We start from the raw sequence: 72089 nt of genomic DNA on the forward strand, positions 1-72089 counted from the left end.
AGCCATTGATATAAATAGGTATTCTTATTACTCAAACTAATCAATGTAACTAAGTTGATTTTTAAATTTCTAAACAAGATGAATATTTCATTTAAGTTTTCACATCCTCTTGAATATTGGATAAAGAGGGTACAGAAGGAAATCTATGGAAATGACATTAAATTGATGATGGAAAGAAAAATTGTGAAAGGTTCCATAATAGAGAAACTGGGGCTGTATTCAGAGAACAATGTGATTATGTGCAGAGGTAGGTTACAAAATGCTGAATTGGATGATTATGCTAAACACCCTATCTAACTGCCCAAAACTCATCATCTAACAAATTTAATTGTTCTAAATGTCCATAAAAATGTAATGCATGGTGGGGTACAAGATACCTTAAATTGTATTAGGGAAACTTTCTAGATTCCATAAGGACGGCAAAGTGTAAAAAGAGTGATTAAATCTTGTGTAATTTGTCGCCGTGTGGATGCCAGATCCTATATGTACCCAGGTCCTCCACCATTGCCAAAGGAGCGTGTACAATTAGTGAAACCATTTGATGTAACAAGTGTAGACTATAGTGGTCCAATAATTTTAACAGGTACGTCAAAAGGTGTTCCACTGAAAGTGTATGTTTGTTTGTTCACCTGTACTGCTACTAGAGCAGTTCATTTAGAAGTGGCACAGGACTTGTCTGCAGAACAGTTTATACAGCTGCTTCGAAAATTTGCTGCTAGGAGATCCTGTCCGAGGTTGATGATTTCGGTTAATGCCACAAATTTTGTAGCAGGTGCTCAACACTTGATGGAATTAAATAATAGTAACGATGTTCAGTCTCTGTTAACCCAGCGAGGGTATACCTGGAAATTTATTACTCCTAGAGCCCCTTGGCAGGGGGGGCTGTACGAAAGACTGATAGGTACAGTGAAGAGGTGTCTCTGCAAAGTACTACACTGGAAAAGAAATAATTTGGAAGAATTCTATGCAGTGTTAATGGAGGCAGAAAATCGTATAAATAATAGGCCTCTCTCGTACATGAGTGATACACCTGATGCAGATGTATTAACACCTTCTCACCTAATATGTGGAAGGAAATTGGAAGCTGCCCCTGTCTATAGAGATAATCCAGAAGAAAGTGATGAAGATTACAATGATGCGGCAGTGTTTTGTGATAAATTTAAAATGTTAAATAAAGTAATTGTTCATTGGTCTAATGTGTGGCGTAAGGAATATCTTCTTACACTATGTGAACACTTTTATGGTGCAACAGAGGCAGTAAATCGACAGACCATTCTACCAAGTGACATTGTGTTAATTGACACTGAACAACATCGAACATTGTGGCCGCTGGGCAAAGTATTGACATTGTACCCAGATGCACAAGGTGTTGTCAGGAATGTCAAAGTGTTGTGTCGTGGCCAGGAAAGTTTACGCACAATTAATAAATTGATTCCCTTGGAATTAGGTGTTCAATCAAACGTAAATGAAAATCTGAGGGAAAGTGACACGAGTGATATGGAAGATAACACAGAGCAAGAACAGCCACTCAAGCCAGAACTGGCTGGAATCGTCTCCTAAAGGTAGGAGTAATTTCAATCGTTTAGCAACGAACTCCGGCCGGCCACAGTGTGGAAAATACTGTACATATTTTCCAGAAATTCAGTATTTATATGTAAGTAGATGGCCATACTGTATTTAATAATATTTATGTCATAGAAAACGGAAAGCCTGCGTCTGGGCAAGGGACTCGCCATCTTGGTTTTTGAATTTTGTACAAACGTTGGTGTAATTTGAAGAATTTTTCGTGCTCTAGAGGTTAAAATTGTGTTGACACCTCTCAAATAGGAGGCACAATTGATGGATGTGCATTCCTGCATAACTTGAGATATCAGACGACTGGACAAGACAGCTCCAGGAACCTCAGATAAGCTCTCTAGATTTGTGTGTAATTCTGGCCAGCATTATTTTCATAGATTTAGTTAGAGTGAGGTTTTCTGAGTATGATACACATTAATCTCCAGTCAAATTGGTGAGTGATATTAAGATATATTTTCCTTCTGTTATGTAATTGTGTATATATATAATCATTTATTATTTTTAATATACAGTCCACAAATTTATATATTTACCAGTATTCCTGGTGTATGTATATTTCATTTAATTAATAGTATGGAAAATTTTCTAGGGTGATTACTTGTACATACCTCAACATTACATGCATATGAGTAATCTCCTTGGGAGACAACAACTATATTGTTTACCGTAGTCACCCGTGTAGATATGTGAGAAAACTTAACCACCTCTGGTCACTGCAGGTGGCCCCTCGACCCTCACAATCTTATCCATATCTATCCGAGACCAGTATAAATTGGGTAGCACCCTCAAGTATGGCGCTACTAATTAATTGTGGACTGTATTGATTATATTAGTTTAACTGAATGAAGGGGGGGGGGGTAGGTTACACATGGATATATCCATCAAGGAAAACACTTGTACATAATCTCACCACTTACCAGATATTCTCTGGCGGTCACTTGATGTAGCTGGATCACTCATAACCTATCCAATTACAGCATACCTAACTGGCCAGTATCAGTCTGCTATAACTAGAAGGGTTACTTAACTGTGGGTGATTGATACTCCTTATTTCCTCCATTCACCATCTCATTTCGATGTCCTGCTACACCGACACGGTTCTTATTCCAGCAGGACGAGGTATCCGTTGGTTTGTCCCAGTTTAGAAGTCGTGACTCCATAAAGCCTTCACTATCCTCGGGACAGGAACAACGAGGTAAACATGTGCACACACTCTGGGAATGGCAGTTCATATCGCTTCACCGATTCCTTAACTTAGTGTTATTATCACTGATTACATTACGATTTACAAGACGGTTTAATGTCTCATAATTATTATACACATTGGAGGCCACTCAATTAAGATTTGAGACCGATGAGTGATGATTAAATCACGGGTAAATAACAAAAAGGCACAATACCGTGACTGGAACGATACACAAATAACCCGCACATAAAAGACAGAAGCTTACGACGACGTTTCGGTCCGACTTGGACCATTGACAAAGTCACACTAACAGAGGAGGAGCAGAACGGCTATATATAGGCAGGAAGAGGTGGAGGTAGTAGTAGTGGTAGTAGTAGTAGTAGTAGTACAAGAATTGTATATAATACCGACAGGATGAAATGACACATGCACAACACCCGGGCATCCCCACCGTAGACGTTTCGCGAAACGTCTACGGTGGGGATGCCCGGGTGTTGTGCATGTGTCATTTCATCCTGTCGGTATTATATACAATTCTTGTACTACTACTACTACTACTACCACTACTACTACCTCCACCTCTTCCTGCCTATATATAGCCGTTCTGCTCCTCCTCTGTTAGTGTGACTTTGTCAATGGTCCAAGTCGGACCGAAACGTCGTCGTAAGCTTCTGTCTTTTATGTGCGGGTTATTTGTGTAAATCATGGGTAATTTTCCCCGGGACACAGTCCATGGCGACGCGCCAATCACCCCCAGTCCTACCATTATTCACTCATTTTACCACCTTATTTACAGCGGTGCCGTCAATCACGTTCCCTCACTCTTCACCAGGGACAGTCACGACACTTCCTATTATGAAATGAGGCCTATATTAATCCTTAGGCCGCCGTGAATGCCAATTTCCTGGTTCCATGCTTTCCCAGCCTCCTCACTACATTCAAAAAACTCCCGCCTCCCCCAAGCCCCGAGTTGACCTCTACCCCCACACATCCGCGCATGCGCAAAGGGAACTCTTGGTTCTGTCCTATTGTCAAATACATTTTTGACTCATATCGACACATTAAACACCTATTAGGCGCTATAGCTTCGGAAAATTAAAATATTTTCCACAAATAGGTTCAAAGCAACTTGTGGTTATGACAGTGGTAGGTATCGAAGGGGGACATTTTTTTGCGACCTAGGTGTCCCAAATTCCTACTTGTCTATGTAACATTGATAAATAATAATTATCTTTGTTATCATTTACTGTTATGTACATAATTAGTTACATTCAGATAAATGCAATTTTCCAAAATAATAATAATATCTTTATTTATTACAAGTACATGGTATACAGACCGTAGCAGACATCAGTGACATACTACTATATAGAAAGCCCCCTGTTATGCTCAGCATGTCGGGCAAATTAGGTCAGTGTCCCAGGATGCGACCCACACCAGTCGACTAACACCCAGGTGCCCATTTTATTGATAGAGAACATAGACAACAGGTGGAAAGAAACACGCCCAATGTTTCTACTCTGGCTGGGAATCGAACCCAGGCCCTCGCCGTGTGAAGCGAGAGCGTTAGCCACCAGGCCACCAGAGTAAGTAAGTTTATTCAGGTATACACAAATACAGTTACATAGAATTATCATGCATAGCAGCATATGTGTAGAGAACCTGGGATAACCCAAAAAGTCAGACAGAGTGACTTATTTCCATTGGGGTCCTTTTACCTTATTATTATAATATAAAGGTTATAATAAACCATACCCCCAGCCAGGATTGAACCCGCGGTCATAGAGTCTCAAAACTCCAGCCCGTCGCGTTAGCCACTAGACCAGCAAACCAAAATAAGATTCATCCAACTAGGTATATTTCTACACCATAGGAAGGTTAGCACAGGCACCTCTGTGACCACAAATGGTCTAGTGGCTAACGCGACGGGCTGGAGTTTTGAGACTCTATGACCGCGGGTTTAATCCCGGCCGGGGGTATGGTTTATTTGCAATCGTGTCATTACGATTTCTTAAGTCATGTTGACGGCAGTGAAGGGACTTGAGCTAGAGTTCGTCACGGCCACGCTAGCTGGAGATTCGTCTGTAAAAACTTGCATTTGTGGTCACAGAGGTGCCTGTGCTAACCTTCCTATGGTGTAGAAATATACCTAGTTGGATGAATCTTATTGTGGCTAGCTGGTCTAGTGGCTAACGCGACAGGCTGGAGTTTTGAGACTCTATGACCGCGGGTTCAATCCCGGCCGGGGGTATGGTTTATTTGCAATTGTGTCATTACAATTTCTTAAGTCATGTTGACGGCAGTGAAGGGACTTGAGCTAGAGTTCGTCACGGCCACGCTAGCTGGAGATTCGTCTGTAAAAACTTGCATTTGTGGTCACAGAGGTGCCTGTGCTAACCTTCCTATGGTGTAGAAATATACCTAGTTGGATGAATCTTATTGTGGCTAGCTGGTCTAGTGGCTAACGTGACGGACTGGAGTTTTGAGACTCTATGACCGCGGGTTCAATCCCGGCCGGGGGTATGGTTTATTTGCAATCGTGTCATTACGATTTCTTAAGTCAAGTAAAGGTTATAATATTTTCTTATTATTCTATAATGAAGATAACATCTTATTATCATACTAAAAAGACTATCTACTACACGAGGGTCATTAAGACTATCTACTACACGAGGGTCATTAAGACTATCTACAATACGAGGGTCATTACTAGGAATAAGGTAAAATTTACACGTATGTTAGCTAAAAAATAGAAAATCATTCCCCTCCCTTTCTGTAGCTACATTCATCAGACACCAATTGGCACTCTTCTTGAACTGGTTCATGCTATGATTGGCTTTGACATGTGCGGGCAGTCTGTTATATTCCTTTATTGCTGTACAATAAAAGGTGTTTGAAGCCTGGCCAATGACTGTGGGTACTACAAAGTTGTGCTATCTCCCCCTAGTACTATGATTGCTTTGGTTTCCAACTTTGACAAAATTGACAGCAAGATATCTTGGCCTACATGTTCTCTTGGACCAAGGTCCAGAATGTATCTCACAATTTATGACACTGATAGGCATGTAAAGGACCCAGAAAACTACCTTGAGGAACCCCAAGTTATCGCCAGCGGTTCTGATTTTGTGTTGTTGATCTTGACAATTTGTTTCCTGTTGCTCAGGTAGGACTTAAACCAGTCTACAGAACCCATGTGAATAGCTTGTAGTTTCTTACATAATATATTGTTGTTGACCGTATCGAAGGCCTTTTGCAGGTTTAGGGTTACCACACCTATGAGATTCCCTAGTGACATTTGAGTTCTCGAGCTGTCCGTCAAATTAATGAGGGAGGTGTAGGTTGAATGGCATCTGAAACCTGACTGATAACTATGGAGAATGTTTTTGTCAATAAGATACTTAACTACTTGACAGTATACCGTCTTCTCTAGTCACACTGAGTATACTAACAGGCCTATAGTTACTGACATGAGACCTACTATTTTTTTTTTGAAGACAGGAGTAACTTTGGCCTCCTTGAATCCCTCCGGGACAGTATTTGTGGCTATGGACAAATTTATTATGTTAGTTACCATTTTGTCCTAGGCACATGTCGATTAGACACTAGGCCTGTTGTAGGTGTGTGTGTGTTAGTTACCATTTTGTCCTAGGCACATGTCGATTAGACACTAGGCCTGTTGTAGGTGTGTGTGTGTTAGTTAGTTAGTTACCATTTTGTCCTAGGCACATGTCGATTAGACACTAGGCCTGTTATATTTGTGAGTGTGTGTGTGTGTGTATGTGTCTGAGTGTGTGTGTGTGTATGAGTGGGTGTGTGTGTGTACTCACCTATTTGTACTCACCTATTTGTGGTTGCACGGGTCGAGTCTTAGCTCCTGGCCCCGCCTCTTCACTGGTTGCTCTTCACCGGTATGAGTGTGTGCGTGTGTGTGTATGAGTTTATGTGTGTGTGTGTGTGTGTGTGAGCAATGGGAACTGGTAATTCAGAGGTGCCATCTTTTAGGAACTTAGGCGGGATGTTATCGGGACCGGTACTAGTTGGGAACTGTTTGGGGTGGCTCCCAGGTATTTATGTGTACCTGTGCTTATTTAATAAGTCACGTTCAATTATTTACACTCTTAATTTATCAGTTGTAGCTTTTAAAAATACCGTGCTTTGTTATTTAACATTATAGAAAACGAAGCTGAGCTTTGGGGTGTCATTTATAAGTTAAGAATAAGTAAGTAAATTCAAATTCAAATTCAAATTCAAATTCAAAGTTTATTCTCTATAAGGATTACAATGCTGAGTTTACAGAATTTGGTTATTGTGTGGTTTACATGTAGTAAAATAATAATTACAGAGTGTACCACTACCACTAGTTGTGGTTGCAGATTTCGAGTCACATCATGCATACATGTATGCATTCATACATGTATGTATGTGTGAATGTATGTATGTATGTATGTATGTACTCACCTAGTTGTACTCACCTAGTTGAGGTTGCAGGGGTCGAATCCAAGCTACTGTCCCCGACTCTTCTCTGGTCGCTACTGGGTCGCTTTCCCTGAACCGTGAGCTTTATCATACCTCTGCTTAAAGCTATGTATGGATCCTGCCTCCACTACATCGCTTCCCAAACTATTCCACTTCCTGACTACTCTGTGGCTGAAGAAGTACTTCCTAACATCCCTGTGATTCATCTGTGTCTTCAACTTCCAACTGTGTCCCTTTGTTGCTGTGTCCCATCTCTGGAACATCCTGTCTCTGTCCACCTTGTCAATTCCACTCAGTATTTTGTATGTCGTTATCATGTCCCCTCTGTCTCTCCTGTCCTGTATGCATGCATGTATGTGTGTACGTTACTGAATTCACAAACACAATGAGTAACTGTATGTTACTGCCAACAGTAACAAAACCTACAAGAGTTACAGAGACTAGTGTTTCCCTACTTGACCACATCTGGACCAACACCATATCCCCTTTAAAATCAGGCATAATTACAGATAATACCACAGACCACTACCCTACTTTCCTTATAACAACTCTTGGTAAACTACCCCAAGACACTACTAAAGTCACCTTCAGACTTCACAATGAGGCAGCCATTAATAACTTCACAACAGCAGTAGTAAACATTGATTGGCACACTGCGCTAGAAATCTATACAGATATTGACGAATGTATTAATAATTTTCTAAAAAAGACCCAATACCTCTATAACAAGCACTGCCCTAAAAAAACTAAACAGATGACAGCTAAGAGACTGAACAGTCCCTGGCTAACACCCAGCATTCTCAAATCCATAAATACAAAACACCAATATGAAAAACAGTACAGAATGGGTCACATAACCAGAGACCAAACAAAACGTTACTCGTCAATCCTAACCAGCCTGATAAGAAGGGCAAAAAAATTGTATTATGAGAACAGATTATCCAACTTACGAGGTGATATAAAAAAGACCTGGAAAACCCTATCAGAAATTCTGGGAACAAAAAAGATATCACGAAATAGCGAAATAAAATTAGCAAAATCAGATGAACCCCAACTCCCACCAACAGAAACAGCAAACAGACTCAATGATTTCTTCTCCACTATAGGACAAAACCTTGCCAATAAAATCCCAAGCTCAGATACCCCACCAAATGACTACCTCACCGGCAACTACCCGAACACACTGTTCCTAGCTCCGACTAACCCTTACGAAGTCTCCCTTATTATCAACGCACTAAAAAACAAGGCAGGAGATTTAAATACCTTACCACCCTTTATATACAAAAAACTGTCACAAGTGCTATCACCAATCATCGCAACACTCTTTAACAAATCCATAGAATCCTCCACCTTCCCTACAGTACTCAAAATAGCAAGGGTCACCCCGATCCACAAAGGAGGAGACCAAACAGAGTTGAATAACTATAGGCCAATATCCAACTTACACCCTCTCTCAAAAATCTTCGAAAAATTAATTCATAAACGAATCTACTCCTACCTCATCTCCCAAAACATACTCAACCCCTGCCAATTTGGATTCAGGCCTAATAAAAATACTAATGATGCTATTATACACATGCTAGAACATATATACACTGCAATAGAGAAAAAAGAAGTCCCACTGGGGATCTTCATTGACTTACGTAAAGCTTTTGATACAGTTGACCATGACTAGCTCCACGTAAAATTGTCACACTATGGTATAAGAGGGCACTCCCTCAACTACCTCAAGTCATACCTCAGCAACAGAAGCCAATATGTGTACGCAAATGGGGCAAACTCTTCTGCGCAACCAATTACAGTTGGTGTCCCACAGGGAAGTGTCCTTGGCCCTCTTCTCTTTCTCCTATACATAAATGACCTTCCAAATGCTTCGCAATTACTCAAACCCACACTATTTGCAGATGACACTACATACGTCTTCTCTCACCCGAGCCCAGTCACGCTAGCCAATACTGTAAATACCGAATTACAGAAAATATCTACCTGGATGAGGACTAACAAACATACACTAAACATTGACAAAACCTACTTCATTCAGTTTGGTAACAGAGCTTCAGATGTCCCTCTTAACATAATGATAAACGGATCACCTATCACAAAGCTAACAGAGGGAAAATTCTTAGGAATCCACCTTGATAATAGACTCAAATTTCATACACATATACAACAAATTTCTAAGAAAATTTCCAAGACCGTAGGCATACTATCGAAGATACGGTACTATGTTCCACAGTCAGCCCTCCTGGCCCTATATCACTCTCTTATTTACCCCTATCTCACCTATGGAATTTGTGCATGGGGCTCAACAACAATTAACCATCTCAGACCACTAATTACCCAACAAAAGGCTGCAGTTAGAATGATAACAAATTCTCACTACAGGCAGCACACTCCACCAATATTCAATACACTAAACCTACTCACCATACAAAACATCCATACTTATTACTGCACCTATTACATACATAGAACACTTAACTCTGATATTAACCCTCCCCTCAAACATCTCCTTGCCAACCTCAACAGAACACATGACCATAACACAAGGCACAGATCACTCTTTGATGTTCCTCGTGTCCATCTCACACTATGCAAAAACTCAATGTACATAAAAGGCCCTAAAATCTGGAATTCATTACCTGTAAATATAAAAGAAACACTACCTGTTTATAAATTCAAGTCTCTTCTCAAAGAACACTTACTCACCCAAAACCAAATAAATACTGAATAACTGAACCTTATAAATTGTATATCTTAAATGTTTCTCACAATTATATCACATAAATGTTAAACCTAAAACCCAATCTAACTTTATTATTTTTTAAATACACTACCTAACAGAATACTCCATTCTACTGAATGTACAACAATGCATGCAACCATATGACCTGTCTTTGTAATACTCACTTGTGCTTTATAGTTATTTGTTTACAATAATGTATTATCACTGATTTCATCATTGCTTAGTTAATTTTAAGCCAGCCCGAAATGCTATGCATAGTATAAGTGGCTTTGGCATGCTGCTCTTATCTGTATTTTTTTTGTACCTCTGTATGTATGTATGTATGTATGAATGTATGTATGTATGTATGTATGTATGTAAGTACGTATGTATGTATGTATGTATGTATGTATGTATGTATGTATGTATGTATGTATGTATGTATGTATGTATGTATGTATGTATGTATATATGTATGTATGTATGTAATCACCTATATGTGATTACAGGGGTAGAGTTACAGTAAGCGAGGTAAGTGTACTTAGGCTCCTTACATAATTTCAGATTTTTTAAATTTTCTTTAGTAAGTTTATTCTTACTTACACAATATTTTAATGATTATGGTGATCTTACATAATAATATAAATGTAGATTACCTAGGATAACCCAATAAAACTCGAGAAAAGTTGCGCTTGAGGTTCCTAAACCTGTATTCCCTGGAACACAGGAGGGAAAGATACATGATTATATACACCTGGAAAATCCTAGAGGGACTAGTACCGAACTTGCACACGAAAATCACTCACTACGAAAGCAAAAGACTTGGCAGACGATGCAACATCCCCCCAATGAAAAGCAGGGGTGTCACTAGCACGTTAAGAGACCATACAATAAGTGTCAGGGGCCCGAGACTGTTCAACTGCCTCCCAGCATACATAAGGGGGATTACCAACAGACCCCTGGCAGTCTTCAAGCTGGCACTGGACAAGCACCTAAAGTCAGTTCCTGATCAGCCGGGCTGTGGCTCGTACGTTGGTTTGCGTGCAGCCAGCAGTAACAGCCTGGTTGATCAGGCTCTGATCCACCAGGAGGCCTGGTCACAGACCGGGCCGCGGGGGCGTTGACCCCCGGAACTCTCTCCAGGTACCCCTTAGCTCGGTTGACAACGCTCTCGCCTCCCTTAGTGTTAAGAAAAGAGAGATAAGATTTTCTTCGGATTTTTAGCCCCGGAGAGTTAGCCACCCAGGATAGCCCAAGAAAGTTAGTGCTCGTGGTTCAGTTCCTGGAATTAGTGAGTTTATTCAAGTATACACAGTTACATTGATTATCATACAAAGCAGATATGTGTAGATAACCTAGGAAAACCCAAAAAGTCAGACAGATTGACTTATTTCCATTGGGGTCCTTTTGATAACTATTATTTATATTTAAAAGTTAAAAAAAGGTAAGTATCTTAACTATGTAAAAACAGTTACAATAAAATAACATACACTAAGGGAGAGATGAAAATAGTTATTTTCATACAAGAACTCACTCTCCTCCCTTTCTGTAGCCTTATTCATGAGGTACATTCTAGCTCTCTTCTTGAAATGGCTCATGCCATGACAGGCTTTGACATGTGCAGGCAGCCAATTCCATTCTTTATTGCTGAATTGAAAAATATCTTTGAAGCCTGACCATTGGCTCTAGGCATTGCTAAGTTATTCTCCCTTCCCCTAGTTCTGTAATTGCATTGGTTCCCGGCCTTAACAAAATTAGCAGTGAGATGCTGGGGACACTGGTTGTGAATAATTTTACAAACGTAATTTAGCTTTAGTTGATTTACTCTGTCTTCAACATTCAGCATGTCCAGTTGTTGTAATTCATTCTGGCCTTCATGCTCTCTGGGAACCAGGTCCAGAATGAATCCCACAATGTTGTCCTGGGTGATCTGTAGCTGGGAAGATATACTAAGCAACACAGACCCCAACTTATGCCTAGAACAGATTAACTCGGTAGCACTCGATGTATGCACAAGGCTTATTCCTCTAAGAAAAAGGAGGAGTAGATGTAAAACAGAAAGAGACAGGCGCTCCCTTTACAGGCGACGGAAAAGAATAACAGAGCGGCTAAAAGAGGTCAATATATCTGAAATGCGTAGGGAGACACTGGTCAGAGAAATAGCAAGCATCGAACTTAAGCTAAAAGAATCCTTTAGGAGTCAGGAATCGCGGGAAGAACTAAAAGCCATAAATGAAATCGAAAGAAACCCAAAGTATTTCTTCTCCTATGCCAAATCAAAATCGAGAACAACGTCCAGTATTGGGCCCCTACTTAAACAAGATGGGTCCTACACAGATGACAACAAGGAAATGAGTGAGCTACTCAAGTCCCAATATGACTCAGTTTTTAGCAAGCCGCTAACCAGACTGAGAGTCGAAGATCAAAATGAATTTTTTATGAGAGAGCCACAAAATTTGATTAACACAAGCCTATCCGATGTTATCCTGACGCCAAATGACTTCGAACAGGCGATAAATGACATGCCCATGCACTCTGCCCCAGGGCCAGACTCATGGAACTCTGTGTTCATCAAGAACTGCAAGAAGCCCCTATCACGAGCCTTTTCCATCCTATGGAGAGGGAGCATGGACACGGGGGTCGTCCCACAGTTACTAAAAACAACAGACATAGCCCCACTCCACAAAGGGGGCAGTAAAGCAACAGCAAAGAACTACAGACCAATAGCACTAACATCCCATATCATAAAAATCTTTGAAAGGGTCCTAAGAAGCAAGATCACCACGCATCTAGAAACCCATCAGTTACACAACCCAGGGCAACATGGGTTTAGAACAGGTCGCTCCTGTCTGTCTCAACTATTGGACCACTACGACAAGGTCCTAAATGCACTAGAAGACAAAAAGAATGCAGATGTAATATATACAGACTTTGCAAAAGCCTTCGACAAGTGTGACCATGGCGTAATAGCGCACAAAATGCGTGCTAAAGGAATAACAGGAAAAGTCGGTCGATGGATCTATAATTTCCTCACTAACAGAACACAGAGAGTAGTCGTCAACAGAGTAAAGTCCGAGGCAGCTACGGTGAAAAGCTCTGTTCCACAAGGCACAGTACTCGCTCCCATCTTGTTCCTCATCCTTATATCCGACATAGACAAGGATGTCAGCCACAGCACCGTGTCTTCCTTTGCAGATGACACCCGAATCTGCATGACAGTGTCTTCCATTGCAGACACTGCAAAGCTCCAGGCAGACATCAACCAAATCTTTCAGTGGGCTGCAGAAAACAATATGAAGTTCAACGATGAAAAATTTCAATTACTCAGATATGGTAAACATGAGGAAATTAAATCTTCATCAGAGTACAAAACAAATTCTGGCCACAAAATAGAGCGAAACACCAACGTCAAAGACCTGGGAGTGATCATGTCGGAGGATCTCACCTTCAAGGACCATAACATTGTATCAATCGCATCTGCTAGAAAAATGACAGGATGGATAATGAGAACCTTCAAAACTAGGGAGGCCAAGCCCATGATGACACTCTTCAGGTCACTTGTTCTATCTAGGCTGGAATATTGCTGCACACTAACAGCACCTTTCAAGGCAGGTGAAATTGCCGACCTAGAAAATGTACAGAGAACTTTCACGGCGCGCATAACGGAGATAAAACACCTCAATTATTGGGAGCGCTTGAGGTTCCTAAACCTGTATTCCCTGGAACGCAGGAGGGAGAGATACATGATTATATACACCTGGAAAATCCTAGAGGGACTAGTACCGAACTTGCACACGAAAATCACCCACTACGAAAGCAAAAGACTTGGCAGACGATGCACCATCCCCCCAATGAAAAGCAGGGGTGTCACTAGCACGTTAAGAGACCATACAATAAGTGTCAGGGGCCCGAGACTGTTCAACTGCCTCCCAGCACACATAAGGGGGATTACCAACAGACCCCTGGCAGTCTTCAAGCTGGCACTGGACAAGCACCTAAAGTCAGTTCCGGATCAGCCGGGCTGTGGCTCGTATGTTGGTTTGCGTGCAGCCAGCAGCAACAGCCTGGTTGATCAGGCTCTGATCCACCAGGAGGCCTGGTCTCAGACCGGGCCGCGGGGGCGTTGACCCCCGGAACTCTCTCCAGGTAAACTCCAGGTATCTTTAATTTTTGTTTGTTTGTTAAGGCAGAGTACCAAGAAGAACAAAAGTAGTCTATAATACACTTTATGAGATCTGAACATAGAGTCCTACGAGCCTCAGCAGGTAGACACTTCATTAGTGTGGCATTCGGTTTCCTTACCACAGTGTTCCCTATTAGTTCTCCTGACATGCTTAGGTCAAATGGGATTCTCAGACATTTCATTGAATTTACTGTAGTAGTAGGTTCCCCATTACACTGGACATTAAAATTAATAACCTTCTTCAATTTTTATTTCGTGCCGTTTTCCCGAGGTGCAGTGATAGTTTGTTGTCTACCAACCATTTGTTACAGGATTCTAGTTCAAGTAATAGTAGATTAGCAATGTCTGGTGGGTCTTTACCTGATACTAACAGCACACTATCATCTGCATACAGTAGAAGCTTATATTTGACACTGATAGGCTGCAGGCATGTCATTCACATAGCACAAGAACAGCAAAAGCCCCAGGATACTACCTTGAGGAACCCCACGAGTGAAAACGTTGGGCATGTTTCCTTACACCTGCTTTCCTTGTTCACCTATCAGTAAGTAGGTACCTGGGTGTTATTTGACTGGTGTGGGTCGTATCCTGGGGGACAAGATAGAATGCTTCCAATGGAAATTAGACAAAGGACACCAATGGAAATAAGTCCCCCTGTCTGACTTGTCTGGGTTATCCTAGGTTCTTTGCACATATGCTGCTGTATATGATAATCTATGCAACTGTATTTGTGATACCATGAATAAACTTACTTACCGAACCCTTAATGGCGCACTGGGTTATCATGGGTGGCTAACCCTCCAGGTTAAAAATACCAATAAATCTTATCTTAAGTATCCCTGAAACGGTATCTTTAAGAGATATCCTGATATTTTTTTCTGTCCTCTTTATTTCCTTCTGTGTTTCGATATTATTTTCCTCGTAACTCGAGAACGTCTTGGGTAATCGGCTTCAGAATTTCATTTCTTGTATATGGCAACGAGAACCAACTTCTAGGAACAATTGGGATGTTCACGCCTCCCATGATTAAGTTGATTGAACTCATTCCCAGTGTCCTAAGATGATTCTCATAAAATTAAAAATCTTCAGTGGCGGAGCTTCAAACGTTCGTAAAAGTTGCCAAAAATTACGTTGAGAACACAGAGTGAAATTCAGATGTACTCACCTATTTGTTGTTGCAGGAGTCGATACATAGCTCCTGGCCCCGCCTCTTCACTGATCGCTACTAGGTCCTCTCTCTCCCTGCTCCATGAGCTTGATCATACCTCGTCTTAAAACTATGTATGGTTTCTGCCTCCACTACGTCACTTGCCAGACTATTCCACTTTCTGACAACTCTATGACTAAAGAAATACTTCCTATCATCTCTATGATTCATCTGAGTCTTTAACAACAAAACGTGACCCCTTGTCTCTGTGTCTCATCTCTGGAACATCCTGTCTCTGTAGGAGCAAAATTGACCATTTTATGTGTAAAATAGTAATAAACTTTTATTCCCTTTAAATCACGTTAAATAAACTTCAGTTTACGGCTTCAGTATTTAATGGGAGATGTATCATAGGGTCAGGATAGTGCCTATTAAGACAAATATAAAAAGAAATTGGAGTCGTGTGAATCCGTGGCGTAACTGGAGAATGACTCTTCTGATCGGCTTAATATTTTCACCACTGTTGTGGTTTCCTGAACACAAGACTTACCTGCCACTGGACGGTATTAGTCCCAAACTGACAATTATATTGAGTAAACAAGGATATTAATTTTTTATTAAATAACTAATGAAAGTTTCTTCTGATTTCCTTCAAAAATATTATTAACGATTCATTCTATAATAAGGTTGATAATTTATAAGTTTAGTCGTAATAAGTGTAAATTAGAAACTTTACTGAAATGGAAAAAACTTTGAATCGCTGGAATCAGATAAGTACTCGAGAATACCTTTTCTGATCGGCTTCAAACTTTTACATACTTTGAGCTCTGTATGGTTTAGTTTGTCAGTTTTCAAACTGCTTCCTATGTAGTAACTAGTGAATGTCTCGTCTGATCAGCTTCAAACCCTAATTGGTAGTGTATCTTAATAAATATTTTTTGATATTAATTTTAAGCTGTCTGGGTAACAGTTTGCTATTTTTTGCCAGTTCAATCAAAAAAATTTTACAATAAAATATTTTTTTCTTTCAGGATTGTTGAGAATTTTAAATAGAATGTAAATGTAAAAAAACAATTAAAAAAATCAGCGAATTTATGGTAATTTTTAAGTTGAACGAGACTTCACAATTTTTCATAAGATTCTCACCAACATTTTCGTCATCTTTATCAGATTTTTTTATTACTCGTGATCGCCTTATTCCATGGGCTTCAAAATATCAACACTTGTGTAAGGTATATTAACAAGATTCATGGGATTGTGTGCGTGGGTGAGCACACAATCCCATGTTGTTGTTACAGTGTCATTACCGGAGAAAAATTCCTGGAATCTGTCATTCTACAACTTTTAACCTCGAAACAGTATTGTATTATTTAACCTTATTGCAATATTTTGACCTTGATGCTTCTGAGAGGCTCGTGATTCAAGGAACTGGAGTTGCATTCCCCCGTTACTAGAGTCACATTTGAATACCTCACGTTTCACAGGTACTATATGATCCCGACGCGTTTAGCGCTTCTTCTGATTAAAATATAAGTTAGTTAATATTTTGTGAGATCAACCTACCTAATAACACAGGAATCACGTGACCTCATTGTCTGGCTGAGCTTCACTTGCATTTTTCAGGTCAATAATGTCACTCATACCCCATTCTCTGCCTATATATACTGTTATTTTCAACATCTGTTTGTTAGAAGTTATCAAGGTTGCGCGAACAAAACATTGTCTAATAAATATTACAGAATGGATATAAATGCACTTGAAAACGTACAGAGGAGGATGACAAAGTTGATCCCGTGTATCAGAAATCTTCCCTTTGAGGATAGACTGAGGACCCTGAATCTGCACTCTCTAGAAAGACGAAGGATTAAGAGGGATATGATTGAAGTGTATTAATGGAAAACCAATAAATAAATAGAGCTTTCTGGGGTTATTCTTCTATTCCTCGATTTTTGAGAGATAGTGCCATTGCCTTTGCTCCTTTTATAAGTTAGTTAGTTTAATATGTTTATTATGCACCCCATACCCATCCTGTGGGCGGTAGTCAAAAGATTAGAGAGGTACATAATTGGTCCAGGGACTGGACTCCAAAGTTTTGATAGCTGAGCAAGTTACAGAGGTAATGAACTCACAATTTACAAAGGTAATGAACTCACAATTTACAAAGGTAATGAACCCCAGGTAGGTCTAGATATAAGCCTATGCACTCTGTTTCTTATCCTTTGGTATTCACGGAGCTCTGCGATATCCTGTCTCTCTGCTTTGAATCTTTTCAGTAACTGATCCCTGAATTTGTAGAAGAAATCTTTATCTGCAGCAGTAACACCAGATGGTTAAACATCCAGGATAACCCAAAAAAGACACGTGATATGGCTTATTTCCAATAGGGTCCAAGTAGGTCTCCCATAGAATGGGAGACTAAGAGTTGTTATCCTACCTCAGCTCATTTCAAAATCCATCTCTATCTGAGGTATACTACCGCCCCTCCGGAATGCGACCCATAACAGCCTACACGCAGGTACCTACTTACTACTAGGTGAACAGGGACAGCAGGTGTAAAGTGACTAACACCCAGGTTCCTACTTACTGCTAGGTGAACAGGGACAGCAGGTGTAAAGTGACTAACACCCAGGTTCCTACTTACTGCTAGGTGAACAGGGACAGCAGGTGTAAAGTGACTAACACCCAGGTTCCTACTTACTACTAGGTGAACAGGGACAGCAGGTGTAAAGTGACTAACACCCAGGTTCCTACTTACTGCTAGGTGAACAGGGACAGCAGGTGTAAAGTGACTAACACCCAGGTTCCTACTTACTGCTAGGTGAACAGGGACAGTACGTGTAAGGAAACATGCCCAGCATTTCCACTCATGCCGGGGATCGAATCTCGGACCCTCAGTATGTGAGCTGTGTGCGCTACCAACAATGTATCTAAAATTCCTTGATCCCTGAAACAGACATTCGAGGAAACTCTCATCTTATATACAATGAGAGATATACACATCTTTCTGTGTATATTCACTGAGGGATACGTATCTCTTAGTGCATATATGCTGATAGATGCAGCTCTTGGTGGCCCGGTGGCCCGGTGGCCTGGTGGCTAAAGCTCCCGCTTCACACACGGAGGGCCCGGGTTCGATTCCCGGCGGGTGGAAACATTTCGACACGTTTCCTTACACCTGTTGTCCTGTTCACCTAGCAGCAAATAGGTACCTGGGTGTTAGTCGACTGGTGTGGGTCGCATCCTGGGGGACAAGATTAAGGACCCCAATGGAAATAAGTTAGACAGTCCTCGATGACGCACTGACTTTCTTGGGTTATCCTGGGTGGCTAACCCCCCGGGGTTAAAAATCCGAACGAAATCTTATCTTATCTTATCTTATACTGTACATACCTCACGGAGTATGTACAGAGAGAGATACACATCATGAACGTAAATAACCTTGGCTTATATCTGGGAGGCAGGAAAGTATCTCTCTCTCCTGTTCAGCTGCCAGTGTGTAAATATTTACTTATTTGGTTGCAAGATAATAATTCACAATTCACAAAAAAAAAAAATGCACTTAAAATATTTGTCGATGTCACACTAATTAAAGTATTTGAGACAAAAAGATGGCACAGGTATCAGATCTGTTCAAAAATAATAAAATGCTGGACTGATTAGTAAGCACTGAGACTGTTGGAGGAGGAGCTGCCTGCTTTTGTGTTGCCAGAGTTGTGAGTCCTCACCTATATGTGGCAGCAGGAGTCGTGTTAGTCTCCTACTAGAAGAGTTACACAATTTCAGCATAAAACGCGTTGGCAATACCACAGATGATGTAAGAGGACAACTTCTCACCATGACAAAGATAAGGTTTGTGAAGTTTGTCACTCTGCCCCTGTGGATGGCAGGTCGTGTGATGATGAACTGCGTCTTCACGCTCTCTACTCTCTCCCATCAAATTAGGGATTTGCTGTATGAGTTCTTCCTAAATGTTGTGGAACTGAGGAGAGGCAGCTCGTATCTCAACATCCTCCAGGATGGTATCTGGGACTACCACTATTTCTGGCAAAGGATGGGATGCTTACTCAGATGGTAAGATATTTATTATGTGAACTTAAATCTCAGTACTCATGCACCTATTTACATCCAGTCAGTCTCTTATACTCTTATATACATGTATAACACACCTAAACACATAAATACAGACTCTTAAACACATAAATACAGACTCTTAAACACATAAATACAGACTCTTAAACACATAAATACAGACTCTTAAACACATAAATACAGACTCTTATTCACCTATAAATCTGCAAATAGACCGGCGAATAATGAAAAAAAAATAGATATTTATGCATGTAGACAAATGTACAAAAATTCACTTACCTTAAAGGCACACTCCTTTACACATGTATACGTACATGTACATGTGTCATGTATGCGTACCTATGCATTAAAAACACCCAGACATAAACATATACAAGAACACAGAAGTATTTAAACACCTACAGTAAACACAAACACACAGACTTACATAAAAGTTCGTGTTTCTCATGGCACTTAAATTCTCGTCAGCCTGATGCGCCCTTTTAATAATTATAATATTAGTAATAATAATCTTTATTTCTACAAGGACATGTATAAGGTCTACAAGCCTAGCTGACATCAGTGACATACTATATAGAAAGCCCTTTGTTATGCAGAGCATTTCGACAAAAATTAAGTCAATTTTCTCCCCAGGATGCGACCTACACCAGCCGACTGACACCCAGGTACCTATGTTACTGCTAGATGAACAGGGACAGCAGGTGTCTTAAAGAAACACATCCTAATGTTTCCACCCTTACCTGTGATCGAACCACGGACTTCAGTGAGTGAGATGAGTGCGCTAGTAATCGACACTTTCTACATATACCTGCGCATACAAACACCTGTACACCAGTGTAGAAGCCTTCACCCCTTTACAAATCAATACACGCTGTAAGGCTCTACTTCCAAGATTCCAGTATATCATCTTACAGATGTTAGTGGGAACAAAGTCAGAACTTACTGTAAATCATAGCCAGAACTTCTAAAACCTTTAGTTACTTATTGTATAATCAGGTCAACATAACATTAAAGAAGCTTGTAATATTTTAAGTGCATATAGTATTTTAAGGGCATCTTACAAGATAATAAAGTGTAGGATAATTAGGCATCCACGATAGGGGGATCTTTAATGGGCGACCTATTTTTCTCGTCCTCTAAGTTTTCGATTTTTTATGCTCTTAACTCAAGAAAACCTCATCCGATCGGCTTCAAATCTTCAACGCTTGTGTACAGTAACTAGTTCCAGATTCCCAGAACAGCTGATATGTACAGATGCCCTATGACTAAAATTATTGAACCCTTTCTGAGCATCCTTGAATGGCTCCAGTAACTTACAAACCTTCAGTGGCGTACCTTCGAACGTTCAAAAAAGTTGCCTCGTAATTCAGCGTCAGTAGAAAGTTCAAGAAAGTAAGTGCAGTTTTCTCCATTTTAAACATAAATTTGTGTGAAATTTCTATTCCTTTTAAATCACTTTAAATAAATTTTATTCTGCCTCTTTTAGACTGACTGCCACTTCAGCAATTTTATCAAATTACGTTTATTAATTATGAATAATTACTATTACTACTACAATCAACACTAAGCGCTAAACCCATACGGGTCATGCATTTTTTTTTTCAAGGAAAAAATTCTTATAGGACTGTGGAGAATTTTAAATATAATATTAATAAGAAAAGATAATAAAAAATTAAACATTTGCGTTTTATGGCCATTTTTGGACACGGAGGACGGGACGAGTCTGTTTGGAAGACGAGTCTTGGGTACATGAAGGTGCAGGTGGGAGATAAAAACTTAAATGAGTCAGAGGGATGTCCTGGAGGTTACTTGGTTATTCCAGGGATCAACGCCCCCGCGGCCCGGTCCATGACCAGGCCTCCCGATGGATCAGGGCCTGATCAGCTAGGCTGTTACTGCTGGCCGCACGCAGTCCAACGTACGAGCCACAGCCCGGCTGATCCGGCACTGACTTTAGGTATCTGTCCAGCTCTCTCTTGAAGGCAGCCAGGGGTTTATTGGTAATTCCCCTAATGCTTGATGGGAGGCTGTTGAACAGTCTTGGGCCCTGGACACTTATGGTGTTTTCCCTTAGTGTACCAATGGCGCCCCTACTTTTTATTGGCGGCATTTTGCATCGCCTGCCAAGTCTTTTACTTTCGTAGGGAGTGATTTCTGTGTGCAGATTTGGGACCATTCCTTCCAAGATTTTCCAAGTGTAGATTATGATATATCTCTCCCTCCTGCGTTCCAACGAGTACAAGTCAAGTGCTTCCAAGCGTTCCCAGTAGTTAATGTGCTTGACAGAACTTATACGTGCAGTAAAGGATCTCTGTACACTCTCTAGATCTGCGATTTCACCTGCTTTGAATGGAGATGTTAATGTACAGCAGTATTCCAGCCTAGAGAGAACAAGTGATTTGAAAAGGATCATCATTGGCTTGTCATCTCTCGTTTTGAACGTTCTCATTATCCATCCTATCATTTTCTTTACACGTGCGATCGTGGCACTGTTGTGATCCTTGAAAGTGAGATCCTCAGACATTACTACTCCCAGGTCTCTTACATTATTTTTCCGCTGTATTGTATGACCAGAGTCTGTAGTATACTCTGTTCTAGTTATTATCTCCTCCAGTTTTCCATAACGGAGTAGTTGGAATTTGTCCTCATTGAACATCATATTGTTTACCGTTGCCCACTGGAAAACTTCGTTTATATCTTCTTGAAGGTTAACTGCGTCATCAGCAGATGACAGCCTCATGCAGATCCTAGTATCATCCGCAAAAGATGATACGGTGCTGTGGTGTATATCTCTGTCTATGTCTGATATGAGGATGAGGAATAAGATGGGGGCGAGTACTGTGCCTTGTGGAACAGAGCTCTTCACTATGGCAGCCTCCGATTTAAATCTGCCAGGAAATACTTCTTTAGTCTTCGAGTAGTCGGGAAGTGGACCAGCATAGAGAACAAAGAGACTGAAGCAGAATTCGTACGTAGCCTTAAGACTGGGTATGATAGAGTTCAAGTAACTAGGAGAGGAAGAACCCAGGAGCGGGCAGTGGATAGGTGGGACCAGGAAATGAAAATCGACCCTTTCACCACAAATAGGTGAGAGTAGAAATTAATATATACACATATACACACACACACATACATATACACATATGCATCCATATAAAGAGCATAAATTCATACATGAAAACAAATACATATATACATATGCACATCCATATATACATAAAAACATATATATGTGAACGCATACATACATGTGCTCATGCATACATATACACCTTTACGAATACATATTTTAGATTCTGGTGCATTAAAATTTTACACTATTCTGCAGTGTTACGTTTGTGTGCATTGCCGTAGAGGAGGCAGAGCTGACAGAATACAGAGATATCTTTTCTCAGTCACGCAGGGACCGCAGAACACACAATTCTTGTTGTTACAGGGCGTGGACGGAGGCAGTCATGGAGGCGGAGGAAGGTGGGAAGGCACCCGACCCTCTGATGATACGGCTGAGTGACAACTCTAAGTGCCACCTGCTGGACCTGCTCAAGCCTGGCCGACCTCTCGTACTTAATTTCGGCTCCTGCACCTGACCTCCGTTTATGGCCAATCTCAGGAGGTTCCGTAAGGTGAGGTGCTCACAGGTCATGTGGAACATAATTAACCCGCAATGTGGACAGTATTCTAAGCGACGTTTCGGCCATTCCTGATCATTTAATAATTCGGATTAAATAAACATAATCAAACACGTGACCACAATTATCAAAAAAATTGCCATAATGGAAAAAATAAAAATAAAGGAGTGCTTCCGCAGGGCAATTTCCTGTGCAAATCGCCTTTTTTTTTCCTCTGCATGTTAAAGTGGAAACCTCAGGGGCACCCATTGCACTGGCTATAGTATAGGATTCAAACCTGACTACAAGAGGTGCAAGTTTAATCACAGCTTCTCTATATGTCTTCAGATTAGGACATCATTTTTCATTTATATAAATAGTTTAATGCAGGATAAAACGCAGGTTTTTCTTAAAGAAGGTAAAAGACGCGTAAAAGAGAGATACATTGGAAATAAATGGTATACAATACCGACACTATGGAAAAATAAACACAGAAGCAGTATAATGTGATCCTTTATTGGCAACGTTTCGCCCACACTGTGGGCTTTATCAAGTTACAAACAGAACAGTTCTGTTTGTGACTTCATAAAGTCTACTGTGTGGGCGAAACGTTGTCAATAAAGGATCACATTATACAGCTTCAGTGTTTATTTTTCCAGTGAGACACATTCATTATACGGTGTGGCGTTTAACCACTGCTGAAACTCACTGGTCAGTAATTCGTGTAATCCGTTTTATTATCTTCCTATGAGAGAAGTCGACGTTGTCAGGTTTATTCTCTAGCAATATTATTTTCCTATTTAGTGGATCAATAAAAACAAATCGACAATTTAATACCAGCTTATTTGTTTACATATCTTAATATTCTTTTTACAATGGACAATTACACTGTTTTTGTTTATTTATTGAGGAAAGTAAAAAATAGGCAGTGAATTACTTATAAAATAAATTAAGTTTCTCCCATTGACAAATAATAATCTTGGTACAGGAAAATTATTAAAATTTTCTACTGTCTACAGAGATGCTAAAACTGAATTATAGTTTTTCATTACAAACTGATTTGAAAAGTATTAGGCAAAAATCAATGGTCAGTGAATGTTATATATATCTTCCAATAGTACATGTATTGTATGTTAGTCTTCGTTTAAGTTTCTTTCTGCAGAGTGTTTTACTTAAAATATTGTGTGTGTGTGTGTGTGTGTGTGTGTGTGTGTGTGTGTGTGTGTGTGTGTGTGTGTGTGTGTGTGTGTGTGTGTGTGTGTGTGTGTGTGTGTGTTTGTGTGTGTGTGTGTGTGTGTTTGTGTGTGTGTGTGTGTGTGTGTGTGTGTGTGTGCGTATGTGTGTGTGTGTGTGTGTGTATACTCACCTATTTGTACTCACCTATTTGTGGTTGCAGGGGTCGATTCATAGCTCCTGGCCCCGCCTCTTCACTGATTGCTACTTGGTCCTCTCTCTCCCTGCTCCATGAGCTTTATCATACCTCGCCTTAAAAACTATGTATGGTTCCCGCCTCCACTACTTCACTTTCTAGGCTATTCCACGGCTTGACTACTCTATGACTGAAGAAATACTTCCTAACATCCCTTTGATTCATCTGAGTCTTCAACTTCCAATTGTGACCTCTTGCGTCTGTGTCCCATCTCTGGAACATCCCGTCTTTGTCCACCTCGTCTATTCCGCGAAGTATTTTATATGTCGTTATCATGTCTCCCATGACCCTCCTGGCCTCCAGTGTCATCAGGCCGATTTCCCTCAACCTTTCTTCTTAGGACAATCCCCGTAGCTCTGGGACTAGTCTTGTTGCAAACCTTTGCACTTTCTCTAATTTCTTGACGTGCTTGACTAGGTGTGGATTCCAAACTGGTGCTGCATACTCCAGTATGGGCCTGACGTAAATGGTATAGAGAGTCTTGAACGACTCCTTACTGAGGTATCGGAACGCTATCCGTAGGTTTGCCAGGCGCCCGTATGCTGCAGCAGTTATCTGATTGATGTGCGCCTCAGGAGATATGCTCGGTGTTATACTCACCCCCAGATCTTTTTCCTTGAGTGAGGTTTGCAGACTTTGGCCATCTAAACTATATTGTGTCTGCGGTCTTCTTTGCCCTTCCCCAATCTTCATGACTTTGCATTTGGCGGGGTTAAATTCAAGGAGCCAGTTGCTGGACCAGGCTTGTAGCCTGTCCAGGTCTCTTTGTAGTCCTGCCTGATCCTCATCCGATTTGATTCTTCTCATTAACTTCACATCGTCCGCAAACAAGGACACTTCTGAGTCTATCCCTTCCGTTATGTTATTCACATATGCCAAGAACAGCACAGGTCCTAGGACTGGCCCCTGTGGAACCCCGCTTGTCACAGGCGCCCACTTTGACACCTCATCACGTACCATGACTCGTTGTTGCCTCCCTGTAAGGTATTCTCTTATCCATTGCAGTGCCTTTCCTGTTATGTGTGCCTGATCCTCTAGCTTTTGCAGTAACCTCTTGTGAGGAACTGTGTCGAAGGCCTTCTTGCAGTCCAAAAAAATGCAGTCGATCCACCCCTCTCTCTCTCTCTTGTCTTACTTCTGTCACCTTGTCATAAAACTCTAATAGGTTTGTGACACAGGATTTTCCCTCCCTGAAACCATGCTGGTTGTCAATTATACACTTGTTTCTTTCCAGGTGCTCCACCACTCTCCTCCTGATGATCTTCTCCATGACTTTGCATACTATACACGCTAGTGATACAGGTCTGTAGTGTAGTGCCTCATGTCTGTCTCCCTTTTTAAAAATTGGGACTACATTTGCCATCTTCCATACCTCAGGGAGTTGCCCAGTTTCGAATGATGTGTTGAAGATCTTCGTTAATGGTACACACAATGTCTCTGCTCCCTCTTTAAGGACCCACGGAGAGATGTTGTCTGGTCCCACCGCCTTTGAGGTGTCAAGTTCGCATAGCAGCTTCTTCACCTCCTCCTTGGTTATATGTACCTCATCCAGCACTTGCTGGTGCACCCCCCTGCTCTGATTTCCTGGAGTCCTACTGGTTTCCACTGTAAATACTTCTTTAAATCTTGTGTTGAGCTCCTGACATACCTCCCGATCGTTTGTTGTGAATTTCCCATCACCCTTCCTCAGTCTCATTACCTGGTCCTTGACTGTTGTTTTCCTCCTGATGTGGCTGTACAACAGCTTCGGGTCAGTCTTGACTTTCGATGCTATGTCATTTTCGTATTGCCGCTGAGCCTCCCTTCTTATCTGTGCATATTCGTTTCTGGCTCTTCGGCTAATCTCTTTATTTTCCTGAGTTCTCTGTCTTCTGTACCTTTTCCATTCTCTAGTACACCTAGTTTTTGCCTCCCTACACCTTTGGGTGAACCAAGGACTCATTCTGTTCTTCCCATTATTTCTGTTTCCCTTGGGAACAAACCTCTCCTCTGCCTCCTTGCATTTTGTTGCCACATAGTCCATCATTTCTTGTACTGGTTTTCCTGTCAGTTCTCTCTCCCACTGAATGTCTTGAAAGAAGTTCCCCAACCGTGAGTAGTTCCCCCTTTTGTAGTTTGGTTTTTCCCACCCTATTCCTGCTGCTCTCTCCGCTTGGAGCTCAACTATGTAGTCGAAGCACAGAACCTTTCCCTCTTTCATACATTTATTAAACAAAAATACCAACCACTCCAACACTATATTCCCCCCTGCTTTTAACATTTCTGTCAAGATCCCGTCAGTTCCAGCTGCTTTACCCCCTTTAATTCTACATAATACCTCATGCACCTCCCCCACACTCACATCCTGTTCTTCTTCCCTCCTAAAAGATGGTATACCTCCCTGGCCAGTGCATGAAATTACCGCCTCCCTTTCTTCGTCGACATTTAAAAGATCCTCAAAATATTCTCGCCATCTACCCAAAAATTTCTTGACAGTGCCTCTCCCACTCAATCATCTGCTCTCCTTTTGCACTCTCTCACCACTCTCTTCACCTTTCTTTTACTCTCCATATACTCTACTCTTCTTGTAACACTTCTGATTTGTAAAAACCTCTCATAAGCTAACTTTTTCTCTTTTATCACACCCTTTACTTCATCATTCCACCAATCACTCCTCTTTCCTCCTGCACCCACCTTCCTATAACCACAAACTTCTGCCCCCACATTCAAATACTGCATTTTTAAAACTATTCCAACCCTCTTCAACCCCCCCCCCCCCCACTGCTCACACTTGCACCAGCCCACCTTTCTGCCAATAGTCGCTTATATTTCACCCGAACTTCCTCCTCCCTTAGTTTATACACTTTCACCTCCCTCTTACTTGTTGTTGCCATTTTCCTCTAGTCCCATCTACCTCTTACTCTAACTGTAGCTACAACTAAATAATATGTATATGTATGTATATAAATACATGCACATATATATATATATATATATATATATATATATATATATATATATATATATATATATATATATATATATATATATATATAATACCGCCCCACAGGTGCTGTATAATACTACGGGTTTAGCGCCATCCCATGATTATAATAATAATAATAATAACAATATTAATCTGCATGCCAGAAGTGACAGTTAGCAACTCAGACATAGTAAACAGAGTAATAAAGATTATTTTCATGTATGAATTAACGCAGTTTGTAACAAGGTTGGTGATTGGTTGACAAAACTAGTTGCCGGTACTTTCTGTGTATCTATATTAAAGAAGATTTATGAATACAGAAAGTGAAGTGTTATGATACGTCAGTCACATCTACTAAGGTGAAGTATAAGATTAATGGACGAGTTAGGTGAATATGTGAGGCTTGGTGCCCATAATGTGTGAGGCTTGGTGCCCATAATGTGTGAGGCTTGGTGCCCATAATGTGTTAGGCTTGGTGCCCATAATGTGTGAGGCTTGGTGCCCATAATGTGTTAGGCTTGGTGCCCATAATGTGTGAGGCTTGGTGCCCATAATGTGTGAGGCTTGGTGCCCATAATGTGTTAGGCTTGGTGCCCATAATGTGTGAGGCTTGGTGCCCATAATGTGTTAGGCTTGGTGCCCATAATGTGTGAGGCTTGGTGCCCATAATGTGTGAGGCTTGGTGCCCATAATGTGTGAGGCTTGGTGCCCATAATGTGTGAGGCTTGGTGCCCATAATGTGTTAGGCTTGGTGCCCATAATATGTGAGGCTTGGTGCCCATAATGTGTGAGGTTGGTGCTCATAATGTGTGAGGCTTGGTGCCCATAATGTGTGAGGCTTGGTGCCCATAATGTGTGAAGTTTGGTGCCCATAATGTGTGAGGCTTAGTGCCCATAATGTGTGAAGCTTGGTGCTCATAATGTGAGAGGCTTGGTGCCCATGATGAGTGAGTCTTGGTGCCTATAATGTGTGAGGCTTGGTGCCCATAATGTGTGAAGCTTGGTGCTCATAATGTGAGAGGCTTGGTGCCCATAATGTGTGAAGCTTGGTGCTCATAATGTGTGAAGCTTGGTGCCCATGATGAGTGAGTCTTGGTGCCTATAATGTGTGAGGCTTGGTGCCCATAATGTGTGAGGTTTGGTGCCCATAATATGTGAGGCTTGGTTCCCATAATGTGTGAAGCTTGGTGCCCATAATGTGTGAGGCTTGGTGCCCATAATGTGTGAAGCTTGGTGCTCATAATGTGTGAAGCTTGGTGCCCATAATGTGTGAAGCTTGGTATCCATAATGTATGAAGCTTGGTGCCCATAATGTGTGAAGCTTGGTGCCCATAATGTGTGAAGCTTGATGCCCGTAACGTGTGAGGCTTGGTGCCCATAATGTGTGAAGCTTGATGCCCATAATGTGTGAAGCTTGGTGCCCGTAACGTGTGAGGCTTGGTGCCCATAATGTGTGAAGCTTGGTGCCCATAATGTGTGATGCTTGATGCCCATAATGTGTGAAGCTTGGTGCCCATAATGTGTGAAGCTTGGTTCCCATAATGTGTGAAGCTTGGTGCCCATAATGTGTGAATCTTGGTGCCCATAATGTGTGAGGCTTGGTGCCCATAATGTGTGAAGCTTGATGCCCATAATGTGTGAAGCTTGGTGCCCGTAACGTGTGAGGCTTGGTGCCCTTAATGTGTGAAGCTTGGTGCCCATAATGTGTGAAGCTTGGTGCCCATAATGTGTGAAGCTTGGTGCCCATAATGTGTGAAACTTGGTGTCCATAATGTGTGATGCTTGGTGCCCATAATATGTGAAGCTTGGTGCCCATAATGTGTGAAGCTTAGCACCTATAATGTGTGAGCTTGGTGACCAAAATGTGTGAGGCTTGGTGCCCATAATGTGTGAGGCTTGGTGCCCATAATGTATGAGGCTTGGTGCCCAAAATGTGTGAGGCTTGGTGCCCATAATGTGTGAGGCTTCGTGCCCATAATGTGTGAGGCTTGGTGCCCATAATGTATGAGGCTTGGTGTCCATAATGTGTGAGGCTTGTTGCCCATAATGTGTGAGGCTTCGTGCCCATAATGTGTGAGGCTTGGTGCCCATAATGTGTGAGGCTTGGTGCCCATAATGTGTGAGGCTTGGTGCCCATAATGTGTGACGCTTGTTGCCCATAATGTGTGAGGCTTGGTGCCCATAATGTGTGACGCTTGTTGCCCATAATGTGTGAGGCTTGGTGCCCATAATGTGTGAGGCTTGGTGCCCATAATGTGTGAGGCTTGGTGCCCATAATGTGTTAGGCTTGGTGCCCATAATATGTGAGGCTTGGTGCCCATAATGTGTGAGGCTTGGTGTCCATAATGTGTGAGGCTTAGTGCCCATAATGTGTGAAGCTTGGTGCCCATAATGTGTGAAGCTTGGTGCCCATAATGTGTGAGGCTTGGTGCCCATAATGTGTGAGGCTTGGTGCTCATAATGTGTGAAGCTTGGTGCCCATAATGTGTGAAGCTTGGTGCCCATAATGTGTGAGGCTTGGTGTCCATAATGTGTGAGGCTTGGTGCCCATAATGTGTGAGGCTTGGTGCCCATAATGTGTGAGGCTTGGTGCCCATAATGTGTGAGGCTTGGTGCCCATAATGTGTTAGGCTTGGTGCCCATAATATGTGAGGCTTGGTGCCCATAATGTGTGAGGCTTGGTGCCCATAATGTGTGAGGCTTGGTGCTCATAATGTTTGAAGCTTGGTGCCCATAATGTGTGAAGCTTGGTGCCCATAATGTGTGAGGCTTGGTGCCCATAATGTGTGAAGTTTGGTGCCCATAATGTGTGAGGCTTGGTGCCCATAATGTGTGAAGCTTGGTGCTCATAATGTGAGAGGCTTGGTGCCCATAATGTGTGAAGCTTGGTGTCCATAATGTGTGAAGCTTGGTGCCCATAATGTGTGAGGCTTGGTGCCCACAATGTGTGAAGCTTGGTGCCGATAATGTGTGAGGCTTGGTGCCCATAATGTGTGAGGCTTGATGCCCATAATGTGTGAGGCTTGGTACCCACAATGTGTGAAGCTTGGTGCCCAAAATGTGTGAAACTTGGTACCCATAATGTGTGAAGCTTAGTGCCCATAATGTGTGAAGCTTGGTGCTCGTATTGTGTGAAGCTTGGTTCCCATAATGTGTGAAGCTTGGTGCCCATAATGTGTGAAACTTGGTGCCCATAATGTGTGAAGCTTGGTGCTCATAATGTGTGAAGCTTGGTGCTCATAATGTGTGAAACTTGGTGCCCATAATGTGTGAAGCTTGGTGCCCATAATGTGTGAAACTTGGTGCCCATAATGTGTGAAGCTTGGTGCCCATAATGTGTGAAGCTTGGTGCTCATAATGTGTGAAGCTTGGTGCCCATAATGTGTGAAGCTTGGTGCCCATAATGTGTGAAACTTGGTGCCCATAATGTGTGAAGCTTGGTGCCCATAATGTGTGAAGCTTGGTGCCCATAATGTGTGAAACTTGGTGCCCATAATGTGTGAAGCTTGGTGCTCATAATGTGTGAAGCTTGGTGCTCATAATGTGTGAAGCTTGGTGCCCATAATGTGTGAAGCTTGTATAGTCCCTTTATATAAAGGGAAAGGGGACAAAAGAGATTTTAAAAATTATAGAGGAATAAGTTTACTGAGTATAACAGGAAAAGTGAACGGTAGGGTTATAATTGAAAGAATTAGAGATAAGACAGAATGTAGGATTGCGGACGAGCAAGGAGGCTTCAGAGTGGGTAGGGGATGTGTAGATCAAGTGTTTACATTGAAGCATATATGTGAACAGTATTTTGATAAAGGTAGGGAACTTTTTATTGCATTTATGGATTTAGAAAAGGCATATGATAGAGTGGATAGAGGAGCAATGTGGCAGATGTTGCAAGTAAATGGAATAGGTGGTAAATTATTAAATGCATTAAAGAGTTTTTATGAGGATAGTGAGGCTCAGGTTAGGGTGTGCAGAAGCTTTACTTCTCGGTAAAAGTAGGTCTTAGACAAGGATGTGTAATGTCACCATAGTTGTTTAATATATTTATAGATGGGGTTGTAAAAGAAGTAAATGCTAGGGTGTTCGGGAGAGGGGTGGGATTAAATTATGGGGAATCAAATACAAAATTGGAATTGACACTTTTGCTTTTTGCTGATGATACTGTGCTTATGGGAGGTTCTAAAGAAAAATTGCTAAGGTTAGTGGACGAGTTTGGGAGTATGTGCAAAGGTAGAAAGTTGAAAGTGAACATAGAAAAGAGTAAGGTGACGAGGGTATCAAATGATTTAGATAAAGTAGAATTGGATATCAAATTGGGGAGGAGGAATATGGAAGAAGTGAATGTTTTCAGATCCTTGGGAGTTGACATGTCGGCGGATGGATTTATGAAGGATGAAGTTAATCATAGAATTGATGAGGGAAAAAAGGTGAGTGGTGCGTTGAGGTATATGTGGAGACAAAAAACGTTATGTATGGATGCAAAGAAGGGAATGTATGAAAGTATAGTAGTACCAACACTCTTATATGGATGTGAAGCTTGGGTTGTGAATGCAGCAGCGAGGAGACGGTTGGAGGCAGTGGAGATGTCCTGTCTAAGGGCAATGTGTGGTGTAAATATTATGCAGAAAATTAGGAGTGTGGAAATTAGGAGATGTGGAGTTAATAAAAGTATTAGTCAGAGGGCTGAAGAGGGGTTGTTGAGGTGGTTTGGTCATTTAGAGAGAATGGATCAAAGTAGAATGACATGGAGAGCATTTAAATCTGTAGGGGAAGGAAGGCGGGATAGGGGTCGTCCTCGAGAAGGTTGGAAGGAAGGGTAAGGGAGGTTTTGTGGGCGAGGGGCTTGGACTTCCAGCAGGCGTGCATGAGCGTGTTTGATAGGAGTGAATGGTATTTGGGACCTGACGATTCGTTGGAGTGTGAGCAGGGTAATATTTAGTGAAGGGATTCTGGGAAACCGGTTATTTTTATATAAACGGACTTGAGTCCTGGAAATGGGAAGTACAATGCCTGCACTCTAAAGGAGGGGTTCGGGATATTGGTAGTTTGGAGGGATATGTTGTGTATCTTTATACGTATATGCTTCTAAACTGTTGTATTCTGAGCTCCTCTGCAAAAACAGTGATTATGTGTGAGTGAGGTGAAAGTGTTGAATGATGATGAAAGTATTTGCTTTCTGGGGATTTTCTTTCTTTTTGGGTCACCCTGCCTCGGTGGGAGACGGCCGACTTGCTAAATACACACACACACACACACACACACACACACACACACACACACACACACACACACACACACACACACACACACACACACACACATACACACATATATATATATATACATATATATATTATATATATATATATATATATATATATATATATATATATATATATATATATATATATATATATATATATATATATATATATATATATATATATATATATATATATATATATATATATATATATATATATATATATTATTATATATTATTATTATTAACATATCGGCCGTTTTCCTTCAAGGTAGGATGGCCGAGAAAGAAAAATTTTCACCATAATTCACTCCCTCACTGTCTTGCCAGAGGTGCACATACACTACAGTTATACAACTGCAACATTAACACCCATTAACATTAACAGTGCAGACACTGTACTTCCCATCTTCAAGACTCAAGTCCGTCCTGCCAGTTTCCCTAAATCCCTTCATAAATATTACCCTGCTCACACTCCAACTGCTCATCATATCCTAAAAACCATTTGTCTCCATTCGTTCATAACTAACACACTCACACATGCTTGTTGAAAGTCCAAGCCCCTCACACAAAAAACTACTTTTATCCCCTCCCTCCATCCATTCCTAGGCCGACCTCTACCCCACCTTCTGGATAATAGATTTGGTAATCCCACACCTCCTAAATTTCAAACTAGGAATTCTCTGCATTATATTCGCACCACACATTGTCCTCAGACATGACATCTCTGCCTCCAGCCTTCTCATTGTTGCAACATTCAACACCCATGCTTCACACCCATATAATAGCGTTGGTATAACAATACTCTCATACATTCCCCTTTTCGTTTCCATGGAGAAAGTTCTTAGTCTCCACTGACTCCTCAGTACACCACTCACCTGCTTCCACTTGTCAGTTCTATGATTCACTTCATCTTTCATAGAAACATTTGCTGACACGTCCACTCCTAAATATCTGAATGCATTCACCTCCTACATACTCTCCCCCTCCAATTTGAAATTCAATCTTTCGTACCTATTTTTTTATTATCATCAAAAGCTTTCGACAAGTGTGACCATGGTGTAATAGCGCACAAAGTGAGTGATGAAGAAATAACAGGAAAAGTTGGTAGAGAGATCTATCACTTCCTAACAAAGAGAATACTAAGAGTAATAGTAAACAGAATTAAAGTTTGAGGCAGCTATGGTGAAAAGCTCTGTTCCACAAGGTACTGTACTCGCTCCCATTCTATTCCTCATCTTTATGTCTGACATGGGCAGAGATGTAAGCCATAGCTCCGTGTCTTCCTTTGCGGATGACACCCGGATTCCCATGACAGTGACCTCCATCGAAGACACCACAATTCTCCAAGCGGACATAAACCAAATCTTCAAATGGGCCACTCAAGACAATATGAAGTTCAGTGAAGAGAAATTTCAACTACTCAGGTATGGAAAACTTGAGGAAATTAAAATTGTATGAGAGTATACAACAAATCCTAGCCATACAATAGAGCGAAAAAGTAATGTGAAGGACCTGGGAGTGATAATGTCAGAGGATCTCGCCTTCAAAGACCACAACAATGTATGTACCGCATCTGCTAGGAAAATGATGGGATGAATAATGAGAACCTTCAAAACTAGGGATGCCAAGGCCATGATGATTCTCTTCAAATCGCTTGTTCTCTCTACGCTGGAATACTGCTGTACACTTACTGCCCCCTACAATGCAGGAGAAATTGCTGACCTGGAGAGTGTACAAAGAAGTTTCACGGCACACATAATTATGATAAGGCACCTAAATTACTGGGAACGGTTGAAGGCTCTTGATCCATATTCCCCTGAGTGCAGGAGAGAGAGATACATGATAATGTACACTTGGAAAATCCTAGAGGGATTAGTACCAAACTTACACACGAAAATCACTCCCTAATAAAATAAAAGACTAGGCAGGAGATGCAACATTCCCCCTGTGAAAAGCAGGGGCACCACGAGTACACTGAGAGACAACGCAATAAGTGTCCGGGGCCCAAGACTGTTCAACTGCCTCCCAGCATACATACGGGGGATTACCAATAGACCCCTGGTTGTCTTCAAGAAGGCACTGGAGAGGCACCTAAAGTCAGTACCTGACCAACCAGGCTGTGGTTCGTACGTCAGTTTGCGTGCGGCCAGCAGTAACAGCCTGGTTGATCAGACCCTGATCCACCACGAGGCCTGGTCTCAGACCGAGCTGCGGGGGCATTAACCCCCGAAACCCTCTCCAGGTAAACTCCAGATAAACCTTACTCTTTCCTATATACACTTTTAATTTTCTTCTTTTACATAGCCTACCAAACTCATCCACCAACCTCTGCAACTTCTCTTCAGAATCTCCCAAAAGCACAGTGTTATCAGCAAAGAGCAACTGTGACACTCGCACTTTGTGTTAGATTCTTTATCTTTTAACCCCAAACCTCTTGCCAACACCCGAGCATTCACTTCTCTTACAACCCCATCTATAAATATATTGAAGAACCATTGTGACATCGCACATCCTTGTCTAAGGCCTACTTTTACTGGGAAATAATCTCGCTCTCTCTTAAACACTCTAACCCTTAAAAACTCTTCACTGCTTTCAGTAACTTACCTCCTCATCCATACATTTGCAAAATCTACTATATTGCCCCCCACTATCCACCCTTTCATACGCCTTTTCCAAATCCATAAATGCCATAAAAACCTCCTTATCATTTCTAAATACTGTTCACCTATATGTTTCACTGTAAATACTTGATCTGCACACCCCCTACCGTTCCTAAAGCCTCCTTGTTCATCTGCTATCCTACTCTCCGTCTTAATATATATATATATATATATATATATATATATATATATATATATATATATATATATATATATATATATATATATATATTGATTGATTGTTCACTTCTTACTTCGTCGTCTTATTTTGTGTACAGATTATGGAGAACTTCTCTGAGGTGGCAGACTTCGTGACAGTGTATATTACCGAGGCTCATCCCACTGACGGCTGGGCCTTAAAGGGCAACGTAGAGATCGCCAACCATAAGTTAGTTGGTTTGTCTTGTTAAGAAGTCTAGCTGGTCCATATTTCTACGTGATAGAAAATGATTTATCCTTAATGACTTTTTTTTTTTTTTTAGAAATGAGATATTTGTTAAACAAAAGTTTTTTTTATCTGGAAAAACAGGCTAAGGCACAGTGATATATATATATTTTTTTACTATTTAAAGCAGTAGTTCACAACGTTTTAGAATAAATTGTCAAGTTTGATAAGCCACATTTAACAGACGGCCGCATTTAGTACTTTTTACAATTTTTACGAATAATAACAATGATGTTTTGTAATTGTCGACACTATGCAGAACCTACATAAAAGTGAATTCATAATTTCACGTAAGGGCCGCATCGAGTTCCTAGAAGGACCACACATGTGGCCCTCGGGCCGCCGGTTGGGGACCCCTGATTTAAAGTCTTATATTATGATCGCTACTTCTTATGTGTGATCACGTGTGTTTATTTATATTTCACAAAAGATCATAAAAAAAGAACACCGGAACAGCTTGGCAGGAGTTACCATTACATCAGTTTATTTGTTTTATTGTATTGTTTGAGCATTTGTCTAATAAATTAAATTTCGCTAACAAAGTGAACTTCATGGATTTATGATAACCTTCACTAACCAGTAAGTAATTAACAAGTGCTTTAATGTACGTCAGTGATCTATCTGCCTTCAGTAACTAACAAGTGTTCCCTGGTATACAACTATGACCAGTCTTCCCTAACTACCAAATGAGGTATAAAATGTCTTATAACAAACGAGTCTTTGTCAAACGAGTTAGTTGTTTACTGTTATACTTCACTCATTCCTCGCTGCACTTGTCTTGATAGCAAGTTTGCTTGGATCATTCTTCATTCTACTTAGACTCCTAATGTGTTCTGCTCGTCATGGCTCGTATGCTTCTGTCCATAGGCGCATGGCACTAAATCTTTTCTTATGGAAGGAAAGGGAGGGAAAGGCAGTCACGAATTTTGCATTATATAGAACAACGCCCGAAAGTAGAAAGTAAAACTAGTCGCATATATAAGGAATAAAAAATACAAAATGTTAACACACAAAGGAAATATTAAACTAGATGTATTTCAGTCGCTGATCTATCAGAGAAAGGTATCCCCGTATTGTATAACTCCAGGTTAATGTGCTTCAGTGCACGCAAAAAGATCAATGCAGAGGGTGACACAAGTTCATAATACAGTTAAATATATAGATATTAAAGATATGAAACAAATTTGATCTGGAATTCAAGAGTTATCGAATAAAAATGACGAATTAAGATGTGTAAATCCCTTAACTAATTCAAACTTTCCACTAAGAAACACCAACTTTGAAGCATGTTAATTTTCTTCCCCGAGGTTAATGGTCCCTGGTGAAACCTTCTTCAAAGATAATTTAATCAAATTCTATATGAACGTTTTCACGAATCAAGAACTGTCTTTGCGAACCTGAAAGTGGAATTTTATATAAACACACAACTAATTTTTTTATGGGCAAGGTATAGGTATAATAAGCGGCCCATAAAAACATCCCCAGATAATCATTACAATACAACTAGTGTCAAGGAGATATTTTTCACGCATATTTCTGTAAAAAAAATATATATAACTCCATCACGTTTCCACCAACATGCACAAAATGGCTATAGTATTCATAAAATATCAACTCCAGTCATTCTTCCTGACACTGATGGAAGAAGGAAGCGACTATACTGCTATGTATCTTAATTTTTACAGAACTCTAGAGGAGAGGGTAGCAGCAGCTCAGATGATGTTAACAATGGAGCCGCTAGATTGTCCAGTGCTGGTGGACATGCTCACAGACGAAGCTAACACGGCATATGCTGCTCTACCTGAGAGGCTCTACATCATCCAGGATAGTGTTATTGTTTACAAAGGCAAAGAAGGACCATTGGGATACAAGGTATAGAATCAGTGGACTCTATGTTTCATTAGTACATGCAGCGATTTATATTGCTTAAAATGGATATTAATGAAGAAAATGTATTTAATAAGGTAAAATCAGTAGATAAGTACATCACAAAGGTACATAATGTACACCATATTTACGTACTGTCATTAAGAATGCTCCATGATCACACGATCTAGTTTAAGGTGTCTCTTACTTAAAAGTACTTTTATTTGAAATGACAGTTATTCGCTTAAATAACACCAGTTCTGTGAGCAAATTATTATATTATAATCAGAATTAAGTGCTAAACCCATAGCACTGTTCTGTGAACATAATGATAATGCTTTTCTATTTTTTTTTTGGCAGCTGCGTGCAGTAGAAGAGTGGCTTAAGAAACACAAGGGAAACTAGATAACGATGAGTTCCTGGCTGCCCTTAAATCTTTACCGTGGAAACTTTTCGCCAGCCAGTGGCTGGCGAAGGGGCTTAAATACGGCAGACAGGTGAGGAGAAGTTGTCGGAGGCGGTGTCACCTTGTAAAAAATCCACAAGTGGAAGTAGGAAGAATAGAAGAATTCACAGCATCAGGATCCCAAGATGTTGCTGTGTCTGACAGGAATTGTTATATAAATGGTTCAGAAAACCGATAACTTGATGAATAAGGCACTTGTACAACACTTAGGTAACTTGATTGTGGAAACGTGTCCACAGTAACGATACCCAAGTGTTTCACAAGTGTCTCATTCATCAACTTACGTTCAGCAAATAGATAATGCCAGGGGAGTGAATGTAACATTCATAAAGAAGGCAGAAGTCAGTTATTTTTAAGAATCATGTAGCATTAAGACAGTTTACAAATAAGTTTAATTTCTTATGGAGAATGTAACACTTGATGGATATAAACAGAGGAGACAGCAATTTTAATTTTTCCTACCATTAACAGTACTCTTTCCCCTAATACTTTACTAATTTTAATATCTGATTACTCTAACATTACCACAAAGCCAACCTAATATTCACATCTAATCGATCTAACACTAACGACTAAACTAAAATTAACTAATTAAACTACCTTTATATTTTAGTTATCTGACCTTAACATCTAACCAGTTTAATTATAATGCTTAACAAGCATAACTTTCAAACCTAACTTATCTTCGATATCTAACTAAACAAACCTTAAAGCATAACTTAATATACCGAATATTGTTGTAATGCCGACAAGTGGTAAATAGACACTTAAATCTGTGAAGTGTTTGTATCAGGTACAAACATTTTCGTACACTTTATATATACATATATATATATATATATATATATATATATATATATATATATATATATATATATATATATATATATATATATATATATATATGTCGTGCCGAATAGGCAGAACTTGCGATCTTGGCTTAAATAGCAACGTTCATCTTGCCATATAGGACAAGTGAAAATTTGTGTATGCAATAATTTCGCCAAAATCATTCTGAACCTAACGAAAAAAATATATTTCACTGTGTTTGCTTAGTATTAAATTACTGTAAACAAATCTAAAATATATTTAGTTGGGTTAGGCTAAAATAAATTGTTCTTGTTATAATAAGGTTAGGTAAGTTTTCTAAGTTCCTTTTGGTGCAAAATTATAAATTTTTACATCAACATTAATGAAAAAAATATATCTTTAAACGCATAAGAGAAAATTTTAGAAAGGACTTAATTTTAAATGAGTTCTTGCTAATTGACCAGTTTTACATATTCGGCACGACATATATATATATATATATATATATATATATATATATATATATATTTATATATATATATATATATATATATATATATATATATATACATATATATATATATATATATATATATATATATATATATACATATATATATATATATATATATATATATATATATATATATATCATCCTATTTATTGTCAAAGCCTAATTAACCTAATCTTAACATCTTACTAAGATAAGTTTTAAACTTATCCAGCCTAACATTAGCACCTAACTAGTTTAACCACTGACGTTATTCCTCAGTATTTTGTTCACTAAAAGTTAAAATAAGAAAATAAGATTAGTTCAGAAATATTGCTTCAAATCTTGAACAAAAAAAAATATTTTTTTCTCTATTTCATCATTGTAGAGGTTAAAATTAAATGACGCTTGAGTTGAAAGATTTAAATATCAGTCTGTAAGCTGAAGAATATCTTGGTCTCTTTAGTGATGATGGAGAAGAAAGTATAACGAATGACGGATAATATTTTATTTGTGTTAATGAGAGGACACCATGAATTATTTAAGATATTACGTATGTAATGTTGGGTGGTGGAAGTTGTAGTTAATCCCGTATTGTACTTGTTTATCGTCACATGTTATAATTAACATTATAATCAATATTAAGCGGCAAAACAGCGCTGCCCAGCACAAGTTATAAACTTCTTCAAATTGTTCATCCTCCACACTGTCCTGAACACGTTGTTCACCTTCCCTCTCATCCTGAGTAACACATTGTTCACCTTCCCTCTCATTACCCTGTACAATACATTACTCACTTTCCATTACATTATCATGTACCTTACATGATTCACCACTCCTTACCTTGCACTGTAACTCACCTTCATCTCCCTCCCCTGTATTACACTGTACCTGGTCTTGTTCACCACACCATAATCCACATCCATCTCTTGTTCATCCTTTGTCATCCAACATAATTTACTTTGTCCACTTTCCCCACATTATATTATTATTATTATTATTATTATTATTATTATTATTATTATTATTATTATTATTATTATCAAGGGGGAGCGCTAAACTCTTAGGATTATGCAGCGCCTGTGGGGTGGATGTGGAAGGTATTCAGGCTTAATTCAGGGAACTGGAGCGCAGCTCCAATTCCCTAAATCAAGAGCCCCTCACCAGTATCAAGGAACCTTCCTTGAGGGGCACTTTCCCCACACAATATACGTTCACCTGTCCTCACAATCAATCTCATCCTTTCCTAATCTCTCCATCTATCGTGGGATATTTACTGTAAGATCATATTTTGATGTATATTTCATTACCTTTAAAAAATAAATTTTTGTCATTAATGGGTGTTTCAATTTACAATAAATGCTCAGTGCTTACGAAACAATAACCAGCTGGTACAAAGCATTGTTTCTCATCTGCCGGAGCACCAAGACTGTGTCCAGGTGGTTTTCATCTCGTCCTCCCACATGCACCAGCCAGCGAGCGATTTTTTTGGTTAGCTTAGTTATGAAATATATATGTATGTATACACGTATGTATGTATATTTATATGTATATATATATATATATATATATATATATATATATATATATATATATATATATATATATATATATATATATATATATATATATATATATATATATATATATATATATATATACATCATAAGTAAGCGCTAGACCCATAAGGGTCATATAGCACTGGGAAGATATACAATACTTCAACATACGTGGATAAGCGGAAATAAGTAACGGAATTACAAAACAGCTGTCCTGTTACTGTTGAGTCTTGTGCACAACTGAGTAAATTCTTCGTATCTGATCGACTGATCAGTTGTTAATGTTGATCCTTCACTTTGTACCAGCGGGAAATTAATCCTGATCCTTTTCCAAGAGTCGTTGCATTGCTGCGTAACTCAGATGTCAGAAGACTTCGGACACATACAGCCTAAAGCTGGTTGATTAAGTGTAATCTGGAATCCCTTAAAATTCGATGATTACAGCTATGGTATCGGTACATACCCCCATTGAAAGGCAGGGGCGCCACGAATACGCTAAGGGACACAAATGTGCGTCAGGGGCACAAGATTGTTCAACTGCCTCCTAACATATATAAGGGGGATTACTCATAGACCCCTGGCTGTCTTCAAGAAGGTGCTGGACAGGTACCTAAAATAACAAACAAAAAGTACAATACCGTGACTGGAACAATACACAAATAACTCGCACATAAAAGAGAGGAGCTTACGACGACGTTTAGGTCAGACTTGGACCATCTACAGAGTCGTCGTAAACTTACCTTCCCACAGACGGAAAACAAAAGAGCATCACATTCTTTAAATAAATCATTTATTACCCTCTTGCTTTCTTTTTTAAATATTTATTATTTATTATACAAAATATATACACTATAACGTTTTATTTCAAGCACTTAAACTCTAATATCAACCTTGACCTAAAACGCTTTCTTGATAGTTGTGACAGAACCCACAGGCATAACACCAGACACAAACATCTCTACGACATTCCCCGTGTCCGACTAAACATTTACAAAAATTCAATGTATGTCAAAGGCCCTAAAATCTGGAATACCCTACCTGAGAACTCTAGAACTGCAGACACATTCATCACCTTCAAAACTACCATTAGAAAACATCTTATCTCCCTGATACACCCTGTCAACTAACTACACGAATACCACCTGGTGGTTCACACTTACACTCACTCACTCATTTGACCATAAACAGAAATATTAATCTCAGTCTTAAAATAATGAATCCTGTGATACTCCAATACTGAAACTATGTACTGTGCCAAAACAAAAGCATTCACATTGCTAAACTCACAAACTAGTATTTAGTCACTTAGCCATAATACCAACTTACCTCATAATTTGTAATATTTTACAATTAAGAATAAAACTAAGTCTGCCCGAAAGGCCTAGCCACGCTAAGCGTTCTAGTGGTACACTCTGTAATCACAATTTTACTACATGTAAACCACACAATAACCAAATTTCTGTAAACTCAGCATTGTAATCCTTATAGAGAATAAACTTTGAATGAGTATGCATCCAACTTAAAATTATTTATAAATCATATAAACATAATTGTTACTGTTGATTGTCTGTGAGTGGTATCTAAGCTCTTTAACATGAGACTGATTAAGTTCCATTAAAGTAAAAAGCTAAACATACCTTGATAATAAATAGTATTTCAAATTATTATAAAATACTTAAATGTTACAAAATAAATAGTCATTTCAAGTATTAAAATACTAATCAATGTACATTAGCCAGAACTTTGGTGGTATCCACATGCCACATACCTGCTCAAAACGCATGTTGCCCTGGGTCGTGTAATTCATGGGTATCTAGGTGGTTGGCGATCTTGCTTCTTATAACCCTTTCAAAGACTTTTATGATGTGGGATGTTAGTGCTATAGGTGTGTAGTTCTTTGCAATTGCTTTACTGCCACCTTTGTAGAGTGGTGCAATGTCTGTTGTTTTTAGTGACTGTGGAATGACCCCTGTGTCCATGCTTCCACTCCATAGAATGCTGAAGGCACTTGACAGGGGGCTTCTTGCAGTTCTTGATGAACACGGAGTTCCATGAGTCTGGGCTTGGGGCAGAGTGCATGGGCACGTAATTTATTGCCTTTTTCAAAGTCTTGTGGTGTAAGGATAATATCAGAGATTTTTGAGATGACCAAATGTTGGGTCACGTTTATAAAGAATTCATCTGGATTGTCGACCATTAGTCTGGACACTGAGTCATATTGGGACTTTAGTATCTCACTCATTTCTTGGTAGTCATCGGTGTATGTCCCATCCCACCTAAGCAGGGGCCCGGTACTGGATGTTGTTTTTCCCTTAGATTTGGCATATATATATATATATATATATATATATATATATATATATATATATACATATATATATATATATATATATATATATATATATATATATCGGCAATGGGAACGCGACTCGACCCTAAGACCCTCAGTATTGCAGTGGCTCTGCGCCTTGCTGCCCCAATTCACACAGAATATATGTGTATTTGCGGCGAAGTCCAAGCAGACCAATACGGTCTACATGGTCTTAACTGTTCCAAAACCAAGGGCTGGCATGCAAGACACAATGAGGTCAACGACATCATTAAGAGAACCCTTGCTACAGCTGGATGCCCTGCCGAGAGGGAGCCACGATCACTTGCAGCAAACAATACCCACAACCCAGCAAACCACCCCGATGGGATCACCATCTATCCTTGGAAGAATGGCAAGCTCTTAGCATGGGACTATACCTGTGTGTCCACACTGGCTGACACCTATATCCATCACAGTGTGGGGCGACAGGGAGGAGCTGCTGACCACAGGGAGGAGTACAAGATCAGCAAGTACAGGGACATTAGCCAACAGTATCAATTTGTCCCAGTGGGATCAGAGACCTTGGGATCATGGGGAAAAAATGCCACACGTTTCCTTAAAGAATTGGGTTCCAGACTCATCGACACCACCACGGACCCAAGGGCAGCCACTTTCATGTTCCAGCGCCTCAGCATCGCCATCCAGAGGGGAAATGCTTGCTGCATACTTGGCTCACGTCCAGCCTCGGAGGAGCTGGAGGAAATTCATCATCTTTGATACATTGTTCCATTGTATTCGTGTTTATGTTTTTTTCTGTAAATGTATTTTGTTTATTAATAAATGTTCACATAGAATAAAAAATATATAGGGGGTGGTAGGAGAAGAAAATATTCAAACAGCTCCGGGGAGAACCTTGAGTTTTCTCTGAGGTACGTTTATTGTCTTTTCTGAGGATGAGGGTCCCCATTCCAGCTATAGAGGTGGTACTTCCCTATATTTTTTTTCTAATATATATATATATATATATACTTTTTCTCTTATGCCAAATCTAAGGGAAAACAACATCCAGTACCGGGCCCCTGCTTAGGTGGGATGGGACATATATATATATATATATATATATATATATATATATATATATATATATATATATATATATATATATATATATATATATATATATATATATATATATATATATACTTCAATTTCCTTTATGGCTTTATATATATATATATATATATATATATATATATATATATATATATATATATATATATATATATATATATATATATATATATATATATATATATGTATATATATATATGCAATAAGATCACAGTGAACAGGTGATTTCAAAATATGCATAACAACCACTCTGAAAGAATAGAGAAATTCCAAGCGCTTTCGTGACTACTCACATTATCAAGGAACTATGAAAGTGAAGCATCCAAGAAAGCTATATAATGGGTCCGGCCAGCACCTCACTATCAGATCCCACAACGGTTAAACACGTGACGCGCGGCGAGCCAACTTGGATAGGTCCTTTGCACAACTCACCCCCAAGCTATTCTACCCAAGAAAATTTAAAAATTATTTGTCCAGTGTATTATTAAATTCTTCCCAAATTCTATTAATTATAAATGGATCTAATTTATATAAACCAAAGGAAATATTCATATTATTGTCAAAACTGCTTTTTATGAAACAAGATTCAATTATATTCCTGTCGACCATGGACTTGCTTGATACTACTTTCTCAACTTTTTGAAAATCAATTGGATGGTTAAAATCTCTTACATGAATAAATAGAGCATTGGAATCTTGTCCAGTTCTAATGCTAAATTTATGTTGTTTTAATCTTAGTTCGAGATTTTTACCAGTTTGACCGTAATAAACTTTATCGCAAATTTTACAAGGAATCTTATAGACACATCCATCAGCATTTTGGGGGGAATTCTTTATCAAAAGTTTTTTTACTGTATCAAGATTTTTGAATACAACTTTAATATTAAAAGTCTTAAGAAGAGAAGGCATATCAACCAAGTTTTCATGGTAAGGGAGAACCAACATATTTTTAGTTGAATAAGGCTGGTTGCCCCTTTTTGGATTATAAAAAGTGTTTCTAGCAACTTTAAAAGATTTATCAATTACATTTCTTGGGTATTTTAAATCATTACCTATTTCATAAATTTTGGATATTTCCTCATCTATGAACTCAGGACTACAAATTCGTAAAGCTCTCAAAAACATTACCTGGAGTTTACCTGGAGAGAGTTTCGGGGGTCAACGCCCCCGCGGCCCGGTCTGTGACCAGGCCTCCTGGTGGATCAGCGCCTGATCAACCAGGCTGTTGCTGCTGGCAGACAGTTTGACTCTATCTTGATGCGAGGAATAATAGTGGACATAGGAACAGTTATTTGTAGGTTTTCTGTAAATTTTAAATTTGAATTTATTATTACCTTTAATAATTAAAACATCTAGAAAAGGCAATGAGTTATTTTCTTCAAACTCAACAGTAAAGTTTATAGAATGGGCTAAGCTATTTAATTTTCCAAGAAAATGGTGTATATCTACATTTTTGGGCATAAGACATAAAATATCATCAGCATATCTGAACCATTTAGCTCTATTAGGGAGGATTGTGTTAAGCAATCTTGTTTCAAAAAATTCCATGTATAGGTTACTAAGAACAGGTGAAAGAGGATTTCCCATTGCCATACCAAACTTCTGAGTGTAAAACTTATCATTAAATACAAATTTTGCATCAACAATACAAAGTTTAATAAGTTTAATGATAGTAGGAACTGGCAATGGTAAATCATAGTTAACGAGTTCTTCAGATAAGAAACTTAATAAATCATCAACAGGAACTTTCGTAAACAAGGAAGTAACATCAAAACTAACCATGTTAAAATCATTTAAGTCAGTCAAGGAGCTTAATTAATCAACCAAGTCTATGTTGTTTTTAACATTAAAGTTAGAAATTTTGCCAACAATAGGGCTCAAAATATCAACAAGCCATTTGGATAATTTATATGAAACTGATCCTATGGAGCTAATAATTTGTCTGACTGGATTCCCTGGTTTGTGTGTTTTTATTAGTCCATACATGTAAGGTAAAGATGGATTAGTGGAAGTAAATTGTTTGACTAATTCATCTTTGCCTTTCAGTAGAAGTTTTATTGTTTTATTGAAATTGCTGTTAACGGTTTCTAGGGGATTTTTTCTAAGTTTAGAATAGGTTTCAGTATCATCTAAGAGATTATTCATTTTTTCTTGGTAATCATTTTCTTTCATAATTACTATTGCATTTATTTTGTCTGCTTTAGTAAGGCGCAAATTTTTATTGTTATTAAGTGTATCATAAGACTTAAAGAATCTTTGAGGGCAATTGGGAATGTTTGGTTTTAACATAGAGCTATATACCATTCCTTTACTAATATTAATTTCATCAGAGGATAAATCAGAAAATTTTTCAAAGTTACAAAAGGCTTTTGCAATTTCAACATTATTAAGTTTTTTTGAAGTTGCAAAACTTAGGCCAAAACCTAGAGCGGCAGTTGTATGTTTGTCTAAAATTTCATCTGATAAGTTAATTACAAAATTGTTATTAGCATGCTTTGTCCAATCACTATTTTCAATTAAAATGTCTAATTTTCTTTGTAGTTTGTTCTTGAGTTCATTACAAATTCTTCTGAGTTTATTATAGCAATGATCCAACATACTGTGTTTCCATTCTGATGGAATGGCCTGATTAAAAGAGTATTTTTTGTTTCTCAATATTTTGAATGCTTCCTTCTCCTGTATTTTAGTTATTTCAATATGTTTCTGAAGAATAATTCTCATAAAATCATCAAAAGGACGATCTCTCATGTCAAGGAGTCTATTGGGTAAAAGAGACTCGGGCAGAACTTGTTCATTTAAAGAATTTTTTAAAAAATTAAGTCTAATTTTTAACTTGTGGGACTTGATCAGTGCAGAAGAAAACTGTGAAACAAAAGATATATGATTAGGAAAGCTTATCGAGAACATTCTGAAGAGTCGTGTGGTATCCATTAATGCAATAAGATCACAGTGAACAGGTGATTTCAAAATATGCAAAACAACCACTCTGAAAGAATAGAGAAATTCCAAGCGCTTTCGTGACTACTCACATTATCAAGGAACTATGAAAGTGAAGCATCCAAGGAAGCTATATAAGGGGTCCGGCCAGCACCTCACTATCAGATCCCACAACGGTTAAACACGTGACGCGCGGCGAGCCAACTTGGATAGGTCCTTTGCACAACTCACCCCCAAGCTATTCTACCCAAGAAAATTTAAAAATTATTTGTCCAGTGTATTATTAAATTCTTCCCAAATTCTATTAATTATAAATGGATCTAATTTATATAAACCAAAGGAAATATTCATATTATTGTCAAAACTGTTTTTTATGAAACAAGATTCAATTATATTCCTGTCGACCATGGACTTGCTTGATACTACTTTCTCAACTTTTTGAAAATCAATTGGATGGTTAAAATCTCTTACATGAATAAATAGAGCATTGGAATCTTGTCCAGTTCTAATGCTATATTTATGTTGTTTTAATCTTAGTTCGAGATTTTTACCAGTTTGACCGTAATAAACTTTATCGCAAATTTTACAAGGAATCTTATAGACACATCCATCAACATTTTGGGGGGAATTCTTTATCAAAAGTTTTTTTACTGTATCAAGATTTTTGAATACAACTTTAATATTAAAAGTCTTAAGAAGAGAAGGCATATCAACCAAGTTTTCATGGTAAGGGAGAACCAACATATTTTTAGTTGAATAAGGCTGGTTGCCCCTTTTTGGATTATAAAAAGTGTTTCTAGCAACTTTAAAAGATTTATCAATTACATTTCTTGGGTATTTTAAATCATTACCTATTTCCCAATTGCCCTCAAAGATTCTTTAAGTCTTATGATACACTTAATAACAATAAAAATTTGCGCCTTACTAAAGCAGACAAAATAAATGCAATAGTAATTATGAAAGAAAATGATTGCCAAGAAAAAATAAATAATCTCTTAGATGATACTGAAACCTATTCTAAACTTAGGAAAAATCCCCTAGAAACCGTTAACAGCAATTTCAATAAAACAATAAAACTTCTACTGAAAGGCAAAGATGAATTAGTCAAACAATTTACTTCCACTAATCCATCTTTACCTTACATGTATGGACTAATAAAAACACACAAACCAGGGAATCCAGTCAGACCAATTATTAGCTCCATAGGATCAGTTTCATATAAATTATCCAAATGGCTTGTTGATATTTTGAGCCCTATTGTTGGCAAAATTTCTAACTTTAATGTTAAAAACAACATAGACTTGGTTGATAAATTAAGCTCCTTGACTGACTTAAATGATTTTAACATGGTTAGTTTTGATGTTACTTCCTTGTTTACGAAAGTTCCTGTTGATGACTTATTAAGTTTCTTATCTGAAGAACTCGTTAACTATGATTTACCATTGCCAGTTCCTACTATCATTAAACTTATTAAACTTTGCATTGTTGATGCAAAATTTGTATTTAATGATAAGTTTTACACTCAGAAGTTTGGTATGGCAATGGGAAATCCTCTTTCACCTGTTCTTAGTAACCTATACATGGAATTTTTTGAAACAAGGTTGCTTAACACAATCCTCCCTAATAGAGCTAAATGGTTCAGATATGTTGATGATATTTTATGTCTTATGCCCAAAAATGTAGATATACACCATTTTCTTGGAAAATTAAATAGCTTAGCCCATTCTATAAACTTTACTGTTGAGTTTGAAGAAAATAACTCATTGCCTTTTCTAGATGTTTTAATTATTAAGGGTAATAATGAATTCAAATTTAAAATTTACAGAAAACCTACAAATAACTGTTCCTATGTCCACTATTATTCCTCGCATCAAGATAGAGTCAAACTGTCTGTTTTCTCATCAATGTTTTTGAGAGCTTTACGAATTTGTAGTCCTGAGTTCATAGATGAGGAAATATCCAAAATTTATGAATTAGGTAATGATTTAAAATACCCAAGAAATGTAATTGATAAATCTTTTAAAGTTGCTAGAAACACTTTTCATAATCCAAAAAGGGGCAACCAGCCTTATTCAACTAAAAATATGTTGGTTCTCCCTTACCATGAAAACTTGGTTGATATGCCTTCCCTTCTTAAGACTTTTAATATTAAAGTTGTATTAAAAAATCTTGATACAGTAAAAAAACTTTTGATAAAGAATTCCCCCCAAAATGCTGATGGATGTGTCTATAAGATTCCTTGTAAAATTTGCGATAAAGTTTATTACGGTCAAACTGGTAAAAATCTCGAACTAAGATTAAAACAACATAAATATAGCATTAGAACTGGACAAGATTCCAATGCTCTATTTATTCATGTAAGAGATTTTAACCATCCAATTGATTTTCAAAAAGTTGAGAAAGTAGTATCAAGCAAGTCCATGGTCGACAGGAATATAATTGAATCTTGTTTCATAAAAAGCAGTTTTGACAATAATATGAATATTTCCTTTGGTTTATATAAATTAGATCCATTTATAATTAATAGAATTTGAGAAGAATTTAATAATACACTGGACAAATAATTTTTAAATTTTCTTGGGTAGAATAGCTTGGGGGTGAGTTGTGCAAAGGACCTATCCAAGTTGGCTCGCCGCGTGTCACGTGTTTAACCGTTGTGGGATCTGATAGTGAGGTGCTGGCCGGACCCCTTATATAGCTTCCTTGGATGCTTCACTTTCATAGTTCCTTGATAATGTGAGTAGTCACGAAAGCGCTTGGAATTTCTCTATTCTTTCAGAGTGGTTGTTTTGCATATATATATACATATATATATATATATATATATATATATATATATATATAATATATATATATATATATATATATATAATATATATATATATTATATATATATATAATATATATATATAATGTTGCAGTTTAAAAACTGTAGTGTAAAGCACCCTTCTGGCAAGACAGTGATGGAGTGAATGATGGTGAAAGTTTTTCTTTTTCGGGCCACCCTGCCTTGGTGGGAATCGGCCGGTGTGATAATAAAAAAAAAAAAAATAATATATATATATATATATATTTCAATTTCCTTTATGGCTTTTAATTCTTCCTGCGATTCTTGTCTCCTGTAAGATTCCTTCAGCTTCAGTTCGATATTTGCTATTCCATTGACCAATGCCTCCCTTCGTATTTCAGATATATTGGCCCCTCTCAGCAGCTCTGTGATTCTTTGCCTTCGTCTACATAGGGAGCATCTCTCTCTTTCTAGGTTTACATCTTCTCTTACTTTTTCTTGATAAATCGTGCCTTTAGCAGATCTCCAGAACCACAAAGGTTCGGATCCGTATTGTTTAGGATATCTTCCCAGCTTGTTTTATTTAGGACATGGTTGACTTGTTCCCACTGTATGCTTTTGTTATTAAAGCTGAATTTTGTGAACACACCCTAATGACTGAATACATTTTTCTGGTCAGAAGGCCTGTGCATACATGTTTGTACCTCTATTGTGTTGTGATCCGAGTCTATTGTCTTTGATACGGTTAAATTATGTATCAGATCGTCGTTGTTAGTGAGGATGAGGTCCAGCGTATTTTCTAGTCTTGTAGGTTCTAATATTTAAGGTGAATTTGGTGCAGAGATTTAATAGCTCGTGTGTGTGAATTTTCATCTGAGCTGCCTCCTGGGGTGATCTCTGCTAAAATATTATTTGATACATTCCTCCATTTTAAGTGTCTCAAGTTGAAATCTCCCAGTAACAAGATGTTTGTGAAAGGAGTGGGGAGACTTTCCAGACGGTGGTCAGTTTTCTAAAGCTAGGATCACCTAGGATGACCCTTGCCCCTCCTTCCCTCTATTATAAATTTATGCACTCTTCAATCCATTCAGTTTTGCTCTAGTTTTTCAAAATGTCCAAACCATGTCAATAATCCTTCCTCAGCCCTCTGGATAATACTTTTAGTAACCCCACATCTTTTAACATCCAAACTACGAATTCTCTTCATAATATTCACACCACACATTGTCCTCAGACATGACATCTCCACAGCCTCCAGCCTCCAGGTTTTGATTTTCAATCTTTACCGCCAAAACTTCAACTACATCATTTGAGGTGTTTATTAGTTCTGATCAAATAAGAGACTCTGTGATGTACAAGCCAACCCCCCTCCCCCCATCCCTTGTTTCCTGTTTAGTCTGTCGCATCTGAATAGGCTATAACCTGGGATCCATATTTCCTTGTCAAAATGATCCTTTATGTGGGTCTCCATGAAAGCTACAAACATTGCATTGTGAGCAGTTCCTTGATGTAAGAAATTTTGTTGTTTGTTGATGGCTTTTGACCCTGCATGTCTGAAAAGGCAAATGTTATAGTGATGGAATTTAGGGGAGTTTTATTTGCTGACTCTAACATCTGTTGTTCTGTAGTGGAGGCCAATGATTTGTGCCTCTGATCCAGAAGTGTTTTCAGAAGTGTTTTCTGTCATTTCTTGCCAGTCTTTTTCTTCCTGGCACTAAAAATCCTCTTTCACTGGAGAGGTTATGGTTCCCCTTTTTTTGTTTCCCATAGTCTGGCTGGTCTGTGTCTTCTTGTCTCCTTTAAATGATGTGTCTGGCAGTATACACTGTAGCATTTTCTTTTATGGAGTTACGAGTGACACATTTTGAGGTGAAATAAGTTACGGGAAGGGGAGTTGCATGGCACACATAAGTTCAATAAGGCACCTAAATTACTGGGAAGGGTTGAAGGTCCTTGATTGGTATTCCCTGGAAAGCAGGCGAGAGAGATATATGATTATATACACTTGGAAGGTCCTGGTACCAAACCTGCACACGAAAATCACTTCCTATGAAAGCAAAAGACTCGGCAGGAAATGCAACATTCCCTCGATGAAAAGCAGGAGCGCCACGAGTATATTGAGAGACAACACAATAAGTGTCCAGTGCCCAAGACTGTTCAACTGCCTCTCAGCATACACCCATGGCTGTCTTTAAGAAGGCACTGGACAGGCACCTAAAGTCAGTACCTGACCAACCGGGCTGTGGTTCGTACGTCAGCTTCCATGCAGCCATCAGTAACAGCCTAGTTGATCAGACCCTGATCCACCATGAGGCCTGGTCTCACACCGAGCCACGGGGGTGTTGACCCCTGAAACCCTCTCCATGTAAACTCCAGGTGGTTTAGAAAGACACGTAAGCAAACACTATGACATATTTATTAGAAAACGTTTCGGTTCTGGGACCTTGATCAAGGTCCGTGATCAAGGTCCCAAGACCGAAACGTTTTCTAATAAATATGTCATAGTGTTTGCTTACGTGTCTTTCTAAACCAACTTGTCAGTATTTATTACCAAGGTTTATACCAAACTCCAGGTAAAACTCCTTTTGTCACGTAGGTGCTGCATTTTCGGGGATGGTCAAAGGTGCATGTCCCACCCGTTTTACCAGATATACCGTGCCTGCAGATACTTAAGGCACAGAATTTGCAAAGATTGGAATTTTGTTTACTAGGATTTTTTGTGGCTGCATTTGCTGCTGATGCATTTTTTTCAGTTTGCCCTGCACTTCCTTTCATGCTCTTAAGAGTGGTACACGCATTACCTGGAGTTTACCTGGAGAGAGTTCCGGGGGTCAACGCCCCCGCGGCCCGGTCTGTGACCAGGCCTCCTGGTGGATCAGAGCCTGATCAACCAGGCTGTTACTGCTGGCTGCACGCAAACCAACGTACGAGCCACAGCCCGGCTGATCAGGAACCGACTTTAGGTGCTTGTCCAGTGCCAGCTTGAAGACTGCCAGGGGTCTGTTGGTAATCCCCCTTATGTATGCTGGGAAGCAGTTGAACAGTCTCGGGCCCCTGACACTTATTGTATGGTCTCTTAACGTGCTAGTGACACCCCTGCTTTTCATTGGGGGGATGTTGCATCGTCTGCCAAGTCTTTTGCTTTCGTAGTGAGTGATTTTCGTGTGCAAGTTCGGTACTAGTCCCTCTAGGATTTTCCAGGTGTATATAATCATGTATCTCTCCCGCCTGCGTTCCAGGGAATACAGGTTCAGGAACCTCAAGCGCTCCCAGTAATTGAGGTGTTTTATCTCCGTTATGCGCGCCGTGAAGGTTCTCTGTACATTTTCTAGGTCAGCAATTTCACCTGCCTTGAAAGGTGCTGTTAGTGTGCAGCAATATTCCAGCCTAGATAGAACAAGTGACCTGAAGAGTGTCATCATGGGCTTGGCATCCCTCGTTTTGAAGGTTCTCATTATCCCTCCTGTCATTTTTCTAGCAGATGCGATCGATACAATGTTATGGTCCTTGAAGGTGAGATCCTCCGACATGATCACTCCCAGGTCTTTGACGTTGGTGTTTCGCTCTATTTTGTGGCCAGAATTTGTTTTGTACTCTGATGAAGATTTAATTTCCTCATGTTTACCATATCTGAGTAATTGAAATTTCTCATCGTTGAACTTCATATTGTTTTCTGCAGCCCACTGAAAGATTTGGTTGATGTCCGCCTGGAGCCTTGCAGTGTCTGCAATGGAAGACACTGTCATGCAGATTCGGGTGTCATCTGCAAAGGAAGACACGGTGCTGTGGCTGACATCCTTGTCTATGTCAGATATGAGGATGAGGAACAAGATGGGAGCGAGTACTATGCCTTGTGGAACAGAGCTTTTCACCGTGCCTGCCTCGGACTTTACTCTGTTGACTACTACCCTCTGTGTTCTATTAGTGAGGAAATTATAGATCCATCGACCGACTTTTCCTGTTATTCCTTTAGCACGCATTTTGTGCGCTATTACGCCATGGTCACACTTGTCGAAGGCTTTTGCAAAGTCTGCATATATTACATCTGCATTCTTTTTGTCTTCTAGTGCATCTAGGACCTTGTCGTAGTGATCCAATAATTGAGACAGACAGGAGCGACCTGTTCCAAACCCATGTTGCCCTGGGTTGTGTAACTGATGGGTTTCTAGATGGGTGGTGATCTTGTTTCTTAGGACTCTTTCAAAGATTTTTATGATATGGGATGTTAGTGCTGTCGGTCTGTAGTTCTTTGCTGTTGCTTTACTGCCCCCTTTGTGGAGTGGAGCTATGTCTGTTGTTTTTAGTAACTGTGGGACGACCCCCGTGTCCATGCTCCCTCTCCATAGGATGGTAAAGGCTCGTGATAGGGGCTTCTTGCAGTTCTAGATGAACACGGAGTTCCATAATGTCTACTAATAATGTCTACTAATATCGGTGACCATTCTATAAGTGGAAGGAATGCGGAGATCATGAGAACATACAAAGTAGCAAAGGCAATGGGCATAAAGGCGATCAGACCAGGATGGAACATTTGCTTCTGCATAGAGGCTCTCAACAGGGGAAAAGTGAAAAGCACCAAGGCATAAACGTAATCCTTAGAGATGGATGGGGTTAAGGCTAGAGAGAGTTGCAGGAGAGGCCGCGGAATAGATCTGGTCACCATAATTGAGTTTCGATAAAATGAGGGCTGAATGTAGGCAAAGGAGAGTTCGGCGATCAGCTCCCCATGAAAGATGAGCAAGGGTTTTGAGAAGGTTCAGCCGGCTGTGACAAGTTGCCTTCAGAGAGGCAATGTGAGGTTACTAGGATAACCTACGGTCAAAGAGAAGGCCTAGAAACCTGACTGTATCACGTTCAGGGATACGGGAGCCATAGAGGTACAAACGATGATCGGATATGACAGAGTGTCTAGTGAAAGTATTATTATTATAATAAAAAAGAAGCTAGTGAAAGTAATTTGGCGAGTTTTGGAACTGGAAAATTTAAACCCATGCATGGTGGCCCAATTGGAAACACCGTCAACTGCATGCTGGAGAGAAACTGTAATGAGGTGACAGTCAGCGCCTGCACAAGCAATAGCAAAGTCATCTACATAGAGTGATGACCAAATATTGGATGGAAGAACAGAGGCAAAATCATTTATAGCAAGGAAAAAAAGTGTTGTGCTCAGAATACATCCCTGAGGGACACCTTCAGCTTGGACAAAGTCCGGGGAGAGCACATTATTGACTCGAACATGGAAATGTCTGTCAGTTAAAAGTTCTTAAGGAAGGATGGTAGATTGCCTCAGAGGCCTAAGGAGTGGGCCTCGGCCAAAATATTATACCTCCAAGTTGTGTCATATGCCTTCTCAAGGTCAAAAAATATGGCAATAACTGAGTGGTTATTCCCAAGGCATTACAAACATACGTATCCAAGCGCAGTAAGGGGTCTATGGTAGATCGGTCCCTACAAAAGCCATATTGACTAGTGGAGAGACTGTTGTGTGTCTCTAAATGCCACATTAAACGTCGATTTACCAGACGTTCCATCACTTTTTTAAACTGCACTAGTAAGAGCAATGGGACGATAGTGGGAGGCATTATGCTCTGTAGTACCTGGCTTGCGGAAAGGGAGAACAATGGCAGATTTCCACAGCTGGGGAAGAACTCCTTGTGACCAAATAAGATTGAAGAGGTGTAAGAGGACTACAAGGGCTGACTGATGTAAATGTTGTAACATCCGAATATGAATGTCGTCAGGCCCAGCTGCCGATGATCGGCAAGCTGAGAGTGTTGCTTCCAGTTCCTGAAGTGTAAAAGGCACATTATACTGTTCTTCTCTGAGAGAAGAAAAGTCCAAGGGTACTAACTCTCTGGCAGACTTTGAGTAAAGAAATGAGGGGCATAGATGAAGCCCCCGGGAAATACGTACCAGATGAGTGCCAATTTCAAAGGCAACATCAACAGGGTTTGCTATATCAACACCGGTGACCCGTAGAACAGGAGCCGGGTCAGGAGAGTATTTACCACTCAATTTCCTCACTTTTTTCCAGACTGCACTTATAGAGGAAGCAGAGGTGATGGTGGAAACATAATCTCGCCAGCAAGTGCGTTTAGCATCACGGATGACACGGCGAGCAACCACACGCTTCTGCTTAAAATCAAGAAGTCTCTCATTGATTCTATTATACCGGTACCTGCCCCATGCAGTGCGTTTCAAACATACTGCATGAACACAAGCAGGAGACCACCAAGGCATGCACTTCTGAGAATGCCTGCCTGAGGTGTGGGGTATAGAATGAGAAGCTGCAGTTAAAACTGACATCGAGAAGAGGTGTAGGAGCTCATCAATGGAGGATGAAGAAAGAACCTCACTAAAAGCAGTGAGTTGCAAGTAAAGGTCCCAATTTGCATGATCAAATTGCCAGCGAGGGCTACAGAAAGGAGAAGCAAGAATGATTGGAAAATGATCGCTGTCATGTAAGTCTGGTAGAACAGACCAGGCGAAGTCTAGTGCAGTGGAGGAAGAGCAGACCGATAGATCGATGCAAGAGAGAGTATGAGTACAAGGATCAAAATTGGTGGGAGTACCTGTATTTAAAACATGGAGGGGGTGAGAGGCAAAAAAAGCCTCCAACTGGATGCCACGTGAGTCACAATGAGACCCCCCCCCCCGAGGAAATGGTGGGCATTAAAATCGCCAATTAACAGAAGTGGTGGTGGTAAAGATGAAACAAGAAAGGCAAAATCTGGGATAGAAAATGCCCGAGAAGGAGAGAGATATAAAGAACATACGTATTGTAAACCACTTATTCAAGTGGATACAGGCTGCAGTGTAATGCAGCGAGGTATGGACAAATAGTTGACAGTACGGAATATAAATGCGTATTATTATTATTATTATAATCAAAAAGAAGTGCTAAGCCACAAGGGCTATACAGCGCTGCAGGGTAGGGAAGGAAGCGAGGGTACTGGGCAGCAGAAGGGGGGAGGGATGATCAGTAGGTTACAGAAAACAGCGGGGCAGGGGATAGTGCGGGGATAGAGGGCAGCAAGAGATTGAGGTAAAAAGGGCTGAATGTATCATCAGAGTTTGTGAAGTAAGTCAGTTGTTGTCAAAAAGTCAATGAGAGAGTCTGGATGAAAGGTGGGTTCATCAGCAAGAAGGGAAGGTAAAGAGAGAGCAGCGGAGCGAAGATGACGTTGGAGGTATATTCTGCGTGCTCGTTGATAAAGTGGGCAGTCTAATAGAATGTGGCTGACCGATAATGGAACCTGACAATTCTCACAGAGAGGAGCAGGGCACCTCTCCATGAGATATCCATAAGTAAGACGAGTATGACCAATGCGAAGATGGGAGAGAGTAGTCTCCCAACCTTGACACTGGTGACAAGACGGCCAGTAACCTATACTCGGTTTAATAGATTGAAGTTTGTTACTGAGCAGAGTAGACCAATGTTGTTGCCAACAGGTGTGAAGGTGGGTAGCTATTGCAGCAAAATAGTCTGTAAATACAAAACCTCTATATGAAACTGGGAGGTCATGTACTGCTGACTGCGCAGCAGTGTCTGCCTGTTCATTGCCCTGTACGTCAACATGACCAGGGACCCAACAAAAAACAATATCTTTATGCTTGGTAAAGATGTGGTATAGCCAAAGTTGGATATGGAGGACTAAGGGAGCACTAAGGGAGTCTGAGACAACCACAAATGATGACACAGGCATAGATGCAATACGGATAAGTGCTGCAAGAATGGCATACAATTCAGCAGTAAAAATACTAGCCGAAGATAGTAAATGCCCTCGTACGACGCTGTCCGGAAACACTGCTGCGAATCCTATGCTGTCAGAAGACTTAGAGCCATCTGTGAACACTGCAATGGCATGAAAATGAGTGTGGAAGTGGTCAAGAAAAAGAGAGCAGGAAGCTACCCTAGACAATTGGGCTTTGGAGCAAGGGAGTGAGAAAGAACAGACTTGCAAAACTGGAACGTCCCAGGGGGATAGGGAAAAGTAAGATGCTACATGAACATAGAAAGGTGGTAATTGAAGAGAAGACAAGAGCGAATGTAGGTGAAGAGGGAAGGGATGGAGCAAACAGGGGCGGCGAACAAATAAAGAATGTCTACTAATATCGGTGACCATTCTATAAATGGAAGGATTGCGGAGATCATGAGAGCATACATAGTAGCGATGGCAATGGGCATCACGGCGATCGGAAAAGGATGGAACGTTCACTTCTGCATAGAGGCTCTCAACAGGGAAAGAGCGAAAAACACCAAGGCATAAACGCAATCCTTGGTGATGAATGGGGTTAAGGCTAGAGAGGGTAGCAGGAGATGCTGCTGAATAGATCTGGTCACCATAATCAAGTTTCGATAAAATGAGGGTGGAATGTAGGTGAAGGAGAGTTTTACAATCAGCTCCCCATGAAAGATGAGCAAAGGTTTTAAGAAAGTGTAGCCGGCTGTGACAAGTTGCCTTCAGAGAGGTAATGTGAGGTTTCAAGGATAACCTACGGTCAAAGAGGAGGCCTAGAAACCTGACTGTATCATGTTCAGGGATACGGGAGCCATAGAGGTACAAAGGATGATTGGAGAAGACAAAGCGTCTAGTGAAAGTAATTTGGCAAGTTTTGGTACTGGAAAATTTAAACCCACGTGTGGTGGCCCAATTGGAAACACGGTCGACCGCATGCTGGAGAGAAACTGTAATGAGGTGACAGTCAGCGCCTGCACAGGCAATAGCGAAATCATCAACATAGAGTGATGACCAAATATTGGAGGGAAGACTAGAGGCCAAATCATTTATAGCAAGGAGAAAAAGTGTTGTACTCAGAACACATGTATGGGGGACACCTTCAGCTTGGACAAAGTCCGGGGAGAGCACATTATTAACCCAAGCACGAAAATGTCTGCCAGTTAAAAAGTTCTTAAGGAAGGATGGTAGATTGCCTCGGAGGCCTAAGGAGTAGGCTTGGGCCAAAATATTACACCTCCAAGTTGTGTCATATGCCTTCTCAAGGTCAAAAAATATGGCAATAACAGAGTGGTTATTCACAAAAGCATTATGGACATACTTATCCAAGTGTAGTAAGGGGTCTATGGTAGAACAGCCCTTACGAAAGCCATATTGACTAGTGGAGAGACTGTTGTGTGTCTCTAAATACCACACTAAACGTTTATTTACCATGCGTTCCATCACTTTGCAAACTGCACTGGTAAGAGCAATGGGACGATAGTGGGAGGCTTCATGTCCCATAGTACCAGGTTTGGGGAAAGGGAGAACAATGGCAGATTTCAACAGCTGTGGAAGAACTCCTTGTGATCAAATAAGTTTGAAAAGATGTAATAGGACTGCAAGGGCTGACTGATGTAAATGTTGTAGCATGCGAATATGAATGTCGTCGGGCACAGCTGCCGATGATCGGCTAGCTGAGAGTGTTGCCTGCAGTTCCTGAAGTGTAAAAGACACATTGTACTGTTCTTCTCTGAGAAGAAAAGTTCAAGGGTGCTAATGCTCTGGCAGACTTTGAGGAAAGAAACGAGGGGCATAGATGGAGCCCCTGAGAAATACGGACCAGAGGATTGCCATTTTCATTGGCAACATTTAGTGAGTTTGCTATATCAACACCGGCAACCCGCAGAACAGGAGATTATTTACCACTCAGTTTTTGTACTTTTTTCCGGACTGCACTCATAGAAGAAGCAGAGGTGATGGTGGAGACATAATCTCACAAGCAGGTGCGTTTAGCATCATGGATGGCATGGCAAGCGATCGCACACTTCTGCTTAAAATCAGGAAGTCTCTCCGTGGTTCTATTGTACCGGTACCTGCCCCACGCAGCGCATTTCAAATATACTGCACGAGACCACCAAGGCACGCATTTCTGAAAATGCCTGCCCGAAGTTTGGGGAACAGAATGAGAAGCTGCGGTTAAAACGGAGGACGAGAAGATGTGTAAAAGCTCATCAATGGAGGACGAAGAAGGAACCTTACTAAAAACAGTTAGTTGTGAGTAAAGGTTCCAATTTGCCTGATCAAATTGCCAGTGTGGGTTACAAAGAGGTGGTGAATATGAAGGGGAAGTAAGAATGATTGGGAAATAATTGCTGTCATGTAAATCCAGGAGAACAGACCAGGTGAAGTCTAATGCGGAGGAGGAAGAGCAGACTGAGAGATCGATGCAAGAGAGAGTATGAGTCCGAGGATCAAAATGAGTGAGAGTACCTGTATTTAAAACATTGAGGGGGTGGGTAGCAAGAAAAGCCTCTAACTGAATGCCACAGGAATCACAGTGAGACCCTCTCCAGAGGAAACGATGGGCATTAAAATCGCCAAGTAACAGAAGTGGTGGCTGTAATGGTGAAACAAGAAAGGCAATATCCGGGATGGATAATGCCTGAGAAGGAGAGAGATACAAAGAACAAAGTGTATACCACCTATGCAAGTGGATACGGGCTGCTGTGTAATGCAGCGAAGTACGAACAAATAGCTGATGGTATGGAATATCAGTGTGTAGAAGAAGGGCACTTTCATTAAAGGTCCGATCAGGAAAAGGATCTGAAGAATACAATAAATTATAGCCTGAGATGGGATAGATAACAGCAGAGTGTAATTTTGGTTCCTGTAAGCAAACACCAACAGGAACTGGGAGAGCAACATCTGAAGCTCACCCCGATTACCCCTGAGGCCATGTATATTCCACTGCAAATAGGCCATGATTGACAACGATAAAGATACGTGAAGTCTGCAGGTAAGGGTACCTATGGACTAGAGGGGTTAGAAAAGTCCACATGCGGTGGCAAAGGAAAAAGTTCAAGCAGCAAAGGAACGGTGCGCTGTGAAGAAAGGAGTTGCGCAGATGGAGAAGAGAAAAGAAAAGGAACAGAGGGTGGATCAGTGTCCATTGATGGTTTGGTCTCAGCAATATATTCAGAAATTGCTTTAAGTGTTTTGGAGTTCAGAGACGTCGTATGGGAGACAATATTGGAGATGGAAGGAGGGGGAGTTTGAGTAAAGATCGGAACTTTAATGGACTGTACCATGGTAGGGGGGGGCAAAAGGGTGGAGGGAGATGGAGAAGTGTGGGAGGGGACAGAAGAGGCAGAAACCTGGGAGATGGCTGAAGAGAAAGAAACTTGGGAGGGGACAGGGGAGGAAGGCACAGTAGGCGGATTAGGATGAACCTCCACACTTGTAACGGAGCCAGTGAAAGGGGAAGACCCAGGTACAGAGACCGGGAAGGTAAAATGTGGAGGTGGATGAAGGGAAGGAGGGGTTAAAGGAGATTTCTTGAACCTCTGAGAAGTAGAGGGACGATTGGGAGGAGGTGTCATACGAGGTCTTGTCTATACTGAGGTTTGTGAGGGAGAACACGAAGAAGCGAGGACAGAATGATAAATGGTTTGATAAATGGTTTGAAAAACCGACAAGTTGAAGATTGAGACACTTATGCAGCATATGGGAATCTTTATTCAGGAAGGTTGAACAAGTGTTGAAGAATTCTTTGTAACAGACCCCATGATGCTGCAGTGCCTGACAGTTGTGATAAATGGTTTGAAAAACCCATATGCTGCATAAGTGTCTCAATCTTCGACAGACTGAGGTGTTGAAGTAGGGACGTCTGAGCCCAAGACAGCAAAAGAATTAGATACAGCAGTGACTATGGGACTGGCAACCGCAGAGGAGGTTGCAGAAGATGGGACCCCAGAAGTGGGGGGACGTTTTGAAATACAAGAATAAGAAACACGGGGTAGTCTCCCTTGGAGGCGGAGATGAGAAACTGCCATAGCATAAGGGAGACCTTCTGCTTCTTTGAGGCAACGAATTTCCCGCTCGTTTAAGTAGACCTGGCAACGGCGAGAGTACAAAGGGTGACCCTCATGACAATTAAGGCAAGAGGGAGGTCAACTGCAAGACGTATTAGAATGGTCATCGGCACCACAGACTGGGCATTCAGCTATAGATCTGCAATATTTTGCTGGGTGGCCAAATCGCCAGCAATTCCTACACTGTTGTGGCGTAGGGATCACCTTCCGAACTTGTAACAGATGTCCTGCTACATAAACAGAGGATGGGAGTTCACGGCTGTCAAAAGTTAAACGAGCCACATTGCAAGGGTAACATCTTCACCTGCGGGCAGGAAGAACGTAAGTGTCTACCTTGAGAATTGGGAGATCTTGGAGTTCCAGCTGTTCGAGAATGTCATTGCCACATGTCTGGAAATTCTGTTGGACTATGGTATGGCGCAGAATAACAGTACCACTACAAGAATTGAGGGAATGATGTTTTTTGATAGTGATAGGAATAGTATTGATATGTAAAAGAAGAGAAAGATCATGAGCTTGGGTAGAATTCTGGACTGTGATGATGCATGTACCACTCTTAACTTAAGAGCATGAAAGGAAATATCTCTACCAATGTGGTGTAGGAGCGCTTTGCCAATACTATGGTCGGAAAGATAGGCAGTAGAAGAAGTCGATTTTAAAGTAAAGAATTTAGTCCATTGTGTGGTCCGAAAGTGAGTGTGGAGAGGGAGTGCATGATGTGTCGGTCTTTTCCGAGTAGAATGGGAAGGTAACAAAGTAACATCATCAGGAGATTGTCGTTGGCATTTAGAAGTGGGACCAAAGTCGGTCCGACGTGGGACGGGCTGGCGATTCAAAAATTGCTGCACCGTAGAGGGAGAAGCCAAAAGCATAGTCAAAGGAGAGCGGAGGTCAGACAAATCAAAGGAGTCAGTCGAAACCCCGGCACCTGAAGCAGGTGACAAAACAGCACCAGAAAGAGGTACAGGGGCTTTAGGAGTGTCCAAAGAGTGGCCAAAAGACGAGGCGAGGTCAGAACGGGGTGCGGTAACAATAAGGGGCCAGGGGGTAGCGGGGTCATGGATCGGGTACTCCATGGTTAGGTTACTTCTTTCTTTTTGTTTTTAAGAAAAGAAAGAAAAGAAAAATAAAAAGGAATAAAAAAGGGGGGACCAGGGAGGGATAGTTCCTAGAAGGAATGAAAGGGACAGAAATCTCCCTCCGTGCCCAAGAGGACCTCAGCACCGCAAGTAGCACAGATGCAGCATGGAACCCGTGCCATACCCTACCCTTCATGCCAGTAAACCAGCAATCCGGGATAGCAACCTCACATCTGCCGAGCTACCTTGGTGGACAAAAGAGAGGGCGGCCGGATATCCACCACAAAGCATACCTCCTTCGGCCACCACCCCCGGAATCCAAAAGGTGGCTTCCAGAGATATACCCATCACCTGAAAGACACCCAAAGCCACCCTCCGGGATAATGGAGAGGGATCAGGACATCCCCGGGTGATCCAGATTCCACGGCAAACTACGCCACCGCCAAGAACCTCAACGGAATGGGATGGACCCCGGTACCCTTTCCCCTACCTAGGAACTAGCGTGCCTGTGGGAAAAATCCCAAAGGTCAAAAAGAGGAAGGGCAAAAGGGAGGGGTGGGGAGCAGGAGGAGGAGGAAAGAAAAAAAATGGAGGATGGGGAGGATAGGATAGGGAAGGGGGGATTGGGGGGTAATTAGGTTCGGTCTGAGGAAGGAGACCAACAGGTCTAATTCCTCAGACCAAGAGCCTCTTCACCACGCCAAGGAGCCCCCCTTGAAGAGGATATCATTGCCTAGAAGGGCACTTTCATTAAAGGTCCCATCTGAGAAAGGATCTGAAGAATACAATAAATTATAGCCTGAGATAGGTTGGAAAACAGCTGAGTGTAATTTTGGTTCTTGTAAGCAAACACCAATAGGGGAAAACCTGGAAAGCAATATCTGAAGCTCACCCCAATTACCCCTGAGACCATGGATATTCCACTGTAAATAGGCCATGATTGGCAATGAGGAAAATACCAGGAATCCGTAGGGAAGGGTACCTACAGACTAGAGGGGTTAGAAAAGTCAATGTGCGGTGGCATCAGAAGACGTTCAAGCAGCGAAGGAGCGAAGCGTTGTGAAGAATGGAGTTGTGGAGATGGAGGAGAGGGAAGAGAAGGAACAGGAGATGGATCAGTGTTCATTGAAGGTTTAGTCTCTGTAATATATTCTGAAATAGCATCAAGTGTTTCTGAATTCAAAGATGTTGTATGGGAGACAATATTGGAGATAGATAGAGGAGGGTGAGAAAAGATTGGGACAGTAATGGACTGTACTAAAGTAGGGGGGGGGGACAAAAGCATGTTGGGAACTGGAGAAGAAGTGTGGGAGGGGACAGAAGAGACAGAAACCTGGGAGGCAGCAGAGGGAGAGACTTGGAAGGGGACAGGGGAGGGAGGCACAGAACGAGGAGGGGGCTGAACCTCCACACTTGTAATAGAGCCAGTGAGAGGAGAAGAACCAGGTACAGAGACTGGAAAGGTAAAATGTGGGGGCAGAAGAAGGGAAGGAGGGGGCAAGGAAGATTTGAGCAAAGGGGATTTTTTGGACTTCTGAGAAGTAGAGGGGTGATTAGTAGAAGGTGTCGTACGAGATCTTGTCGATACCGGGGCTTGTGAGTGAGAACTTGAAGATGTCAGAACAGACTGAGCCCAGGACAGCAAAAGAATAAGATACAGGAGTGACTATGGGAGGGGTAACAACAGAGGAGGCTGCAGAAGATGGGATCCTAGAAGTGGGGTGGACTCCAGAAAAACCCTTAAAGATTAGGTAAATTTTTTCTCAACAAAATTGTTTGGACTCTAGTTTATTTGAGGTTCGGTGCATTTGAACACTGAGGTTCCACTGTAATGGGATTTATAATGAATGGTATGTGCTTTTATGTCATCCCAGAGACATGTTTAATAATGACGTACATTGTGATTTAGGTTTTTTGTGCTCATACGCTCTCCTTGAGTAATTTGTAAAGCAGTAAATATTGCATGAGGTTTAGCCAAATGTTATTTTTCATTATTATTATTATTATAATCAAAAAGAAGCGCTAAGCCACAAGGGCTAAACATTATTATTATAATAAAAAAAAAGAAGCGCTAAGCCACAAGGGCTATACAATGCTGCAGGGCAGGAAGGAAGTGAGGGCATCAGGTGGCAAAAGAGAAGTGGATGAGTAATACGATACGGATAACAGCAAAGCAGTGGATGGTGAAAGGGTAAAGGGCAGCAAGAGACTGAGCTAGAAAGGGCTGAGGGGAGTGCGTAAGGTATCATCATCAGAGTTTGTGGAGTAAATCAGTCGTTGTCAAGAAGTCAATGAGCGAGGATTAAAGGAGGGTCCATCAGCAAGAAGGGAAGGTAAAGAGAGAGTAGTAGAATGAAGACGGGGTTGGAGGTAAATTCTGCATGCTCGTTGATAGAGAGGGCAGTCTAACAGAATGTGGCTAATCGATACTGGAACTTAACACTGCATACAGAGAGGTACAGGGTGCCTCTCCATGAGATACCCGTGAGTAAGACGAGTGTGGCCAATGCGAAGACGGGAGAGAGTGGTCTCCCAACCACGGCACTGATGACAAGAAGATGGCCAGTAACCTATGCTCAGTTTAATAGAATGAAGTTTGTTACCAAGCAGAGTTGACCAACGTTGTTGCGAACGGGCGCGAAGGTGGGCAGCTATTGTAGTAAAATAGTCCAGAAATGGAACACCTCTATAGGAAATTGGTAGGTCATGTACTGCTGACCGCGCAGCAGTGTCTGCCTGTTCATTGCCCTGTACGTCAACATGACCAGGGACCAAACAAAAAATATCTTTATGCTTCGTAGAGATACGTTGTAGCCAAAGTTGGATACGGAGAACTAGGGGGTGAGATGTATCAAATTTTTGTATAGCCTGTAGAGCACTAAGGGAGTCTGAGACTACCACAAATGATGACACAGGCATAGATGCGATACGAATGAGTGCTGCAAGAATGGCATACAGTTCAGCAGTAAAAATGCTAGCCCAAGATAGTAAATGCCCCTGCACGACGCTGTCCGGAAACACTGCCGCGAATCCGACGCCGTCTGAAGACTTAGAGCCATCTGTGTACACAGCGGTGGCATGAGAATGGAAGTGGAAGCGATAAAGAAAAAGAGAGCAGGAAGCCACCGTAGGCAGTTGAGCTTTCGAGCAAGGGAGTGAGAGAGAACAGACCTGAACAGCTGGAACTTCCCAGGGGGGTAGGGAAAAGTGAGATGCTACATGAACATATAAAGGTGGTAACTGAAGGGAAGACAAGAGTGAATGTAGGCAAAGAGAAAAGGGACGGAGCAAACAGGGGCGGCGAACGAATAAAGAATGTCTACTAATATCGGTGACCATTCTATAAATGGAAGGATTGTGTAGATCGTGAGAGCGTACATAGTAGCGAAGGCAATGGGCATCACGGCGATCAGACAAGGATGGAACATTCGCTTCTGCATAGAGGCTCTCAACAGGGGAAGAGCGAAAAGCACCAAGGCACAAACGTAATCCTTGGTGATGGAAAGAGTTAAGGCTAGAGAGAGTAGCAGGAGAGGCCGCGAAATAAATCTGGTCACCATAATCGAGTTTCGATAAAATGAGGGCTGAATGTAGGCGAAGCAGAGTTCAGCGATCAGCTCCCCAGGAAAGATGAGCAAGGGTTTTAAGAAGGTTTAGCCGGCTGTGACAAGTTGCCTTCAGAGAGGTAATGTGAGGTTTCCAGGATAACCTACGGTCAAAGAGAAGGCCTAGAAACCTGACTGTATCATGTTCGGGGATACGGGAGCCATAGAGATACAAAGGATGATCGGAGATAACAGAGCGTCTAGTGAAAGTAATTTGGTGAGTTTTGGTACTTGAAAATTTAAACCCATGCGTGGTGGCCCAAGTGGAAACACGGTCGACCGCATGCTGGAGAGAAACTGTGCCTGCACAAGCAATAACAAAGTCATCAACATAGATTGATGACCAAATATTGGGTGGAAGAACAGAGGCCAAATCATTTATAGCAAGGAGAAAAAGTGTTGTGATTAGAACACATCCCGGAGGGACACCTTCAGCTTGGACGAAGTCCAGGGAAAGAACATTATTGACTCGAACACGGAAATGTCTGTCAGTTAAAAAGTTCTTAAGGAAGGATGGTAGATTGCCTCGGAGGCCTAAGGAATGGGCCTGGGCCAAAATATTATACCTCCAAGTTGTGTCATAAGCCTTCTCAAGGTCAAAAAATATGGCAATAACTGAGTGATTATTCGCAAAGGCATTATGAACATACGTATCCAAGCGTAGTAAGGGGTCTATGGTAGAACGACCCTTACGAAAGCCATATTGACTAGCGGAGAGACTGTTGTGTGTCTCTAAATACCACATTAAACGTCGATTTACGAGACGTTCCATCACTTTGCAAACTGCACTAGTAAGAGCGATGGGACGATAGTGGGAGGCATCATGTCCTGTAGTACCCGGTTTGCGGAAAGGGAGAACAATGGCAGATTTCCACAGCTAGGGAAGAGCTCCTTGTGCCCAAATAAGATTCAAGAGGTGTAAGAGGACTACAAGGGCTGACAGATGTAAATGGTGTAACATACGAATATGAATGTCATCAGGCCCAGCTGCCGATGATCGGCAAGCTGAGAGCGTTGCCTCTAGTTCTTGAAGTGTAAAAGGCACATTATACTGTTCTTCTCTGAGAGAAGAAAAGTCCAAGGGTACTAACTCTCTGGCAGACTTTGAGGAAAGAAACGAGGGGCATAGATGGAGCCCTGGGGAAATACGGACCAGATGTGTGCCAAGTTCAATGGCAACATCGAGAGGGTTTGCTACATCAACACCAGTGACCCGTAGAACAGGAACTGGGTCAGGAGAGTATTTACCACTCAATTTCCTCACTTTTTTCCAGACTGCACTCATAGAAGAAGCAGAGGTGATGGTGGAAACATAGTCTTGCCAAAAAGAGCGTTTAGCTTCACGGATGACACGGCGAGCGATCGCACGCTTCTGCTTAAAATCAAGAAGTCTCTCAGCAGTTCTATTGTACCGGTACCTGCCCCATGCAGCGCGTTTCAAATGTACTGCATGAGCACAAGCAGGAGACCACCAAGGCACACACTTCTGAGAATGCCTGCCTGAGGTTTGGGGTATAGAAAGAGAAGCTGCGGTATAAACTGACGTCGAGAAGATGTGTAGGAGCTCATCAATGGAGGATGAAGAAGGAACCTCACTAAAAGCAGTGAGGTGTGAGTAAAGATCCCAATTTGCCCGATCAAATTGCCAGCGAGGGCTACGGAAACTTGGTGAATAGGAAGGAGAAGTAAGAATGATTGGAAAATGATCGCTGTCATGTAAGTCCGGTAGAACAGACCAGGTGAAGTCTAGTGCAGTGGAGGAAGAGCAGACTGATAGATCGATGCAAGAGAGAGTATGAGTACGAGGATCAAAATGGGTGGGAGTACCCGTATTTAAAACACGGAGGGGGTGAGAGGCGAGAAAAGCTTCCAACTGGATGCCACGTGAGTCACAATGAGACCCCCCCAGAGGAAATGGTGGGCATTAAAATCACCAAGTAACAGAAGTGGTGGTGGTAAGCATGAAACAAGAAAGGCAAAGTCTGGGATAGAAAATGTTCGAGGAGAGAGATGTACAGAACATATTGTAAACCACTTATTCAAGTGGATACGGGCTGCAGTGTAATGCAGCGAGGTATGGACAAATAGTTGACAGTACGGAATATCACTGCGTGGAAGAAGGGCACTTTCATTAAAGGTCCCTCCTGAGAAAGGATCCGAAGAACACAATAAATTATAGGCTGAGATAGGTTGGAAAACAGCCGAGTGTAATTTTGGTTCTTGTAAGCAAGCACCAACAGGGGAAAACCTGGAAAGCAACATCTGAAGCTCACCCTGATTACCCGAGGCCGCGGATATTCCACTGTAAATAGGCCATGATTGGCGATGAAGAAAATATCAGGAATCTGTAGGTAAAGGCACCTACGGACTAGAGGGGTTATAAAAGTCAACGTGTGGTGGCATTGGAAGACGTTCAAGCAGCGAAGGAATGGAGCATTGCGAAGAATGGGGTTGTGAAGATGGAGGAGAGGGAAGAGAAGGAACAGGAAGTGAATCAGTGTCCATTGAAGGTTTAGTCTCTGCAATATATTCTGAAATGGCTTCAAGTGTTTCTGAATTCAAAGATGTATGGGAGACCATATTGGAGATAGAAGGAGGAGGGTGAGTAAAGATTGGGACATTAATGGACTGTACCAAAGTAGAGGGGGAGGGAAGAGTGTAAGGGACTGGAGATGAAGTGTGGGGGGGACAGAAGAGGCAGAAACCTGGGAGGTGGCAGAAGAGGCAGAAACCTGGGAGGTGGCAGAAGAGGGAGAAACTTGGGAGGGGACGGGGGTGGAAGGCATAGTACGAGGAGGGTGAATCTCCACACTTGTAATAGAGCCAGAGAGAGGGGAAGAACTAGGTACAGAGACTGGAAAGGTAAAGTGTGGAGGTGGAAGAAGGGAAGGAAGGGGCAAAGAAGATTTGAGCAATGTGGATTTTTTGGACTTCTGAGAAGTAGAGGGGCGATTGGTATTAGGTGTCATACGAGGTCTTGTTGATACTGGGGCTTGTGAGGAAGGACGCGAAGATGTGAGAACAGACTGAGTTGTAGTCGGGACGTCCGAGCCAAGGACAGCAAAAGGATTAGATGCCGGAGTGGCTATGGGAGGGGTAATAACAGAGGAGGCTGCAGAAGATGGGACCCCAGAAGTGGGGTGATGTTTGGAAACACGAGAATAAGAAACACGGGGTAGTCTCCCTTGCAGGCGGAGATGAGTAACTGCCATAGCATAAGGGAGACCTTCTGCCTCTTTGAGGCAACGGATTTCACGTTCATTTAAGTAGACCTGGCAACGGCGGGAGTACGAAGGGCGAGCTTCATTACAATTAAGGCAAGATGGAGGTTGACTGCAAGATGTATTAGAATGGTCATCGGCACCACAGACTGGGCATTCGGCCATAGATCTGCAATATTTTGCTGGGTGACCAAAACGCCAGCAATTTCTACATTGTTGCAGTGTAGGTATCACCTTTCGAACTTGTAACCGATGTCCCGCGACATATACAGACGACGGGAGTTCTCGGCTGTCAAAAGTTAAACGAGCCACATTGCAAGGGTAACGTCTCCGCCCCCGGGCAGGAAGGACATAAGTGTCTACTTTGAGGATTGGGAGATCCTGGAGTTCCAGCTGTTCAAGAATGTCATTGCCACATGACTGGAAATTCTGTTGGACTATGGTATGGGGCAGAATGACAGTACCACTACAAGAATTGAGAATAAGATGTTTTTCAATAGTGATAGGAGTAGTATCGATATTCGAAAGGAGTGAAAGATCATGAGCTTGGGTAGCATTCTGGACAGTGATGATGCGCGTACCGCTCTTGAGAGCATGAAATGAAATATCTGTACCAACATGACGCAGGAGCGCTTTGCCAATACTATGGTCAGAAAGGTAGGCAGAAGAAGTCGGTCTTAAAGTAAAGAATTTAGTCCATTGTGTGGTCCGAAACTGAGCGTGGAGAGGGAGTGCTTGATGTGTCAGTCTTTTCCGAGTAGACTGGGAAGGTAACGAAGGAGCATCATCAGGAGATTGACGTTGGCGTTTAGGAGTAGGACCGGAGTTGGTCCTGTGTGAAATGGGCAGGCGATTCGAAAATTGCCGTACCGTAGAGGGAGAAGCCGGAAGCATAGTCAAAGGAGAGCGGAGTTCAGACAAATCGAAGGAGTCAGTCGAAGCCCCGGTATCTGAAGCGGGTGAGGAAACAGCACCAGCAAGAGGTACAGGGGCATCAGGAGTGTCCGAAGAGTGGTCTAAACACAAGGCAGGGTCAGAATGGGGTGCGGTATTAAGAAGGGGCCCGGGGGTAGTGGGTTTATGGATTGGGTTCTCCATGGTTAGGTTACTCCTTTGCTTTTTGTTTTTAAGAAAAAAAAAGAAAGAAGAAAAGAAAATAAAAATAAAAAAACAATAAAAAAAGGGGGGAGTGGGGAGGAATGAAAGGGCCGGAAATCTCCCTCCTCGCCCAAGAGGACCTCAGCACCGCTAGTAGTGCAGATGCAGCATGGAACCCATGCCATACCCTACCCTTCATGCCAGTAAACCAGCAATCTGGGATAGCAACCTCACATCTGCTGAGCTATCTCGGTGGACAAAAGAGAGGGCGGCCGGATATCCGCCACAAAGCATACCTCCTTCGGCCACCACCCCCGGAATCCGAAAGGTGGCTTCCAGAGATACACCCGTCGCCCGAAAGACACCCAAAGCTACTCCGGGATACCGGAAAGGGATCGGGACATCCCCAGGCGATCCAGATTCCACGGCAAACTACGCCACCACCAAGAACCTCAACGGAATGGGATGGACCCCGGTGTCCTTTCCCCTACCTAGGAACTAGTGTGCCTGTGGGAGAAATCCCAAAGGCCAAAAAGAGGAAGGGCAAAAGGGAGGGGTGGGGAGGAGGAGGAGGAATGGAAAAAGGGGAGGATGGGATAGGGGAGGGGAGAATGGGGGGTAATTAGGTTCGGTCTGAGGAAGAAGACCGACAGGTCTAATTCCTCAGACCAAGAGCCTCTTCACCACGCCAAGGAGCCTCCCTTGAAGAGGACAAGGGCTATACAGCACTGCAGGGTAGGGAAGGAAGCGAGGGTATTGGGCGGCAGAAGGGGAAGGGATGATCAGTAGGTTACAGAAAACAGCAGGGCAGGGGATAGTGTGGGTAGAGGGTAGCAAGAGATTGAGGTAGAAAGTTATTTTTTATTGCTTTTAAACATAAAAAAAAAAAAAAAGCTTATCTTTATCTCAACCTTGCTGGTGTTTTCTCTCACACATATATTTGGTTTATTTTCCTACATGAACTTGTTCATGTTATACTATATAGCTTTTTCTGCTAAAACAATTCATTCACTCTGAATACTGATATGCTTATCTCTTTTATGAACTGTATGACTCTCAAGAACATGTTTCTCGATAAAACATTTCAAACCTGACTCTGATGAGACTGTTTTATTGAATGATTTTTCTCATGTTTTACAAGACTCCTTCTTTGGCAAAAGCG

At 41.0% G+C, this 72089-nt stretch overlaps 2 protein-coding genes across 3 annotated transcripts in view; one reads left to right on the forward strand and one right to left on the reverse strand.

Annotated features, from left to right (window-relative positions):
* The first annotated feature begins 22827 nt into the window (after positions 1 to 22827).
* LOC128693285 (type I iodothyronine deiodinase) lies at positions 22828 to 39374 on the forward strand. Its single transcript, XM_070104289.1, has 4 exons — positions 22828 to 23007; positions 35588 to 35697; positions 37440 to 37626; positions 37981 to 39374. Exons 1-4 carry the CDS (start codon positions 22981 to 22983, stop codon positions 38023 to 38025), a joined length of 369 nt encoding a protein of 122 aa, XP_069960390.1. The 5' UTR covers positions 22828 to 22980; the 3' UTR covers positions 38026 to 39374.
* Positions 39375 to 71768: 32394 nt separating this feature from the next.
* The window catches only part of LOC138855341 (zinc finger protein 271-like), a 17629-nt gene continuing 17308 nt past the window's right edge, over positions 71769 to 72089 (reverse strand). For both annotated transcript variants that reach the window (XM_070104290.1, XM_070104291.1), the window contains one exon: positions 71769 to 72089. This exon is cut by the window's right edge and continues 1735 nt beyond it. In XM_070104290.1, coding sequence (XP_069960391.1) covers positions 72012 to 72089 — 78 coding nt within the window. In that variant the 3' untranslated portion in view covers positions 71769 to 72011.

Source organism: Cherax quadricarinatus, chromosome 90 (genome assembly GCF_038502225.1).
Source record: "Cherax quadricarinatus isolate ZL_2023a chromosome 90, ASM3850222v1, whole genome shotgun sequence".
Taxonomy (NCBI): Eukaryota; Metazoa; Arthropoda; class Malacostraca; order Decapoda; family Parastacidae; genus Cherax; species Cherax quadricarinatus.

Coding starts and splice junctions, on each gene's coding strand:
- LOC128693285 (XM_070104289.1), top strand. CDS start 22,981: ATGGCCAATCTCAGGAGGTTCCGTAAG. Junction 23,008..35,587: donor ATCTCAGGAGGTTCCGTAAG/GTGAGGTGCTCA, acceptor TTTTGTGTACAG/ATTATGGAGAACTTCTCTGA. Junction 35,698..37,439: donor GTAGAGATCGCCAACCATAA/GTTAGTTGGTTT, acceptor TAATTTTTACAG/AACTCTAGAGGAGAGGGTAG.